We start from the raw sequence: 71,241 nt of genomic DNA, 5'->3' as shown, positions 1-71,241 counted from the left end.
CCTGCTCAGGCCCCCGCACCTGCGCTGGGACCGCCAGCTCGACAGAGGCAGAGGCCCTCCTGCCCCAGCCTGGGCTCTGACCCTCCCCTGTGGCCCCCCCCTCACTCCTGCTGACACGCCACTCGAGGCCCCTGCCCCTGCACTGAGCCTCCCGCCGCGGGAATGCCGCCTCACCCTGCTGGAGCTCCAGAGTCCTGTCCACGCAACTCTGCTCATGCCACCCTCCATTGCTTTTGGGCTAAATTATGCAGAAACCAAGGAAGGAGAGGGGAAGAGTAAAAGGAAGAGAGAGAAAACGAAGAGCAAAATCAGTTTGTTCAAGTCCATAAAAACCCTATTGGGATTTAGATTTTCATTGCATTGACTTTGAAATTCAACTGGGGAAGAGCTGACATGTTTACATCATTGAATCTTCCTCGCAGCCCAGAAACATGCCACAAATTCCCTCATTTGTTTAGGACTTCCTTCTTTAACTTTCTCAGTAATGCTTTTCAGTTTTCAGCATAGAGGTCTTGTACATCTTGTCTTAGATTTATTTTCCTAGGCAATTGATATATTTCTTGTTTATTTTATAGAATATCTTAATATATTTTTTTGCTGTTTATTACAGTCATCTAGAAAATTCAAATGATTTTTATGGATTGACGGCAACATTGCTAAACTCATTAATGCTAATAATTTATCCATAGATTATGTTGATATTTTTACATACATAATCATTAAATTGTTAATTTTAGCAATTTCACTTTGAAAAGTTTTAGCATTAGAATTTCTTAATTAAGTATTCAAATATGGAATGATACTCTTAAAGAATATCAGAATTAGGGAAGGTCTTTATAAAATACCTTGATTCACGGAGAAAATTCATGTATATGTGCAAATACAGGAAACATTTTTTGCAGATTTGCAGGGAGGGGAGTCTTGATCTCCTGAAGCTTCCCAGAAGGCATGGTCTCAGCTAGGGAGACCCATGACCCCCAGGTTAAGAATCTCTGCCAGCTACTTCTTTTGAAAGGTGAGGAAACCAAGGCTCATGAGGGAAACGATAGAATCCATCGCCCCCAAATAATTGTGTGCATGAGTTAAAGGCCCAGGACACAGACTCAGGAGAACTGCTTTGTATAGCAAACCGAGCAATTCAGTTTGGCCTCTTCCTCTTCTTCCTTTTTGATCATCCTAGTTTGTCCTATAACTGTTCTTTCCCTCGTGTTTCACTCTCATCTTTGAGTCATTATCTATGCTAGCTTCTTGTCCTGTAATTTATAAACTCTTCTCTTTTTTTGAGACAGAGTCTCACTCCATCACCCAGGCTGGAGTGCAGTGGTGTGATCACAGCTCACTGCAGCCTCAACCTTCCAGTCTCAGATCCTCTTCCCACCTCAGCCTCTCAGGCAGCTGGGATTACAGGCGCATACCACAACTCCCGGCTAATATTTCTGTCTTTTGTAGAGACAGGGTTTTGCCATGTTGTTCAGGCTGATCTTGAACTCCTGGGCTCAAGCAGGCCGCCTCTGCCTCCCAAAGTGCTGTGGTTTTTTGGTGTGTGTGTGTGTGTTTTGGGGCAGGATCTTGTTCTGTCACCCAGGTTGGAATTCAGTGACACCATTGTAGCTATCTACAGCCTTGAACTCCTGGATTCAAGTGATCCTCCGCATTAGCCTCTTGAGTAACTGGGACTACAGGCATGCACCATCATGCCCAGCAAGTTTTTATTTTATTTTATCTTACTTTATTTTATTTTGTTGAGATGGCATCACACTATGTTGCCCAGGCTGGTCTTGAACTCCAGGCCTCAAGGAATCCTTCTGCCTCAGCCTCTCGAGTAACTGGGATTACAAATGTAAGCCATTGCACCTGCCTCTTCCTATGCTTATTAGCACATCTCTGTAATGCAGTCCTCAAGGCAACAGTAACTATGCTTAGGGCTTTGGTGGAACCATCCCTTTCCCCCTCAGTATGCGCCTCCCTTTGTGGGGACCCATTCATTCATCACCTTTTGGTGTGTTCTAAATGGTCTGTTCTTGTTCAGTGTCCAGAGCCTTCTGTCACTCCTGCTATGACAGGCATGAGGTAGCGACAGTGGGAAGCACAGGGCGGGGGAGCATCTGAGCTGGGGTCTCCACACAGGTGTCTTGGCAGCACCTCAAACATCGTCCTCCCCAAACAGAACTGTGGATTTCCTGTTGGCCATCACCTTCATAGCCCAGCCAGTTTTCCCTGTCTCAGAAAATGCTATCTCCACCCCACCCAGCTGCTCAAGCCTGGACTCTGGGAGTCGCTCGTAATTCCTCACTCCTCCAATTTCTGTACCTGATTCTTTCGTTTTACCTATTAAAATGCGCCCATTGATCTCCCTCTCCACTGCTACCTAGTCCAAACCATCACACCTATCTTGTGGGACTCTGTAACAGCCTCTCGCCAGTACCTTCCACTCTGTCCTCCCTCCAGCAGCTAAGCTGCTTTTCACAAATGTGCATCAGATCGTGCCACTCTGGTGTTTAAATGCCTGTGGTGGGTCCGTCCCGCATTCAGAAGAGCTCACTCTTGTTGCCATGGTCTGAGCACTACCCCTCTCCAACTCCGCCGTGTTTCTCCCCTTCTCATCCTCAGTTTCTGCCCTTCTGGGTACTTCGGTTCTGTTCCTGATGCCAATCAAACTCTCCGCACCCTTCGCATCTTTACAAGGTGTTCCCTGGATAGATGGGAACTCTTCATTCTATTTCACAGCTCTTTTCACAAGCCATAAAAATGCATGAATTTGTTTTCTTGTCAACTATCTCTCTCCCTACTCCCAGCCGCACTAATCTCCTTTAGGGCAGAGACCCTGTCTGTCTTTCTTCATCAGTGTATACCAGGGAATATTAGATGCTTAGCATGTATTTTTAGAGTGTGTAGTGGAATTATATTGTGGAATATTAATCTTTATATTTTTACTGCAGTCTGTAGCGCCCCGCTAACCCCCACACAAACACGCACCTTTGAAAAAATTACACTGCCCTTTCCTAGTGAAACCTGGCTCTCAACAATCCAGACCATCAGGCAGAGGCTGCTGGGGATGCAGATAGACAGAAAAGTAGCTTTCAAGCTTTAGGAATCAAGATCCTGGCCTCAATGATAGATATGGAAGAATTCTCAAGAGTAAACTGACATTATCTTCTACCAAAAAAAAAAAAAAGTAGAGGGGTGGACTAGGAACTTTATGGTGAATACGTTTCCCACCCCTTCCACCATTCTGTGCATAGAAGGGATCTGTGCTTTCTTCCTGGTGCAGTGCAGAAATGAGGGAGACTGCCCAGGACATAGCCAGTGTGGCGGGGTGGGGCGGGGCAGCCGCGGGGTACACAGGGCTGCCTGCTGCAGCCGCGCAGAGAAGGTCAGAGGAGACAGTGGCCAGCGGGGTGTGGAAGTGGCAGCCAGGCCCAAAGGGATCTCTAGTTGGAATGAGGAAGACAGAGCCCCTGGAGGCCAACGGGACTCTCCAACTCAGTGGAGGCCGGTGGGGATGGATGCCCACAACGGGAGACAAGCAGGGGCCTTGTATCTGTGGGCAGATTCCAACTCAGGATGAAACTCCTTCCCTCCGAGGCTACAACATTACCTTCAAACCTACAAGTCAGAAGGGCATTTCCTTCCTTAGCAGAAGGAGGAGGGAGAGAAATACTGAACTCACCGACCTCACACCTGAAGTGTCCACATTTTCTTTTTTTTTTTTTTTAACTTATAAAGAACAGAAATTTCTTTTCTGACAGTTCTAGAGACTGGAAAGTCCAAGAATAGGTTTGGTGTCTGGTGAGGGATGCTCTACACTTTCAAGATGATGACTGGATGCTGCATATTTCAGAGGTGAGGAACGCTGTGTTCTCACAGGACAGCAGGGAGAGAGCCAAGGGACAAGCTCCCTCCATCAGGCCCTTTTATAAGGGCAACGAACCCCATTAGTGAGGGCTCTATCCTCCTGACCAAGTCTGCTTATTTTGCTAAATAGCCTAAGAGCTCATTGTAGAAGTTGATCTACATTCTAGCAAAGTTAGGCGGGTGTGGTGGCTCATGCCTGTGGTCCCAGCACTTTGGGAGGCCAAGGTCGGTGGATCTCTGGAGCCTAGGAGTTCAAGACTAGCCTGGGCAACCTGGTGAAACCCTATCTGTACTTAAAAAATACAAAAAATTAGCTGCGGATTGGGGATGCCGTCCCAGAAGCAATTCTTATTATATGTATTTCCCTATTGCTGATTGGATGTATGCCTGCGAGCTTTTAAATTTACGTTTCCATGAATTTCTAATGGATTTCCTAAATGATAACAAGCTCTGTGAATTTGGGATCTGTGCCCTCCATCTGATTCAGAAATCTTCATAAAGTCCTAAATAGTCGTCGTCCTGGCACCACTGTACATACTCCTTAGTGCCAGATTGGTTCCCCCAGTGCTGTTTTCTTTCTTTCTTTGTCTTTGCTTGGCTCTTCCTAGAGAAGTATATATTAAATTTTTTCTTTTTTTTTTTTTTTTTTTTTTTTGAGATGGAGTCTTGCTCTGTCGCCCAGGCTGGAGTGCAGTGGTGCAATCTCGGCTCACTGCAAGCTCCGCTGCCTCCCGGGTTCCCGCCATTCTCCTGCCTCAGCCTCCCGAGAAGCTGGGACTACAGGTGCCCGCCACCACGCCCAGCTAATTTGTTTGTATTTTTAGTAGGAATGGGGTTTCACCGTGTTTGCCAGGATGGTCTTGATCTCCTGACCTCGTGATCCGCCCACCTCGGCCTCCCAAAGTGCTGGGATTACAGGCGTGAGCCACCGCGCCCGGCTAAATTTTCTTTTTCTAAAAACAATTTAAGAAAGCATTGCCATAGGGCAGACAGAGGAGGAGGTCCAATGTACTGGAAGCGGAGGCGCCACTGATGGTTCCCAGTTCAACCTGGGCCACAGTCAGCTGCTTGGACTACTGAGGCCACCACGTACTGACCTGCAAACTGGGATTCTGGTTCCTCATCACAGGACTCAGCAAACTCGGCAACTAGCTGTTGCCTTGGCTGGCACAGGCCACTGTGTTTGCACGGCCTCCCTGCCTGTGTTTGCATGGCCCTTGAGCAAAGGATGGTTTTCACATTGTTAAATGGTTGAAATGAAACCAAAAAAGGAACAATATTTTGAGGCATGTGAAAATTAGATGAAATTCACCTTTCAGAGTCCATAAATAAAGTTTTATTGGCTATAGCCACTCTCATTTGTTTATGTCCTTGACAGCTCTTTACAACAGCAGAATTGAGTAGACGCACAGACACCGCAGAGACGCAGAGACCGTGTGATCCTCGAAGCCTAACATCGTTACTCTCTGGTCCTTTACATGTAAAGTTTGTAAACCCCTGCCTGATCTGGGGGCCAAAAAATTAAAAAAAAGAGATAATGATTCCTACACCAGAAGGTTTTTGTGAGGATTGAATGAATACCAGTGATAAAATAAGAGACTGTACCTGGAATATGTGGGTGCTTGAGAAATGATTTCCTCCCACCAAGCTTAGCATCTGGTCCTTATCGCATTCCCTAACCAGTTACATTTGCAGCCAAGATGGCTTTGGAGCACAGCACAGAGCTTCTGTATGCCACACAGATGGACAGGATAACTGTACCTCACCATCTACTCAGAAATACCCCTCATGAATGAACCTCCTAGAAATCTGCAAGGATGAATTTAAACCTAAATGTTTCCCCATGAATTTGACAAACTTCTAATATCCAGTCTAGACATCACACAGCTAAGTTGAATAATTTATACGTGTTTTACAGGTAGCAGCACAATAGCTAGGAAAAGCAAGTTGCTCATCAACTGTTCCCCCAGATCCAGGAGATGTAGATTGCAGTGAAAAGCGACTCTACCTTGCTCTCCAAGATTAATCTTAAAAAAAAAAAAATTTGAATTTTCTAGAGATAGGGCCTCGCTGTGTTGCCCAGGCTGGTCTCGAACTCCTGGGCTCAAGCAATCGTCCCACTTCAGCCTCTGGAATAGCTGGAATTACAGGCTCTGCAACAGCCCTTTAATTCTAAATTCTCTCCCCAAGTGACTCCCCTGCTTCAGATAATTTTATGTTCATATGGCCACTAGAGAGCACTTTGAGACTAACAAACTTTGCTCTGTGCGCCCAGGCCTCTGTTGCACCCTGGTCTCCTGGGGTGGAGGGGCTGCGTTCTGCTGCTGCGCCATCTAGCTACCAGCGGCGGCCTCCAAATGGCTATCAAGGCTGATGGATGCATTTTGTGAAGCTTAGTGACCTGTGGTAGTGATAATGAAGTATTCTGAAGCTCAGATAACATTTTATTCTGTCACTATGGTTTTCTGCCTTTAGTGACATCACCTAATTTGTACTGCTTTGCCGCGTGTTTCTCAGGCAAGCATTTCAGCCAGGGTCCCAGTTTCCTTACTGCTCCTACTCCCTTCTGTCAGATTGAATTTCTCTCAAAGAGAAAATATTGCTTGATATTGATTCCAGTGCACAAGATAATTTCAGGTTCTCACTCTACAGTTCATCCAGGTCCCTGTTTAAAATCTTGAAGAGGTTTTCCAAGGCTAAGAGGCACAGTTCAAAAGAACAGTTTTTAAATGTGTTTAAAAGACCCTTGGTTACATTTTCTGACGTTTCATCAGCAGTTCTCACCGATACACTTTCCATTGTTATTACAACTGAACCATATCATAGGGAGTTGCACCAGCAAGACCATCAAGTTTTCTAAAAAGCTATAAAGCTTTCATGTTTTCTGGCCTATTTCTTACTGTGCTCTTAAAAATGTTTAGTTTCTGGCGAGCCAAATGTGTACCTCCAAAGGCACACACAGTGAAAAACTCTTCAAGCATCTCAGTGACTGCTGTAATATCTGTATATACGGCAGGAGGATGATTCTGTTTGGATGGAGGAAGGGGGCAGTTCTTTGTGGTGTGCACTGTGAATGAATCGCACCGCCCTTCGGCGAGGCCCATCAGCACTGGGGTCTAGCTATGGTTTTAGAAGGAGAATCCACTTTCCTGACCACTGCTTATGAGCACTCCCCAAAGCCACTCCATTCTGATATCACTGTTTGCATCAAGGAGAAATCAAAGGCATCAGTTCTAGTCCTGACTCCAACGGTTGGAGGCATTTATAAGGATAGGTTTTCAGGGGATCTCTTTGATGTTTTAAAAAATCCCAAATAATTTCTCCCTCTTTTGAATGACACTTGACTTTCAAGTAAAGAATATGTCTGCATGTGAAATGTCAGTTCTGTCTAATAATAACCTGCTTAATGTGCCACTGAAATCTCTAATCGAATTTGCCACCATTTTTATAAAATGAAGTTCTTTTCCTCTGTCCTGGCGCCTGGCTCCTAGAAGCTGGTTAGAACAGTGTCAGACTGTTACAAACAAAACGGATGGCTTCATAAGGAAATTACACTCTACAATGCAAACTCGCTATGTCACCCTTTGCCGATACACGTCGTTTGTACTTTGCCATGAGAATAGCAAGGAAGTGAACAGGCTATTAACCAAGACTTTCAAGAAATACACTTCTCTAGGTTTCACAGGGAGCCATGAATATGAAAACTTAAAGGAGTGGAAAGCAAGATAAGGAGTTTCCATGGGGGCATGTTCATTATTGAGTAGATATGGTTAGTTTTCAGCAGCCAGACTTAGTTTTTAGCTATCAGTCTCTAACCCAGACCAAGTCACCTTCTTCTGCAGTCCTGGAGGGTGTACCACATGCTCCCGTTTCTTTATTTCATGTGATGCTTTTTTGTATGTGGGTAATAAGATAGTCAGACTTTATCTGAAAGGCACTGTTATCCCTGGAATTTCAACACGAGTCGAATAGTACAAAGCAGAAAGATTATATACGTGTGCATGTATGCATGTTTCTTTGACTGAAATTCCATGGTTCTTGGGGGCTATGATTTTGTTAAGGACATATGAACATTTAATATTTAGTGGATGCAAATAAATGGCACTGACTCTGCCTTGTCTGGGCTTTGTTCTGGAAACCAGTACAGATGGAGTCTTCTCCCGGAGCTAGTGCAGGGCTACGGTTAGGGCAGCCTCTCATACTCAAGGCTGCGATGCTACTAATTCCGCCTGAGCTTTCGCTCCACGTGCAGGCTTCCATTCCTTGCAGCGTGTATATCTCACACTCCTTCCAAAACAGAAACTGGGGTATAAACTGAATATTGTGCTAAGTGGAAGTAATAATGAAGGGAACAGGAATACCCCTGCCTTTATAACCTACCTCCTAGGTGGGAAGAAAGGGCTTTTTTAGGTAGAAGACACACACACACACACAATCCTATTCTGCTTTGGGACAGCTCTCTTTTATTGTTGTCTTACATTGTCACTTAACCCCTGAACGTTGGGTAACCTATTATGTAGTTTTATCTTCTCTCCAGCAGAGAGAGCTAGGGCGAAGACTGACTCGGCTTTCTTTATGCCCCTCGAAGGCTTGGCAGAGTGCCTTCCACAGAGAGCCTCAATAAACAGTTGTGTTTTGATTCCTGGACTGCAAAGCTGGACATGAGCAGTGTGGCATGAGGAAATCTCACCAGAGCAGCCGTGTGAGTGGGAGCGAGCCAAGTCATCTTTCTGGGCCACTATTTCCTCATCTGTAAAAAGAAGGGGCTGGACTCAATGATTGCTAAGGTCACTTCCCAGCTCTGTAAATTCCATGCTTTTAAAAAGTGCTCGGATCCCAAAAGAAGAACATCTTCTTGAGTTTGCAGACGAAAGAGCCCGGGGTGTATTTATGTTTGACCTCCTACCACATTCTGACTTTCTACTCTAATGAATCTGGGTTTATTCTTCACTGAAATGGCTCGGCTCCAGGAGCCCTTGGTGTGATTCTAACACTGTGTAGATATCGATTTTTCTTGCAGGTTAGTGGTTACTGTAACCACCAAACTATTAAATCTCTCTCGTTCTCTTAGGGATGATTTCACGAGGGCCGTTCCACTCCCTTTGGCTGATATTTAACTCAATCCAGGGCTAATTTGAAGATAGCATTACTAGGATCAAAGTATCTTAAAATGCTTCATGGCTGAGAGCTCCCTACCTTGTATCATTTCAAGTTGTCTATGAAACACTGCAGCAGACAGAGGTTGGTCAGAAATGGGGCCTTTGGAGAACTCTGGCCTTGGTACTGTCACGTGACTCTCCGTCAGCTCCTGAACCAAAGCTTTGAATTGCTTACTGTGAACAGTGTCAACAGTCATTCACATAGGATAGGCTTCCTCCCTCATTTTGTTTGCTCCTGACTGTAGAAGATGGCTTCTTCCCTCATGGCATTAACAACAGATTGTTGTTGTCGTGGTAGGATCACAGGGGTTATCCTCAATATACACATACATGGTGTGCCACAATACTAAAATATTAATTTGATTCTCACCTTCTCCTTTTAGAGCTTTACACCCAATGAGCTTTCCAGTTAGCTGAGGGAAGGCACAACACGTCAGGCAGGTTATGATGGCCATTAACTCCCAACTACAGTTTCACAGGGGCTTTCATTTACAATGGTTCTCAGGCATTCACCTTGCTATACCAGTAAAATACACACTGCAAAATGTGTGGTGATGCTGACGTCAATAAAGAATTCTATATCCAGAACCGTAGTACCTTGTTGATTACCCTTTAGGAGGTTCCTTGGTGACCCCAGAGTAGAGGGTGTAATTTAAGGAAATCATTAACATTTCTACAAAGCCAACAATCTGATACATTCTCTTCAGGTAGGCACTTTCACAGAACTAGCGTAAGTGACTATTCCACATGAAGCATTATCTTTTCTTGTACAGCACTGAAAGCTTACATGCTGCTTGACAAATTTGAATTTTAAAAAGTAAGAATGATTGGCACTTGGTAACTTACACAGAAATATAAAGTGGTACGAGAAAATTGCCCATTTCTTTTAGATTTACATTTTATATGTTTTTTTTTCCTTTTAAGAAGCAATAAGACATGTAATTTCCATCCACTTCAACCAGTTATGTATGAAAGAGGCTACAAGTTCAGCTCTGTAGAGGCAAAGGAAGTCATGGGGAGAGGCATCACGCCAGGAAAGAGGAGACAGCCTTCTCCTCCGCCTTCAGCTCTGCTGTACTAGAGATGGTCATTTTCAGGCCAAGCCCCAAATCCTAGGACTGAAATCCATGCCTCCTTAAAATGATACTGTTCACTCTTGGTTCCCCGACCCACCAGCCCCAGTGTCTCACTTATCAAACGTCTCTCCAGGTCTATGAATTGCAAGGAGAAAAAGGAGGTGGATAGGGAAGTAGAACCAGCGTTCATAGACGAAGACTTCTCTCTATGAGTTAGATGCTCCAAACAATTTGGCATAGAACAATGATTCTCTATTAACTCATTTTAGCTAACAAATATTTATTAATATAAAACAGCAAAACACCCCACTCCGTGCATATGCCATGTTAACATTTCCTTATTGACCTTCATTGAAAAAAAAATTTTTTTTTTTTGAGATGGGGTCTCCCTCTGTCACTCAAGCTGGAGTGCAGTGGTGCAGTCATAGCTCACTACAGCCTCAACCTTCTCGGCTCGAGCAATCTTCCCTCCTCAGCCTCCTAAGCAGCTGGGACCACAGGCATGCACCACCATGCTTGGCTAATTTGAAACTTTTTTTTTTTTTTTTTTTTTTTTTTTTTTTTTTGTAGAGACTGGGTCTTGCATAGCCCAGGCTGGTCTCAAATTCCTGGGCTCAGGCGATGCTCCCATCTTGGCCTCCCACTGTGCTGGGATTACAGGAGTGAGTTCATTACAATGAACCCGGCCCTTCATTGTAATTTTGAAGATGTATAATGACAAAGTAATTGGTGGCTTCGACTCATAACAACAATGCTATTTAGGGATCCTGATTTTTTTCTCATAGGAACGCTCTGTCATGTCAATTTGCAGTCTGTATGCCCTTCATGGAACACAAATAACTGACCTCATGCTCTAACATACATACGAAAATGTATATACAGGTTGAATATCCCTTCTCTAAAATGCTTAGGACCGGAAGTGTTTCAGGTTTCGGATTTTTTCAGATTTGGGAATATCTGCATACATATGATGAGATGTCTTGGGGATGGGACCCAAATCTAAACACAATATATATTTATGTTTAATATAAACCTTATATGCATAGCCTGGAAGTAGTTTGACAGAATATTTTTAATAATTTTGTGCATCTATCACATGAGGTCAGGTGTGAATTTCCCATTTGTGGGAGGGTCAGCACTCAACAAGTTTCAGATCTTACAGCATTTTGGATTTTGAATTTTCAGGTTAGGGATGCTCAACCTGTACTGTATTGATAAGACCACCTATTTATTTTTTCCTAGAATTTTCACTGTGACTTTTTTGTGGTTTAGCAGATTTACAGTCATCCCTTACTTAAGATTTAAAGAGTTCTCTCTAGTTTGCACTTTAGCATGGAAATATAAACAATTATTTCTTTGAAAACCAGTCAAAGTGGCACTTTGCCTCTAAGTGCAGTTGTTGAGTTATGAAAAGAAGTTTTTGGTCCTGACTGACAATCACCAAATTCAGAACAACAGGCAGTTTATAACAACATTTACCATGTTCACTGGGCCAGCAATGAGGTTCGTTTTTTTCTGTATTTATTTGGGGAGAGAGGAATGTGAGGGCAATAACTGGCTTATAGTATCCATCATGGTATTTGCAGCACTTAGCACATAGTAGGGAATTAATAAAAAATGAATATTGTTGATTTTACAGAGACTCCAAGAATGGAAGTAACTTCTCAAGGTTACTCAGGTTGTAAGAAGTGGGAGTAGGGTTCAAAGTCTGGTCTGACTCCAAGGCCTGTGCTCTTTCTCTCATGACAAAGTTGATGGACAGATTGGTCACTTTCCTGACTCCTTGCCTCTGTTTCCCCAGTTACAAGTCAAGATTGGTCACTTTCCTGACTCCTTGCCTCTGTTTCCCCAGTTACAAGTCACATCCTTACCTTGGCAGGCAGAGGAGGTGGAAGGAGGGGCAGGTAGTATCTTGGTAGGGCAGACATTTGCAAATGCCATCAACCCCTCTTCTGAGGTGGCCCTGGAAGAATCTTACCTTGACTTCTGTTTTTAATCGGGATCCTCCACCTAAGGCACACTGAAATATTAATATGTTCCAGGTTATGCTCTACACTAGACATAGATAACACGAAACCCCATAAACGAAAGGGCCAAGATAGTAGTCCTTAGGAATGTGTTGATTGTGTTCAACCTCATTGTACGTGAGGCCCTCAAGGAAGGCCAGTGTAGATAGGGCTGAACACATACCTAACCTCTGTATCTGTAGTAGGTGCAGAAAGATCCTCAATTATAAACCCAAATACAAGATAGCAGCAAGTGAGATTTAACACCTACAGTCACACTTGGAGTTACAAGGTGTTAATGAGAAAGACATAGGGAGGAGTATATTTTTCCCCCGTTGGCCACGTGGCTTCACTATTGGTGCAGAATATTTGAAACCTCAAGTTGTGAAACTCTGAACAAGGAGGGTTTCCTGTATTATGAATGATGTCATCTTTAAGACAAGGGACTTTCAGTGAAATGCAGGAACATTCAGGGTAATGTGTTTTCAGCAAGCAGGAGCTTGAATTTATGGCAGAGGGGAGTGTGTGAGTTGACCAAAATGGAGAATGATGAGAAGTAACTAAATTATGTATGACAGTCTTTACAGAGCAGAGGAAGGAAGAAAGCTTAATGATGTTGTGGTTGAAGGACCAGCAGCGACTGGTGATGTATGGGTTGTAGGCTGGTAAGAAGAGAAATGGATCTATGAAGACCCAAAGACTATGGATGAGTGTGCCAAAGACCAAGTAGTGGATTTGGGAGGGGAGGGAAACCGGGGCTCAGGATATATGACACATTTTAGCAGCAACAAGACAGCCACGTAAAGTCAACTTGACATTAAAAATCATCATCTTAATCTATGTGGCTGTTTCAAGCCTGAGTCTTATCAGGGCAAAAAAAAAAAAAAAAAAAAAAAAATCTATAGTTAACAATGAAGGATTTCTCCCTTTTGCTTTCCCGGCATCCACCAAGAGCAGTACATAATTTAATTATTGAATCTACAAGCTGGACCATGAGATGAAGAATGATGTGTCTGTTGTAGTGAGTAATTAGACAGAACCAACTGTTTACTCTCATCATTCTTCCTCCGTGAGGCTAAATTAATATAGTTAACAAGCTTTTGTATGGAACAGCAGTTCAAATCCGGGACGTGCAGATCAGAACTGATGATTATTACGGTAGCTGTTATTTATGGAGTGCTGACAGTAGTCTCAAGTATGAGTGAAACAGAAAGGGGTTCTTCTGTCATTCTCTGTGCTAGAACCACTGTAAGGGGCTAGACGTCTGCGTAGGGTAACGAATTTCATGAAAATCAGATTTAGTTGCTTGGGGCATACGACTCCAGAAATGTCACTGATGGTCTTTCCCATTGCGCTGTTTTTCTGATTTGCCCTGTTTTGAAACAACTGCAACAAAATGTGCACAGTATCAGTGGGCGAGCATTACCAGGAGGTAACGTGCAGTCGGGGTGCATGTGCGGTGACACGGGTCGAGCAGGGGACGGCAGGCTTTAGCAAACACCTCAGGCCCTTCCGCACAGTTTGAACAGAAACTGCAAGCCGGTCAGGCGCAGCCAAATGCAAATCCAGCTTCGAGGCACTGAGCCTCGAGGCACAGCGGCCCCGCCGGACCCAGTTCCCTGCCCCATCCGGTGTGAAACTGACCCAGCCACCGGCCAAGGGTCCTCACGGGGACGCTGCGAAACAGCGGGCTCACTCCTGAGACCCAAACCAGGTCTCCCCACCTCCCACCAGCTTCACGGCACTAGATTCTTGGGGTCGCCTTTTAATCACACAGAATCTCTAGTCGTGACTCACAGAATAGTCGTGACTCTAAGGAGTTGATGGAACACGGATGGTGGGGAAAACCTCACCACCACCACCACTAAACTGAGCAGCCCCCGACGGTCGTGCAGTCAGGCCCGGATGCGCCCAACTCGCGGCCATCCTGCGCCAGGCGTGACCCGGGCAGCGGGGCGACCTCGGGGCGGCCTGGCACCCGGGGAGTGGTTTGTGCTCGGGCTGTGAACACCGCCGGCCGGACCGCGGGCTGCGTCACGGGGACTGCGAAACGTACGGCGACGCCGAGCAGCGTGTTCGCGGCGTGGGACCCTCCCTCCCTCCCGTGAGAGCTCCGGGCCCCTGGTCCCCGGCCGACAGCAGTCCCGCGAGCGCGCGGCGTCCTGGCCGCTGCCCTCTTCCGGCCCCGCGGCGGCCCCGCCTCCTCTCCCGACTTCCTTCCCTGAGCGCGGCGGCGGCGGCGGCGGGGACCAGCACCGGCCTGCGCGCGGAGCGGGCACCGGATGGTGGGCGGGGGGCAGCCGTGCGGGTACGCTGCCCGCGCGCCCCTAGCCACCGCCGCGTGGCACCGGCTGCCGGGCTGGGGCCTGGGCTGGGGCCGCGGACACTGGGGGCGCCTCGGCCGCGCTCAGCCTTTAGATCGGAGAATGCGGGCGGGGTGGGAGCGCTCAGGGTCCCGGAAGTCACTCCAGGGTCGATTTCTCGGCGGGTGCGAGGCCGGCCCCCTCGGAGTACCCCGGGGAGATGGTGCTGGGCGTCTGAACATCGCATCCCTTCCTGCGCCCGTGTGTGGGGTGGGAATGCCGGGTGTAGGCCCTGGATCAGAGCTGACGGGGTTGCGAGCGGCGTGGGGTGTGCCTGGGACGGTGACCGGATGTGTCTTCCTGAATCGTTGTACTCAATCTCCAGTTCCCTCTGTTTCTACAGCTGGGCCTCAGTCCTCACAGGGCTCTAGTGGGCTTTCAGCCATGCCAGGGGAAGGCGCCCAGGGAATTAGCAGGACCCTTCTCTCTCCTCCCCCTCCCTAGCCCCCCCATGTCTTCCCCTCCCTCCTCTGTAGTAGGTACTTCTCTAGCACCCCACAGCGATGATGGATGCTGACCCTTAAGCCAGGTGGGAAACCAGGCTGATCCAGCACCTGTCTTTTCCTGTTAGGGGATTGCCAGGCTTCTCAGTGAGTGACCATGGTTCCCAGCACCGACTCTCCACTTCATCTAGTCGTAGGCACTGCCGCCCTGCACTGTAGCATGTGCCTAAGTAAAGTGTGGAGCCTGAAGCAGAAATTTTGGGAAATCCTCGCCTTCCTTTAGACCACATTCCTTGCCTTTCTCAAGATTTCTCCGTGTTGCCCACCCTGTTTTTGTGTTGTCTTCCTTCCTTGCCCTTGTTTCATTCCTTTTGAAAGCGACCACTCCCCTGAAGTTCTAGGACCCCCTTCGTGGGCTCTCCCTGTTGTAGACAGCCTGTGCTTGCCCCTTGTAAACTAAGTTCCAAAAACCTTGCTTTAGGAGTAGCACTTGACATTTTTAATAGTTTCTTCTCATGCAATTCCTTACTCAGAGTTGATAACTTCTGTTCCATCTGGAGTAACGAAGGGAAAGGGAAGGGAAAAATTATCTGGTGAATATCAGAGCTGGGAAGGCTTCAGATGTTTTCTTTGAATCCATCTGGCGTGGATAATAATCCTGTGTGGTTTAGGATAAGTTACCTAAGTTCTCTGAGTCTCTGTAAGGTGGGATGGCATTGTCTACCTTAGCTAGGAGTAAGGCTCGACTGACATGATGTATATAAACTTTAACAGTGTCTGGAATCTATAGATGATCAGTAAATATTTCTTATTTCCACCCTCTTCCTGTGCTGACTCTATTTTGTAAGGGAGACAGGTAAAGGACAGAACAATTTGTAGGCTGGCATAAAAAATCCTATGAGAAAGCAGTAAATAGATAAAATATTTGGGAATGTGAAGCTATAGGTGCCAAATTCAAACTTCTGAAATAGGAAATTTCTTAAGTTTTTACTTAAGACCAGAGACTGTTTAGGGCCCATGTGTTGTGATTTGTGATTGATAAATGTAGCTAAAGTTGCCCATGTTTAGACATCTAAAGGTTCAGTGTGGTTGGGTTGAACTGGAAAACAGACTTACTAAAATGCTTCCTCTCAACTTCTGCTTTGTCACGCTTTTCTTCTAGACCCAACATGAGTGAAGTTTCCTGCAAGAAACGGGATGACTATTTGGAATGGCCTGAGTATTTTATGGCTGTGGCCTTCTTATCAGCACAGAGAAGCAAAGATCCAAATTCCCAGGTAAATGAATTTCCCAGGAGAATGCTTAGGTACTCCCAGGCAGGAGATTCCTGCACATGAGCAGAAAGGGGAGATTCAGTGGATACTTGTCAACTTGAAAGTGCAGGGTCGGTCTGCCTTTTGTGCTGCATTTCTACAAGCTTACTTCTTCCTGTGAGACAGAAAATTGTCACATGCCGTTGTTAACTGCCCCTCATGCCCCTTCTGGGACCCGGGGTGCACTTTCCTTGGCTTATGGGAGCTGCCACAAAAAAACAGGCAAGGAGATCGACAGCTCTCAGCACCTGTAGCAGCTGTGCATGTGTTTTGAGTTCTGCAGTCCCTCTGGTTTTATTCCCTGCTTCCCCAGCAGCAGACCAGCCAGTTGCAGGCACCCAGCCTTTGGGCATTTTTCCTTCTAGGTCGGCGCCTGCATTGTGAATTCAGAAAACAAGATTGTCGGGATCGGGTACAATGGGATGCCAAATGGGTGCAGTGATGACCTATTGCCTTGGAGTAGGACGGCAAAGAATAAGCTGGACACCAAATACCCATACGGTAGGGCATGTTTTATGTCCCATTCTGCTTAGTGACATAGCCTGGCGAGTGCCTAATTAAGAAAGTTGGTCAGAAGGCATCATCTCCCTTTCGTCATCAACAGCTGGAAAGAAAAATATCCTACTGAACTACCCCCGTTTCCTGGCTTTGTTTCTTAAGTTCAAAGAGAGCCACGGAGAGAAGCATGGTAGTGGTCACACAGGCTGGCCCTGAGCTCCGGGGCTCTGCTGCCTGTGCTGAACCTGGCAGGCTTCACTGGCAGCCTGCTGGCGTGCACAACACCAGAGCATTGATAGTTGGCTTCTCTGCAGAGGGTCACAGCTCCTTGCAGAGATAGCTGAGGGATGTGCGTAGTGTCTCTGCAGGTTCTTTTTTTACTACTCGGAAGCAGGGTCGGCTAACCAGGGGCTGGCTCGGGCTTTGGTTTGATGAGAAGCAGGCTTCATGTAGCCCACATGCGTGATGAGAACATCTGGCTCAAGCTGATTGCTGGGAAGCGGGAAGCAAACTGTGAAATAGACATCAGGAGATGGAGGATCCAGTTGCCTCCTCCAGTTACAGGGGATGCTACAATTTCACAGTAGGCTGTGATCAGACCAAAAGCTAGAAGTGAGGCTGGGCGCGATGGCTCACGCCTGTAATCCCAGCACTTTGGGAGGTTGGGACGGGCAGATCACCTGAGGTCAGGACTTCGAGACCAGCCTGTCCAACGTGGTGAAGCCCCATCTCCACTAATGTTGACATTCTAACATAGCTACATCTACTAAAAATACAAAATTAGCCGGGCATGGTAGCAGGTGCCTGTAATCCCCGACGTGGAGGTTGTAGTGAGCCAAGATTGCGCCACTGCACTCCAACCTGGACGACAGAGCAAGACTCTATCTCAAAAAAAAAAAAAAAAAAAAAAGAGGAAAAGAAAAAGAAAAAGCTACAAGTGTGGAACTGTAAACCTTTGGCTTGACTGTCTCTGGATTTTCACCTTGAAATTAGCGAAGGGTGCTTAGAGTTTGTTGCCTGTCTGAGCCCCAGGGAAGACTCCTTCAGAGATTGCCTGGGAGGGTCCAGCCACAGCTTTACTTTTCCTTGTATTCCTTGGAGAATATGCAACTAATGCTGGAAAAGAGGCAAATCATGCTGCGTATGCAGGTTGCTGATTTTTTGTAGGGTTAGGTCCTGTATTTTACGCCTGAAAATGAACAGCCTGGCACTGTTGGAAGGGAAAGTAGAGTAAGGCCATCCAAATGGGAAAGATTGTGCCTTCAGGCCGAGGCGTGATGTATGACCCTTCTTCTTTGTTGACTCTCCTGGTAGGTTTTCCTCTGGGTTTTTCTCATGAAGAATTCCAAGTCTACATTTAGTCTAATTTATAAATTTTTCCTAATGTTCCTGAACCTCGATCATGTTAAATAAGCCCCATAAATTTCTTTCTAAATTGCCTAGGGGCAACTCCTCCATGTTTGAAAGAAAAAGGAAAGAGGTACCTGGAGGGAGAGGAGGAATTGAGGACTGCCAAGCAGTCTGGGTTTCCAGGGTGTGAAAAGTAGTTTAGGGATGAAGGGAACTGAATCGTCACATCCTTGATTTAACCTCACCCCTCCCTCGTAGGAGTGGGAAGAGAGGCTCGGAGTTGGGGGAGGGTAAGACTGTCTTTTCAGCCCAGCTTCAGAGCTGGTGGTAGTGGATGACTAAATAGAAAAATGCGCTGACTCAGAGAAACTCCTTGTCATCCTGATTTTGATTCTATAAGCTTTTGATGGTAAGAAAGAAGGGAAGTGATTAGTTGTTTTCAAGTCCATGCAAAGATAATTTTTCACAGTATGGTTCAATGTCCCATATAAAAATGGTGAAAGTGGAGGGTCGATATGTTAAAGATCTGCATTGAAATGTGTGACTGCCACAGTCAATATTTCACCGAGTCTAGACAGTGAAATATTGGCCCTTGTGCTGGACTTCGATATGGAAGAATTCTGGGGGGATGGCAGTCTGTCATACGCAAGCCGGTGCAAAAGATACCCGTGGTTGGACAGTGCAGAGGGGTCCTGGGTGGGCACTGAGCGGGCCTCCCGATGGGACCTGTGCCTTCTTCAGTCACCGAGAGCCCCCAGCAGATCTGTAAGCTGTGACCTGGAAGCCAAGGGCCGTGCAGTACATTTGCAGCACCTGCCCCACACCTCAGACTTCCCAGCACTCCTGACTTCCGTGTAGCTGATTTTGTTGGTTATGAGACACTGCCTTTTGTCCAAATTGAGGAGAGTGCCTTTCAGAGCCCCTTTCTACAGGGAATTTTTTTAAAAACCTACATAGGTATTTGTCCAACTTCACTGATTGTTTTTTATTGAATAGCTGCTGAGCTTCTGGGCACTGGTTGTCTGTCTGCATTATTTTTTATTATCTATATGATACCTCTAGGTTTTCAAAGCTCTTCGCCCTTACTTATCAATTATTCATTTATATGTAGCTATGTTAGAATGTCGACAATTTTCTTTCACGAGAGTAAGCTTGTAATTTGATGTACCATAAAAGTTGTAGAAGGCATTAAATGGTTTTTAAAAGGCATTTAGTATTACTACCGCCATAATACAGTAAAGATGGGCTTTAAGTCTAAATGACAATGACTGTGTATAAACTGTATACTTGTCTTCTCAAGGATTTTCAGGCCACAGAGAAGTAAATGTTTGGTTTGCCTGGGATGTCACAGAAATGTTTGCTGATAACTGACTCAAATGCAAAGGCTTTTTTTTTTTTTTTTTTTTTTGCTTTTAAGATTTTCAAAATTAATTTAAGAGACAAGGGGATCCTGCCTTGAGTTGGATAGCTCACCCCGTTCTTTCCTCATCTGCATTAATGGTGACTGAGCTGCTGTAGCAGGAAGGGTAACTTCATGGGTGATGTGTTACTCCCTGTAAAGGAGCTTTGGAGATTATCTCGAGTTCTAGACAATGATTTTTAACTCTTTTGAATGTACCGGACCCTCTTTTAAATGCCAAAACACTTCCAGGACCCCTGCACAATGCTAAATTCTTAGTATCTTTTGAGTAAGAAACTCCACAATGACAAAAACTACTTTGTATCATTAACATTTTATGTTAATCTGAACTTTATTAATTGGATAGCATTTATGTATGTTTGGGGAAAGTTTATGTATGTCCTGGACCTGGGATTTATCCAGCTGTGGATATGCTTGGACCCCTTGCAATACCTCAGTAGTGTCTCAGGGTTCTGTGCCCACAGGATCTAAGCCTCCTCCTTTCCTGTAAGTAATTTCTATAATGTCACACATGCAGGGTGACATCTCCTAATTCCAAGGTCAGCGCTCTTCCTGCTACCTCCCTGTGTCTCTCCTGTGGGGCACAGGAATTCAGCTGTACTGAAATGCCAATCATCGTCTCATTTTTTTTTGCAGTTGATTAGCCTGAGGCTCCCATAAAATAACTCCTCAGAGATCAGGAGCTCGGGGAGGGGTGGCCTGTGCCTGGCATCATGCAGAAAGCCAGCATGGCTCACTGGAACATTTCTTCAAAGGGGAGTGCAGTGGACTAAATGTGTCTCCCCATAAATTCACATGTTGAAACCCTAATTCCAATACGCTGATATTTGGAGGTGGGGCCTGGGGGACGTAATTAGGCCATGAGGGTGGAGCTCTCCTGAATGGGATTAGTGCCCTTCTAAAAGGGACCCCAGAGAGCTCAGTTACTCTCTTTCCATGTGCAAGGATAGGAGGAGAAGATGACTGTCTGCAACCCTGAAAGAGGACCTTGCCGGAACCTAACCATGCTGGTGTCCTGACTTCCAGCCTCCAGAACCGTGAGAAATAAATGTATTGTTTTTCAGCCACGCAGTCTATGGGACTTTATTATAGCAGCCCAAGGGACTGTGACAGGGAATTGAGAATTGTGTAAATTTGAGTTTACCAAATAACATACAACTTAATACTGCTTTATTAATTCTGTAAGTCGGAATTCGTTAGTCCTGATTGACGCCTTGTGGGGAGGAGGGAAACACATACTACTTGTAACATAATAGGAAGATGGAGCTTTTCCTGGGCTGTGTCTCTAGAGAGGTATTTTTAAAGGGTGTTTTTGTTCTTCCAGCCTTGGGATCAAAACTTCATAAAACTATTTTATTATAATGTAGTATTAATGTGGAAAATGAAAATTCCTTCTGCTAAAGAAGCTTTTTATTCCATCCTTCTCCTGAAAAATCCAAAAGATAATATGATGTCAGTAACATTAAGTGGCAGGAAGAAGGCAATGTTATCATACTAAGAATCTTTTCAGATCAATGACAATTAAAAAACCAGAAAGCAGCAGATTTATCTAATTTACCAGATTAAAAAACTTGGGAAGATTTTTATTTTCTTGAGGGGATGGGTGTTGCTAAACCCATGATGAAGTATTCATTTGACATTTTTCGTTCCTTTTTGTGGAATTCATTACAGTGAAGCACTTTTAATCAAAATACCAATTTTATCAAATGGAGGTAAAATACTCTTGGTGATTCAGATATCACTCTTTCCTTGGGTTTTCATAACCAATTTTGATGATATAGTTTACAAATTAGAGAGTTGCAGAATTCACTTGTTCCTGTTGTTAAATTTAAGGGAATTTTTAGTAATGCTTGCCACACGTATCCAGCTGCCCAGCACTTGCGGCCTTGCTGATTTCTGCTGGCGAAGGCCTCTGGATTTTGGTGAGTGCCTCTGTGCTTGGCCTCCTACCCTGCCCAATGGACCAGGGAGCCAGGATTGCTTGGCGTGCTGCATCTCACTGCACCGGGGAGGGAACCGTAGAGTCTCCATGTCCCCAAGAGTGGGGGGCGGCCGCAGTCTGAGCGCATTGGGCAGAAATGGAGATGTGGGGCTGTTACCTGAGTCAGTCCCTGTGTCTACAGGGATACCCTAAAAAGGATGTAATGCTGGGAAGGCAAATGCTGAAAAACCTGGAATTAATTAAGGCGAAAGAGTTCAGCAGAGCGTCTTAAACACCTTTGCCGGTGTGGGGCAGTGCTTCTTTAAATTCTCTATTTAAATTTCATCTTTATTTTTCAGACTTAGCATATTGTTAAGCATGCATAGTTGTCACTTTTGTGATTACTTAGCCATTTACTTTACCCCCTTGAACACTGACATTTTCCTGACTGCCATGCATGTGATATATTTCTTTGGCATCCAAAAGGTTAGTGTTGAGAAACTAATTTATCAAGAAGTTAGGAGGCTGATCCTTCTTAAGCTGTGACTTCCTCACAACTTGTGAGAGCTTCTTAGTAATTAAGATCAAATTTGTTCTTTCAGTCCTGAAATTGAATGCCCCTCTGGTTTTGTCAGTCAGCCCGTGAATTTGATAACTTGCCGTTTCTTTTCCTGCAGAATTTAATTTCACTTACAGCTTCCTGCCGCTCCTCCCCTGCCTGGCCATCTAGTAGTTGTGGCCCGACAGCAGGTCTAATTAGGGACTTTTATACAAAACAACTGTTATAATCAATGGAAAACCTTTGAACAATTGCATAGGAAAGAAATTAAGTAGATTATTTTTACGAATCAAGGGCAAACTCAGGTGTGACTGTGTGGGGTTTTAGATAAACAGAGGAACACACCGGTGTATATATGAGACTTCTGCCACCCCCTAAAATCAACCAGCTCCGTGTAAGCATGCTTTACTTTACGATATAATTGTTTATGAACAGTTTTCAGAAAGGAAGAAATAATGATATTTTAATATAATTTATTTTGATATTTATGTATTTTTATAGTTACAGAATTAATTTTTTTTTTTTTTTTTTTTTTTTTTTTTTTTTTTTTTTTTGAGACGGAGTCTTGCTCTGTAGCCCGGGCTGGACTGCAGTGGCCGGATCTCAGCTCACTGCAAGCTCCGCCTCCTGGGTTTACGCCATTCTCCTGCCTCAGCCTCCGGAGTAGCTGGGACTACAGGCGCCCGCCACCTCGCCCGGCTAGTTTTTTGTATTTTTAGTAGAGACGGGGTTTCACCGTGTTAGCCAGGATGGTCTCGATCTCCTGACCTCGTGATCCGCCCGTCTCGGCCTCCCAAAGTGCTGGGATTACAGGCTTGAGCCACCGCGCCCGGCCCAGAATTAATTATTTTTAAAGTGCTAGAGTTTACTATTTCATTGTGAATATCTACAAAAGACATATAGTAACAAAATAACTCCTCGTTCTGGAGAGCACATGTTAGGAAAAGCTGAAGTGTTTGGGGATTGGACCTACCCATGAAAATACACATCTCTGTCTCCTTTCTATAAAAAGTGATTTTTGAGTCCGTTCACCTCATAGAAGTTTGAAATAAAACTTAATGTAAGGTAGTCGTTCCAAGGTTCCCAGAAGTAGGCTGAAGTTTATCTTTGTACTATAATCTCTCAAGATAAAAGGTTTGTTGAAAAATTAGTAGCCTTGATAAAATGTCAGGGGCACATGCAAACTAATTTAGAAAACAGCTGTATTAAGTATTTGAGCACATTAATGATCTGAATGCAAATGGATATTCCTTCTTTATTGCTGCTGCTTTTTTTTTTTTTTTTGAGACAGAATCTCACCCTGTCACCCAGGCTGGAGTGCAGTGGCACAATCTTGGCTCACGGCAGCCTCCGCCTCCAGGTTTCAAACGATTCTTCTGCTTCAGCCTCCGAGTACCTGTGATTACAGCACACGCCACCACACATGGCTAATTTCTGTAGTTTTAGTAGAGACGGGGTTTCACCATGTTGGCCAACCTGACCTCAGGTGATCTGCCCGCCTCGGCCTCCCAAAGTGCTGGGATTCCAGACTTGAGTCAGTGCACCTGGCCACTTCTTTATTTCTTTAAGTTTGCTATGTCTTTCTTAGAAGCACAGGGATCGCTGTTCAGTATGGTTACCTGAGAATGATTACTCGCATAGTCTTGATTCTGGTGATCTGTTCTATATCAGTTGTGCTGATTTTGACTGATCTTCTCTGAAATTGGCCTAAATGACTAAAACTTTATGTATTTTGAGTTATTTTCATCCAGAATCTCCCTTCAGAAGCTTTGTTGATATTAGCTATATTAAAGTAGAATATGAGTATGTTGTTTGCTCCCAGAAATACACAATAAAACCTAGTTCTTAGAGATTTTTGCAAATGTTTGTATTGCTTTTTACTTTTACTTTCTGAAGACTTTTAAAAGTCTGGATAGGGATATGCATGTCTGTAACACACACATAAGTTGAGTAAAGCCCCATAGTGCCGAAAACAACAAGTGGCACATTCACACAGAAGAATCCCGGAGCCGCCCTGAGGAGCCAAAGGGTTCCGGGTTTGCCATGTTTGTGCCCAGTGACTGTGGGGTTGTTAGAGGCATCACCTGACATTTATTTCTCAATATCTCTATGAAGTAAATTATCACTGAAGGCCCTTCCAGTTCTCTTATTCCAAGGAAAAATATAAGTATGATAGCTTTGATGGCATTAGATTAGTATCTTTTTCTCAGCTTACGGAGTTCTGAAAGCGTTCTCAGTCAAAGCAGAGCTGTAAAAAGCTGTTGGAGGCAATGCCACAGGAGAATGTGCATGTGTACTTATGGATAAATTAATAGAAACAGGCTCCTTTCCCTCCCCCCTCTAACGATTAAAGTCTGGTGCAGTTCTAAGATGAATATAAACCATATGGAGATAGGATGCATGAATAGGAGGGGCAGTCAGACTGTAGGTTACTCCACAGACATGCAGATTAAAAGACATTGGATGAGAAAAGTTTGGATAACAGCAATAAAGAAAAAGATCCTAGCCAAGTATGGAGTGCACACCTGTAATCCCAGCACGTTGGGAAGCTGAGGCAGGTGGATTGTTTGAGCTCAAGACTTCAAGACAAGCCTGGGTAACATGGCGAAACCCCGTCTCTGCAGAAAATACAAAAATTAGCCAGCTGTTGTGGTGTGCAGCTATAGCCCCAGCTACTCCAGGGAGGCCGAGGTGAGAGGATCGCTTGAGCCCGGGAGGCCAAGGCAGCAGTGAGCCAGGATTGCACCACTGAACTCCAGCCCAGGCGACAGAGGGAGAGACCCTGTCTCAAAAAAATTAAGAAAAAGATCCTATGTCTAAGTGAAAAAAAGTGTGTGATTACATAGGACACATTTAAAACTCTTTGGAGACAAGAGGTTAAGACCAAATAGAAAGAAAGGACTTTAGAAATTCTTTAGAGAACGAGTCAGCATGACAATATTTATTCAAACGAGATACTTGAGTGGCATTGGGAAATCCCTGTGATAAATGCAGGATACTGGTGAAAGCAAGAGAGTTGCAATGCAAGGGAATGGACGCTCCCCTCTGCTGACACTGTCTGAAGGGTCGGTGCCAACCAATTAGTGGAGGTGTAAATTTTCTCTGTGCTTCTTTCAAATGATAGATGCCATAGTAAATTTAAAATATTGAATATGATAACTGAGCATGAATTTTTTAATTCTGCAATTAAAAGACTTTGTTCAAAATGCCATTAATTTTGAGTTTAGGTGAATAAAGGGAAGCAGAATTCTTCTGTCATTTTTCCTTCTACATGTGAGTTATCACCTTTTAGGAATTAAAATAAGTACTAACAAGTCACCTATTCTCTTACCAGTTTCAGTTGTCTGCCAGTGATGGGGATGTTCTCTGGAGTCATCTTCCTTTCTTTTTAAAATTGTAACTCTGTTTTATAATGCATTGGAGTTTTTCTGATACCGTCACATGTAGTCGTTCGTTCACTGAGCAGACACTTCTAGGGCATTTATTATGTGTTTCACATGCCAGGCACTCTGCAGAGGTCGACAGAATGCCACGGGAGGGACTGTTTCTGAAGAGTTTGCAGACTAATTGTGGAGGAGGTAGACATTAATGAAATAAACAGATATGATTGAATATTCCTTTCTGAAGTAGTCACTTTTTTTCTTTTTTAATGAGGCAGGGACCAGACACTGAACCTGCCAGCCCTTGATCTTGGACTTCCTAGCCTCCAGAGCTGTGAGAAATACATTTCTGATGTTTAGAAGCTACACATTTATGATATTTGTTAGAGCAGCCCAAAGAAACTAGGACAGGTTTTGTGTATGAACTGGATTGTTCTGGGGCAAGAGTAGAAACAGGGACTCGCCAGCCGGGAGGTGACGCAGTGGACGATGCGAGGGCCTTGGAGCGGGTGGATGCTGGGGCGGGAGAGGCTTGGCTGGAGATAGGGTATATTTTAGGGGCAGCATCAGGAAGATGGCATGATAAAGGGTGGAAGAGGCAGACTGACTCCCCCCAAACAGTTCTGGCTGCAGCAGCTGGACAGGCATACTGAGGAGGAGAAGCAAGATTTTGGAATGATCAAGGAAGATTTAGACACCTGAAGGCTGAGGTGCCCATGAGAGCTCCCTGCAAAGGGTCGGGTGGTCAGGTGGGCATATGAGGTGGGGATTAGTCCAGACTGGCTGTATCAGGTATGTCTGTGTCAGTGTCAGATATGTCAGTGTCAGTGTCAGGTATGTCAGTGTCAGGTGTGTCAGTGTCAGGTGTGTCAGTGTCAGTGTCAGCTGTGTCAGTGTCAGGTATGTCAGTGTCAGGTGTGTCAGTGTCAGCGACCTGGGTGGCGGATTCAAGGGAGCATGTGCAGAGGAAGGAGGAGTAGCTGTGGCTCAGCCCTGAGGGCTCCAGCGCTTAAGGTAGTTGGAGAAAGACGGGCCCATGAGAAGGAGCACACAGAACAGTGTTTTAAGAAGGAAGGCCTCACTTTGGGAGGCTGAGGCAGGCGGATCATGAGGTCAAGAGATCGAGACCATCCTGGCCAACATGGTGAAACCCTGTCTCTACTAAAAATACAAAAATTAGGTGAGTGTTGTGGCACGCGCCTGTAGTCCCAGCTAGTCAGGAGGCTGAGGCAGGAGAATTGCTTGAACCCAGGAGGCGGAGGTTGCACTGAGCTGAGATTGCACCATTGCACTCCAGCCTGGCAACAGAGTGAGACTTTGTCTTAAAAAAAAAAAAAAAGGAGGGCCTGTCAGCTGTGTCAGAGGCTGCCAAGAGGCCTAAGATTAAAACCTGTCCATGGGGTTCAGCAATGTGGAGATCAGAGGTGATACTGCCAAGTACAGTTTCAGCCAAGTACAGTTGCAGAGGAGCAATAGGGTTGGAAGCCACATTGGAGCCACTTGAAGGAGAACAGAGGGTGAGATGATGGGGACAGCTTTATTTAGATTGGGCTTTGGGATGTGTGGCCGAGAAGAGAGCAGAGCAGTGGGGTGGCAGCTGGAATGGAGATGAGGCCACGGAAAAGGATTGCATTGTAGGTTGGGAAAATCTGGTTTTGGCTTTGGATTTTGCTTTTCTGCAGCAGACGTTTGTTTGCTGATGGGAATAGTCCCAAGACAGAGAGAGTGAGATGGAGATATCTGGAACAGAGGCAAGGTATTCAAGGCTGTGAGGATCGGTCTCTCAGACAGCCTGGTTGGTAATAAGAGGAAGGACTGAGGGGGGCGGTGGGAGGACAGCAGACACAGGGTCCTGGAGGGAAGGCAAGGTGTGATCAGTTGCAGCATTCTGGTGAAGGAGGAAGGAAGCAAGACCACCGGTTGAGAGAGCTGGGAGTTGGAGCTTGGACGCTGGGAGGAGAGAAGAGGTGATTGTGTGGGGTGGGAGAGGAATGTCCTGGGAATGTAAGGCAGTGTTAGGAGCTCACATCTTATTTGAGAATCCCGAGTTGGGCTGTTGCTCCCCGTTTTCTACCTGCCGACACAGGGTCAGTGCGCTGCCTGAGGCAGGCCAGGGAGAGCTGGAATTAATTAGAACACATCCCGACTCCTCTTCCAGTGCCCAGTGCTCAGGCCCGGTTCCCCTCTAAACACTATTAACACACAAAGGAGGCTTTTAAGCTCCATAATGCATATTTGCATCGCAGTACTATCAACGCTGGTTAGTGCTCTGTTTCTCTTGGTGCTATTGTCACGCATTTTAGGCATCAGGCGTGCATTTCACATGAACAGTGGGAAGGGAGTTGGCATGGCCTAGCATGGATGCAGAACAGCTATTTCCACATCCTCCTCCTCCTGACCTGATTGTGTGCCCTTAGCACATAGGGAGGCAGCGTAATTAGAGTTCTGGGGGCCTTATTACCAATAATGGCCGTACCGCAGTCAGAAATCTCTTTAGCCCCGAGCTCTACCATTGGGGCTAAGTGGCTCCCCTGGGTGCCGTGAGTTGTCACCTGCAGCTTTAGCAAGAGGCAGCGAGGAGGGGGACAGGGATGGGGAGCAGAGTGGGAGAGAGGGAAAAAGAAGTGGGTATTCTCGCAGGCAGGCTGGATTGGGCAGGCCAGGACAGCCTGGTCTCAGGTGGGCACAGGTGGGAGAGCGTGGGACGCACTCACATGTAGCAAGTAGCTCGTCTCTGCTGTGCTCTTGGCAGACGTTAGTCTTTGTAAGCGTTCCTGGAGAGGGATTTTTCTTTCTATTTCTCAGGTCCGGAGGCTGAGGCTGAAGAAGATGCTTGACTGCTAGGTTGGGGGCAGTGTGTGAGGACATGGTAGGGAGGAAGCAGAGGAGACAGGCAGAAGCAGGGGTCTCCAAGACCCCCGAGTGCATTGTCGCAGGAGCGGAGACGGAAGTTCTTGCCTCCGCCTTCAGGACCCCGGGCCGTGGGCAGGGAGGTGGATGGCGTGGGTGTGGAGGCTTCCCTCAGAGCCCGCAGCGTGGGGCTGCCTTTTAAGTGAGTGACCCACCACTTTCTCCCCAGACCTTGGTAGAATTCCTTTTCACTGTCATTTTCTTCCAGCAGAGACCTGCTCTCTGGACACAGGTGGAAACAGAACAGACCCCACACACTTTCCAGGCATGCGGCAGGTTTCTTCACATCACCCCTGTTTCTCATCTTTGTTTTCACACACAGACTTACACTGTCATGCCTCTCAGGTGGAATCATGTGTCCCTCCGTGGCGGGAGGGCTCAGTTACTTTACCTTCTGAGTAGAAGCCACACTGTGCCTGGGGCTGGGCTGGGGGCAGGGGTGTCTCAATTCCAAGGACAGGCTGTGGGGTGCAGCGGGATCGGGGCGGCAGAAGCACTGTCACTTGCTGTCTCTGATCAGAAAGACCCCGTTCCTGCCAGCCAGTCTCTTTCTCAGGAAACGGGTCCAGTTTTGAGTACTGGTGACAAAGGCCCAGTTTGCAGAGTTCTTAGGCGTTCACACAGCATTTTCCTACGGGGTCCCTCACTTGCTGTTCGTGTGACCCTGTGAGATGGGAAGGGGTGGCTATTGTTATTCCTATTTGTAGCTGAGAGAGGCTGGAACTTGAACAAGGTATTACCTTTGTGTAGGCACATCCTAGGATTTAAATCCCTTTGTTCTGAAAAGACATTTGTAATCCTAATACATTTTTCTACAGAAACATGTTACTTGAAGATTCAGTTCCCCTTGCACCTGCGAGCAGTGCCTGGAACCCCCGGATTTTCTCAGCACTCCTTCAGCAGTCCTGCTGTGTTGCTTTAGCTTACACTTGGGCCGCTGCTGATTTCCATGCTGGGGCATCTGCAGCCCCGCTGGTGTGAGCTCTGCAGGGACCAGACCCACCTCCATCCTGCAGCCTACACCCAGTGCTGTTAGCTCTCCACCCGGCACGGGTCAGTGTGCAGACAGAACTTACCAGAACATACCTGGGAAACTGCGAAAGTTTTAAACTGTTTTCTCTTCTTGCTCCAGCCCTGTTACTAAGGGCTGCTCCCCTGGGTAGGGGACAGGGCTCTGTCTGAGCAGGCTTAGAGGGACATAGGCTTTGGAGCAGTCCAGCAGGCTGGAAGGAGGAAGACAGGGCCTGAGCCAGGAGAGGGGATGAGGAACACAGAGGCTTCCCTTGTGTAACTATCTTAGAGAAGTGGTATCTGTTGATTTCTCTACGGTGCTCCCTTCCCCAGTTCCACCTTGATTTCAAATCATTTGAAAACCCTGATAATGAGCCAGATTGCTACTTTACTAATAGGAACTTCATGCAGGAGAGAGAAGATAGAGGGGTGACATTATTTGGGACCAAACTCTAGAAATCTTTGCTTTAGATTTTGTGGAAGCCATAACTGGGAACACTTCATGGGCTTTTGGGAGAGTGTATTTGGTGGGGTGGGGGGGGGGCTTAACTGTCGCGGCTATTCTGTTGTTAAATTATTGACGTGAAGGATAGGTACTCTGGAGGCTGGCAGTGACATACGAGGCCCTGTCAGGATATCCTTCAATAATTAAGAAACAAGTAGTTGAAATTCCATTTTAATACCAGAAACTGTGAAGCAGTTCCATAGATGGATCAGTTAGAGGAGCAAGTGTGTACCCCATCCCTCAGCGGAAGTTTCCATCAGGCCTCTGTGGGCAGCGGGGGCCGGGGCAGCGGTGCCTGTGCTCCCAGAGACAACGTGTCCAGGTTTAGCAACTCTGATAACTGTAGGTCCCCAGAAGTAAAAACACTTAGGCCCTAACTTCAGGAAGTAATGACAAAAAGCTGTGTCATCAGAATGGAAGTAGAAGATCCTGTAAATTACTATTGAGTTATTTTTTTAATACATAGGTCAACCTTGAACTTGGGTATGCCATTTCATGTCACCTGTTAATTGCAGGGTGGGAACCCAGTAGAAATAATAGAGGGTGATGCTTCCCACCTTTTCATTCCAGAAGGCCGTGAGCAGACGCTTCTTGGCTCGAGTCCTGACCCTTGTCTTGTCAGTGAACAGAACTGTCCGTGCTCTGAATGGCTCAGCTTGGGGTGGTGGCAAAAGGCGTTGCAGGTCTGTTCTCAGTGGCAGCAGGCGCTCCATGCGTGGCCTTCTGACCCTGACCCTGGCAGGAGCCGCCACACCAGGCTGCCACCTGTTCAGGTCAGCCTTGGCAGAACAGCCCTCAGGTCTAAGGACATCGTTTTCTTTAAGGAAAATCCTGTGTCACTAAAAATGAGTTGTGAACTAGATCAGAATCTTCATTTTCCTGACTCCAAATTTTCTCCGGCCCCAGTAGTTCCTGTCACATCTCCATAGCAGATGAAGATCAGTTGAGGGTGGAATAACACTATCACTGCTAAATTATTTGGGCAGCAATTAGAATTTGTTTAGCATTATTTAGGGTTTTTAAACAAACCTATCTGAGTAACCTTATAATACTACTGTCTAAAATAGATATTGTATTAGTCTTATATCAGATGAAGTGAAAGTCAAATCTATAAAACACTAAACTCTTAAATCTAACCAAGGATGGAATATATCCTGTTAATTTGTCAAACTTCTAGAGACCCGCCTACATGAGACAGTAAGGATTAATCAAGCCCTAGTAAGAGAGAATGTGAAAAATACAGTTTTCTAATTATACAGTCTCTTCTCCATGGTCCAAGGTTAATGCAGTTCTGAATTCTGACAGTTAGTAATAGAAAAGAGAAAAAAAAAAAAAAAAAAACTAAAGCATATGAATTCTCTTATAATTACCTGAAACAGAGAGTCTCTTCTGGCAATCAAAGACCTTCTAAGTATTAATCTGATATTTTCAACATTTGATTCTTTTCGTTTTAAACAAGGTTGGGAATAACTGGAGAGTTGTATGTCACTGTTTGTGCTTATCAAATATATATGTAGTGTTTGCAGATTTAATTTACTTATTGCTTAGGTGTAAATGTGTAATTCTAGGTTGAACATTTTATCTTTTTTTTTCTTTCTTTTTTTTTTTTTTTTAACAATTTAGACTAACTTATGAATACTTCCTAGATACTGTATCTTTGAAATACTTGGTTCTTATTCCTACTACTAATATAAAAACTAACAATTACTTCTTGGTTAGTTTTTGCTCTCGGTTATATTTGTAGCTCTTGCTGCAGTTCATCCAGGCAACACAACAAAAATGTTCACTCTAGGGAAAGGTAAATTTATTCCTTCCTTTATTGCTGTCAAATATCTGTGGTATGTTTATTGTACAGGTTGAGCATGCCAAATCCAAAAATCCAAAATCTGAAACTTTTTTTTTTTTCCTGAGACAGGGTCTTGCTCTGTTGCCCAGGCTGGAGTGCAGTGGCGCAAACACAGCTCACTGCAGCCTTGACCTCCTGGGTTCAAGTGGTCCTCCTGCCTCAGCCTCCCAAGTAGCTGGAACTACAGGTGCATGCCACCATGCCTGGCTAAGTTTTTTTTTATTTTTAGTAGAGATGAGCTGTCACTATGTTGCCTAAGCTGTTCTTGAACTCTTGAGCTCAAACGATCTCCCTGACTTGGCCTCCCAAAGTGCTGGGATTACAGGCATGAGCTACTGTACCTGGCCCAAAATCTGAAATCTTTTGCACACCAGCATGATACCGGAAGGAAATGCTCATGGAGCACTCTGGATTTCAAATGTTTGGATTTGGGATGCTTACCTGATAAGTATAATGCAAATATTTTAAAACCTGAAACAGTTCTGCTCCTAAGCATTTTGGATAAGAGGTAATTAACCCATAGAGGAAAGGTACATGGAAGCCCCAGACCACCCAAAAGAAAAGGCCTGGGGAGAAGATGGGCAATTATGGCTAGACTTCAGATTTCAGGGTTTTACAGGTGGATCTGGTGTCTGAGACTCTATGAACAGATGGATTCTTAGTCAGTGACTGGCCGGGCGTGATGGCTCACACCTGTAATCCCAGCACTTTTGGAGGCAGAGGTGGGTGGATTGCCTGAGGTCAGAAGTTCCAGACCAGCTTGGCCAACATAGCAAAACCCCGTCTCTACTAAAAATACAAGAATTAGCTGGGCATGGTGGCAGGTGCCTGTAATCCCAATTACTTAGGAGGCTGAGGCAGGAGAATCATCGCTTGAAATTGGTAGGCGGAGGTTGCAGTGAGCTGAGAACGCGTCATTGCACTCCAGCCTGGACAAGAAGAGCAAAACTCAAAATTCAAAAATAAAAAGTCAGTGACTATGGGAGAAAAATCAAAAACCAGTATTTTACCTTGGGAAGTGCCCACAAGGGCAGGAAAAATAAAAGGACCTACAGAAAAGTAAAGTTGAACACAAGTGTGTGGTAGTCCTGAGAGGTTTTAGAGTAGAGAGGAGTCCAAAGAGAGCAGATGAATCCAAAGGTTCCAGCCCAGAAGAGACTTTGGGTTTTCATGATGACGAGACCCTCCAGTGGCCTGTGGAGCTGGCTCCCATCAGGTCATCGGACCCAGCTGCGCACATTGCTTCCCAGGTCAGCTGGGTGCACTGCTTCCCAGGTCAACTGCGTGCATTGCTTCCCAGGTCAGCTGGGTGCACTGCTTCCCAGGTCAACTGCGTGCATTGCTTCCCAGGTCAGCTGGGCACATTGCTTCCCGAGTCCGCGTCATGCTGGGAGTGGGAGATTGGCTGTGTGGAAAAATGTCTACACCACGGAAATTGGCAGATAAGTGGTGACAAAGCAAACACAATTGACACCTGAAACATAATTTTTAGGAATAGTATTTAACCTTGTGTGTGGGATCCATTCTGATCTCTATCCTTCCCTTCTTACCTGTTTCATTAAAGCAGAAGAAAAAGCTGGTGTCACTCACTGAACTGATTTCATGACCTACAGTTTGAAAAACATTGTTTTAGAGAAAACCGGAGATTATGTATGCTTTACAGAGTCAGAAGACAATTATTATTATTATTATCATCATCATCATTATTATTTGAGACGGAGTCTCACTCTGTCGCCCAGGCTGGAGTGCAGTGGCGCGATCTCGGCCCACTGCAAACTCTGCCCCTCCGGGTTTAAGCAGTTCTCTGCCTCAGCCTCTGGAGTAGCTGGGATTACAGGCGCCAGCCACCACACCCAGCTAATTTTTTTGTATTTTTAGTAGAGATGGGGTTTCACCGTCTTGGCCAGGCTGGTCTTGAACTCCTGACCTCGTGATCCACCCGCCTCGGCCTCCCAAAGTGCTGGGATTACAGACGTGAGCCACCGCGCCCGGCCAGAAGACAATTATTTGAAAAATAAATTGTAGTAACAGTTGTAGATAGGATGATTTCATCTTGAAAGGAGGAAAAGAAGAGTCCTACAAGGCTGACAAGATGACCTCTCTAGAATAAGGACTAAGGATGCCTGCTTTCAGGAGAAGAAAAATGAGCAGAGAGAAGCGAGAGCCGTCAGAGATGGAGGGAGGGAGGGGATGGGAGCATGGCCTTGTGTTTGCCTGGGGAGAGGAGGCCGTGTTTGATAGTGAAAGCTGGTTTTAGAGAAAGTCACCTGTTCTGGAGGATTGAGGAATGAAACTGGAAACCTTAGGAGAAAAGCACAAACACTGGTTGTACTTGGTATTTTTAAAATTGCTTTTATTTAGTTAGCTGGAAATGCACTTTCCCAGATCCACTGTCACTCCTGCAAATTACAAGAGTGCTCAGCCACCCTGTGGAAGGTCATCCAGCTTCCAAGCAGCAAACTGGACCTTGATCCCTCGTGCTACCCCTTGCTGCAGAGCTCTTTGTCCACACTCGCCGGCAGAGGTGGGGAGTCCAGAGGGGAGGATGCTTGGCCTGTGGCGGTCTGGCCAGCCAGGGCAGGCGCGAGCTCGTCACAGGCCAGGCAGGCATCCAGTGCTCTTTGTGGCCTGAAGTGGATTTGGCAGGTGCCTGTTATTTGATCAGTGTCGGTGGCCAGTAGACACAAGTAAATGAGTTCCCAAACTTGACTCTGACCCACCTGCTTTAAACAAATTGGAGGAAGTCATCAAGTTCGTTTCCCCAGTTTCCTCTCTGAGGACAGTCTGGGGGCCGACGCCTGGCTGAGTCCAGTCTCCTCAGGTGGAACAGGCCCAAAAGGAAGTGCAGGGTGGCCTGGGGGACAGCGAGGGTCAGAGTTTCAGGGCTGTGGAGATCCTGGAGCTGAGAGACGAGTGTCAGCCACAAAGGTGAAGCTGGATTTCAGGACCACAGCAGGCAGCAGCTGGGAGCTGCGAAGTTGGCGGGGCTGGGTTGCGGCCTCAGGTGCTCCTCTGGGCTGGGGCTTCTCCCCTCAGCCCCGCAGGTGCAGGCCGGGCAAGCCGGTGATATCAGACGGGGCTGAGGGGATCTGGGGAAGCGGACAAGAACCAGCAAGAGAGACCAGGGTGGGGTTGATCTTACACCCTCCACTGAACACTTGAGTTTCCTGTTTGTCAGGAAACTCAGTCTTGTGTATGTGGGATTTTGGATTGTTCCTTTTAGAGGCTCATGTGTGCCCGACACACTATTGTTCATATTGCCCAGTAGCTTTATATCTATATAAACATATATATATGGGTGTTAAATATTTATCGAATGAATAAAGGAGGAAATGCAGATTCCAATTATTGATGGTGACATTAAAAGTCCTCTTAAATTCAAATATCAGAAATATGCTCTCCTATCTAATAATTTTTGATGGTGCTGTTATTAATATTCAGATATAATATATATGTTTTTTATATTTTATTTTTAATATTAATCAGATATAATATATATTAGATACGTATTTTTAACAAGAAGCTTTACATTCTTCATCTTGTGATTTTTTGGTTAAAAGAAAGGAAGTCTGTTTATAATGTTGTGCATTATTTCTATAAATCGCCCTCTATACACAGGGATGTCAGATGCTGCCCAAGAGAATCTGTTTCATATGGTAATTTTCACTAATGAATCCAGACCTGTACTGTTAAATTTTGCCCCAAACTGCCTGGGATGAAGTAGAGGAAGCGCGTTGCAGTCGGCGTGACGGTTCTTAGAGGATGCTCTCACAGTGTTTCATAACAGATGCAGAGGCTCTGTAGTTCTGAATATTAATACCAGCGCCATCAAAATTATTTATTAGATAGGAGAGCATATTTCTGATATTTGAATTTAAGAGAACTTTGAGTACTTCCCAACGTCACCATCAATAATTGGAATCTGCATTTCCTCCTTTATTCATTCGATAAATATTTAACACCCATTATGTTCATGGCATCACATTAGACTCTGGGGGAGTTACAAAGAACCTAGGCTGGGCTCTGCCCTCAAGGGGGAGATAAAAGAAACAATTACATGTAATCGTTTTTAACACCAAGCAGCGTGAAACCTAGTTCTGGAGTATCCTGGCCACAAGGGGAGAAGGGGTCACGGGAGCCCCTCCAAGGCCAGCGCCCATGTGGCCACGCCTCACACCTTCCCAAGCATGGGCCCTTGTACCCTTCTGTCTTTCCTTGTCCTCCCATGCCGTCAGGGTTTATGAGACCTGCGAGTCTCCGGGCATGGCTCTGGTCGCTCCGGCCGGCGAGGATTATTCTCTGATGGGCTGTGGTCAGTGAAGCACAGCTTATCTGCCTCTTTCGATTTTCCTGCAATACCGGCAGAGACTGCTCAGTTTTAGGCAGGACTGAGACCTCCTAAAACATGGAATTTGTAGACAAAAATGAATACTTCCTAACATTGCCTGAGAGAGCTTTTGGTCAGCCTTACGCCTGCAACATTGTGTTGCTGCTGGGGGACCCAGGCACACAGAGGTGGCTGCAGCTGCACACGAACACGGGAGACTGGCTGGGGAGGGTGGCCAGGCCTTCATCTCTCTGACCCAGAGTAGGTGCTCAGTAAATGATCAGCGATGAGGCAAGTGAGTCAGGACTGAAATGTATGAGCACCATAAATTTAGGCCACTGTTCATTTAAAGCCTCAAAATTCGTGGAAGAAAGTGTTACGTGTGGAAGGTTGGCGGGCTGCAGAGGGTAGGGGAGACCTTGAAGATCCCCATATTTATATTCTAGGTGGTTTGTGTGATGTGGGCCATGGCCAGGTGTCATTCATTAACTCATTTGACACATATGTATTTTAGCACTTGTGTGCGTAGCATGTGTTGGGATGCCAGGGGAGCCAGAAGGCAGTGCTTCCTTCCGGAACTTGTCTGTGCATTGGAATCACCCGGGGAATCGCTTACAAATTCAAGCCCAAGCCACAGCCCAGGCCATCACACTCTGCAGGCATGCGGCACAGATCTCTGTATTTTGGAAGCGCCTAAGGGTGTTCTGGTATCAGGAGGTTTGCAAGTCACTGCCGTTAGGAGTTTATCATAGAGTTTTAGATAACACACCCAGGAAAATTCAGTAACGATACAAGACGGCCATCCAGAAACCTCCTGGGCAGGATGAGGGAGTCAAACCCAGGTCTGTGCTGTGGCACCACTCATTCCCACTCAAGGAGGACATCCCCTGTGGATTAGGGAGTGGGACCATCTAGGCAAACTGGACCTGGGGTGTGTGTTGACTTTGCCAGGTTCAAGAGAGGAAGGAAGGGGATCCTCTTGACTCTGAACTCAGGCAAGTCCGGATGTGACCCAGGATCATGGGTGGAATGGACTGGTCTGTCAAGAACTCAACTAGTCATTGCCATTGCAGTGGATGAATGTTTTTCTTATAAAAAACTGGGCTGGGCATGGTGGCCCACACCAGTAATCCCACAGCTTTGGGAGGCCAAGATGGGAAGATCACTTAAGGCCAGGATTTCAAGACCAGCCTGGGCAACATAGTGAGACTCCATCTCTACAAAAGATACAAAAAGTTAGCTGGGCTTGGTGGCATGTCTATAGTCCCAGCTACTTGGGAGGCTGAGTCGGGAGGATCACTTGAGCCCAGGAGTTCGAGGCTGCAGTGAGCTATGATCATGCCACTGCACTCTGGGCAACAGGACGAGACCCTGTCTGGCTGCTGGCGTTTTTCCTTGTGCGCAGGTGGGCTGAGCACGATGTGGTGAAGCAGATCTCTCAGGATGGACACGCTCAGCTTTGTCACTTGTTGATTCTCTTGCTCTTAAAATCCCCTAGCCCTCTTAACGGCCACAGTGAACCTCCCCGTGTGTGCACGTCAGCACACCCGGGAGCCAGCTCAGGTGGGCACTTTCATGCCCCAGGGTCTTGTGGAGCCGTGAAGTGGAGCTGCGCTTAGGGTGGGGAAGGCGCGTGACCTCGCCGTCCTGGCCGCTCTAGGTGCCTTCAGGCCTCACTGCTCATCAACAGCCAGACCACATGGGCATCATTTGGTATTCTTAGTACTTGCCATTTCTAATCAATTTTTTTACTTGGGTCTGTTATATGTTACTTCAGAGCGGGGAATGGAATGTGTTAACACTTAGTAAATTCTTCATCAGCTACAACCAAAGTTTTTCTTTCTTTCCCTTTCAAACCCACAGTGTGCCATGCCGAGCTGAATGCCATCATGAACAAAAATTCGACCGATGTGAAAGGCTGTAGTATGTATGTCGCCTTGTTCCCTTGTAATGAATGTGCTAAGCTCATCATCCAGGCAGGTAGGAAGCGGGTCTTTTCATTTGTCACATTTGCATTGCTGCCTGCTCGCCAGTAGCTCACTGCTGATGTGTTTGATCTTAAATTGCCATTGTTTCGATCTAAATTAATTGCACTATCAACTTTGCAAGATATTTCCCGTGTTTTGTTTTTGAATGGTGCCAGGTATTCTAAGACTAATTGCATCCTCTGTGATTCTTAGCATGTTTTTAATTTAGTTTGCAACTTCTTAAACTGCAAGCTGCCAAAAAACAACACAGGCATTGCATATAATTACTGTCAATTTACTGTTCTCTGACATATTGTGCATAGATTGGGGGGAGGGAGAGAAATGAACTTCTGTCAGAAACAAGGTCAGCTGGGAGTCTGTGTATGAAGTTTTAATTTGTATTTAATACATGGTAGATATTTGAGGATCTCAACATACCTTGGCATATATGTCGTAAGACCCAAATGGCACTACCTTCAGGTTTTCTTATGTTACAGTTTCCATAAATCTACACCATTGTATTCTGAATATTTCACCTTTTTCAAACTGTCACATCTGAGATTCAGCTACACTTTGTCTCCATAAATCTCTCGGCTGGAGATTTAAAGACTTACCATGTTTAGCGAGATGTGTGGTTTAAAGGGGCTGTTTATCACCAGCCCCGTGGATCTCAGAGCAGAAGCGGTCTGCTGGTACTGAGGAGTCGCGTGAGCTCCCTCGCTCCTCGCTCTCGCTGTCGCCGTTCCAGGGAAGCTCTCTTCACGGTGCTCAGGTGTGGAGGCGGCAGCGGGCCTGTGGGCTGGGCAGTGTGGGCCCCACGCCGCAGCCTCCTCTCCCTTCAGAGGCTGGTGGAGCAGCGGCCTTCAGCGCGGGGCCCTTAGGATTTCTGGCTCCCAAGTTAGCGCTGCCTGCTGAGATCAGGACAAGAAAACAGATGTGCCCTCTGTAGAGCTGGTTCGAAGTGGTCTGCAAAGCCATGCTGGGAAGCACCGTGGTGCCCACCTCTGAATTTGCCAGCAGCCCCCACTCCCTCCATTAGTCCTCCCACTAGTAAGAGAAGCTACCTCGTGAATAAAGATGATTTGATTACCTGTAGTAATGGAAATTGGTTAATCGGATCAAGGCTTGACTACTTGACATGTTTTCCCTTTGCATTTGTTTAAAAAAAAAATCCATGAAGACTGGATGGAAGATAAGATATAATCCGCCCTCTGCTGTATTAGAAAGAGGGAGATATGTGTTTCAGTGACTGGACACTGTCTGCAAGCACACTCGGAAAAGGTCATTAATCACAGACACTAAAAGCGCTCCAGCCGCTTCCGCCTGTCTTTTGCAGCATCTGTATGTGCGTATACTAAGGGAGCTCCCACTGTTACCTTACAGGTATAAAAGAAGTTATTTTCATGTCTGATAAATACCATGATAGTGACGAGGCAACAGCCGCGAGGCTCTTGTTTGATATGGCTGGGGTGACGTTCCGGTAAGCAGGGAGAACGCAGGGCAGGGGGTGGTGAAGGCTGATGAAGAGCCATATTTGACCTTGTCTCCTCCTTGTGATGCCTGACTTCCACGCTTGGAGGTGTCTTTAGAAATGCAAGGGCATAATAATTTAAAGACTCTTATAGGGGTAGATATTTAAGAGCAGTGACAGGAAAATCTGAAGACAGTTTGTTTAATGATTGTACTTTAATTTCAGTAACTTTCCAGGAGTTAGACTAATTATTCAAGTAGTGAGAAGTGTAAACATTCACAAGTTTTATAATGGGAACGCCAAACCTTGGTAAATTTTGCAAATGTAACAACTTTGGCATAGAAAATTTAGGATGAAAGTAGCCTGCCAGATTGAAAGATTGGGGATTCTTTTTTTTCTTTTTTTTTTTTTTTGAGACCGAGTCTCGCTGTGCCACCAGGCTAGAGTGAGGCGGTGTGATCCTGGCTCACTGCAACCTCCACTTCCCAGATTCAAGCAATTCTCCTGCCTCAGCCTCCCCTGCCACACCCAGCTAATTTTTTTGTATTTTCAGTAGAGACAGGGTTTTACCATGTTGGCCAGGATGGTCTTGATCTGTTGATCTCATGAGCTACCCACCTTGGCCTCCCAAAGTGCTGGGATTACAAGTGTGAGCCACCTGGGAATTCTTTTTACAGCAACATTTTGCATTGAGATTTGAAGTCTTAACGGTTTTTATGATTGTCTTTGCTAAGAAAAGGTTGTGAGGTATATTTTACTTGCAAGTAAGCTCAACCACCTTTAATTCATGGCAGAAAATTCGGTTGGGACTTTATACCTTTCCAGCGCTTCATGGTATTGGCGTTCAGCAGCGGTGGGACCGTTGTCATAGGTGACGTGCCTGGCCCCCTGTGCTGGTCGTTAGGAATATGGCTCAGCGTATCTCATGAACTCAACTGTGGTGCTTTCTGAGACTTTAAATTCAAATTATTTACTTTCTTGTTCAGCGATTCTTAAAAGAATTTGTTTTGTTCCCAAATATTTTCTTTTTAATTGTTGTAGAAGTAATGAGGAATGAGTGAAAAGTTAATGAGCAAAAAAAAAAAAAGAAAAAAGAAAAAGTTGGTTTATTTTATGTTTGCATTATTAGAACGTAATTTGAAAAATTACTCCTCACTAAAGGTAGTCGTTTTTTGCTATGTATAAGTGGCAAAAGAAAATTTACTATTTTTTTTGCATTAGAGCAACTCCAACTTGGCTGCCAAAATTTTCTAGAAAAGAAGAGAAATCTGATGGGAAAACTAGTAATCAGATATCATGTTGTGCAGCTAACTTGTTAGAAATCCTTTGACTCCCCACTAATTCATGAACTCGGATAGCTGGAAACCATACAGACCACACTACCCCACGCATCTTTTTTTGTCTTAGTCTTTTCTGGTCCGTGTTTCTCTCTCTATGCTGCACTATAATTGGCTCCTATAGAGATAAAGTAGCAAGTGAATGCCAGGACATTTTTTTCTCTGCACAGAAAATACGAGTTAAGCCAAAGTAAACAAATTGCTGTAACTACTCACCATATAATAACTGTATTTTGTTTTTGTTTTTGTTTTTTTTATTTTTAGGAAATTCACACCGAAGTGCAGCAAGATTGTCATTGACTTTGATTCAATTAACAGCAGACCGAGTCAAAAGCTTCAGTGAGTTACATCTCATTAAATCGCCAGGAGGTTGGGATTATCCTCTTCTAAGAAGCTGCTAATGCCTTTCATCTTGAAGTTACACATAACTTTTTACTAGCCAGTACGGCAAAAGTAGACATCTAAAGAATATAAAGCCTCAAATCTTCCTTACTGTCTCTCCCGTCACATGGAATCTACATCTGTTCGAACTATTGATTTAGGGTTTAAAATAGGGGAGCCTGTGGTGGCCTGGTGCACAGGGCTAGAACAAGGGCGCTTCCCCTTCCTGTGTCCCGGCTGGCTGGGATGCTTGTGGCACTTCAGAGGAGCATCAGCTGTCTGCCATCCGCTGCAGTCCGGCAGCCTCTCTTCACTGCTACATGTGCTGGAAGGACAAATAAATAATTGTTGTTGTGTTCTTAGCGGGGACGAGCAGACACACTGATCTGAACATCTGGCCCAAGTGAAGCATGGCATATAGTGCCCTTGGAAGAAAATTAGGCCTCATATGACAGTAGCATTGAAGTCTTTGCTGCGGAGTTGAGGGAAACCCCCAGCCACCCTCCTGGAATCTGAGATAGGGCGGCACATCTGTCCTGACAGACGAGGAGCGTAACTGAACCAGGAAGACTGCCTCTGTCCCTGCTCTCCCGCTGCACACAGGGGGGTGGCACGTAATCCCTCTGGGGGTGGGGCCCCCTGTCGTTTTGGCTCAGTTTGGGTTTGTTGGTCACATGGAGCTCTTCCATTCGTTTAGCTGAATAATGAGTTGTTCCTAGAGGAGACAGCCTATCTCTCCTTGTTCCCCCCAAAGCCCATGCCCTGCCGTGGTGGCAGCTGGGGCTGTGGATGGGAGGGGTCCCGGGTGTGGACGTGTTGCCCCCTCCTCCGCATGCCAGCGTGGTTCATTGACAGGCCCCTCTGCAACTGGAGAGAACATTAATTCCTGTCCCGGAAGTGGATTGTGAGCAATTCCGCCCACGTGGAGACAGTTTATTGCAGCACTGTTGGTGTTCAGAGCTCCTCTGTGCCCTGGCTCCATGCCTTCATCTACACAAACATCACCGTCCTAATCACCGCGGGGCGGGGAGCATGTGGCTGTGCCCCTTTATCTCATTTAATTTTTATTAAACATGCTCAGTACCTGTGTTGAGAAAAGGCTTTCTTTATCCTAAAGATTATTACCTTTTTAAAGTGCTCTTATATTTTCATGTGTTTTTATTTTGTCTCTGAGATTTTGTATTCCACATTCTAGGGTATTCTGTAATTTGGCTCCTTACCAATATTAAAATCTTATTAAAATCTACCTTACCAGAGCATGTACGTTTTTATGTTACTATAATTATATGCTTAACTCTCCGCTCCTGTCCTTTCTGTATTGTCTCTGAAGCACATTACATATGTTTTAATGCTCAAAGAATAATGTGAGATGCCCGAGCTGTGTGCGCTCCCTAGGGTTGATGACTGGGGCTGCTTTATGGGCCAGATTTATGTAAGATGCTAAGGCAGCCGCTGGTCCTACCCTCCCTCCTGTGTACCCTGCCCTGGTCCCAGGTGTGGCCATCTGGTAGGGCCCAGGCCTCTGCCCCACCAGAAGGCTTCAGTCCCAAGTTCTGCCCTTTGCTGACTTCTCACCTTATCCTCTTTCCAATCTCTCTTCTAAATTTCCTTCTCTTTTCTCCTTCAAACTCCTCGCCCTCTGTGTGCTCCAAAATACATAAAACAAAAGGTACGTGGAAGAAAGAATCAGTAGACTGAAAGGTAGAAAATAAGAGATTTCCATATTGCTGCGAGTCACAAGACTTGTGAGTCCTGTTAGCATGGAGTGTGTCATTTTCGTCACATCACATTATAAATATGTCTAGGGGCTGATAAGCCAGTAGCGCATCTAATTTATTTAATTTTGATACTATCTTATATTTTGTCGGTTGTTACATTCAGTTTCAGTGAAAAAGAAAATTGACTTTTTTCTTTTTCTCTCTTTGGGGGGAGGCTGGCGGGAAGGGTCTTTGCTGAAAGGGCAGTCCAGGTATTCAGGACAGTGGTGGGTGTTTATTTGGGGGCACACGCTGTCGCTGGGGGTTTGTGACGCTTCCACCTATGAACCGACCCTGGTTTCCTCGTGACTGGAGTGTGATTATGTCTTCGATTCTAGGATCACCATAAGAATAGTAGAATTGTCCTATCCAGAGAATTCTGCAGATGTTCATGTTCCAGTTAATAGAGGTTTGCTTTGAACTGGTGCCTTCGGGAGAAGCTTTCCAGAAGGAAGGAGTTTTGCGCAGTCTTTTGCCTCGCAGGCATTACTAGATAATTGTGATGAAGGGAGACTGTATCTGAGCCAATGTTGCTGCTTGTCATGGCTAATAAATGACAATAAGGAAACCATCTTTCACTGAAACGTCGGTAGAAGGACTACATTTAAAAGGCAAAATTTGTGAGTGAAATGATAGGAACTCCATTTCCCTGACACATTTTCTGCTTTCTTCCCTTTTAGTCTTTTAGCAATCTGTCCTTAAAGACTTCTGAAGCCTAACAAGACCCAGCAGTGAAAGTGAGCTAATGTATTAGCCATCTTTTCCTAAATTAAAAATGAAGCAAAGTAAGAGAACAAGCATACAAACTGAGCTCATGAATAAAAATGTAGGCTTGCAAGCCCAGTGAGCTGACGTTCCTGTGGCCCTGGTGTAATTTTTGATCTTCCAATGTCTGTGTCTACCTGAGGATTAAAAATATTTAGGTTGTTGCAAAAGGGCCTGAGGAATGCAGGGAGGGAGTTTTCTCATTGGCGAGGCTGATAAGAAGTTTTAATATTTATAGTTCACTTTTTTTGTTGTTGTTAAAGTAAAGCCACTCTAAAAATTGTGGTTTCTACAAATCATTAGTCAGGAGGCCTGTCTAAGCCTCCAGGGAGGGACCAGAACTCAAGGTTGGGGTGCTTTGCAAGCTCTCTTGCCAGGGAACCGTGATAACCAGAGTTATGGATTACCGGCTGCAGAGGTGCCGGCAAAATAACCCTGGGCCCAGGAGTCGCATTTAGAGCAGGGTGCCCCAGAATTCTTCTGGAGATACCTTTAGCTAGCTCGACTTTTATTTCAGAACTGTTGGAAATCTAAAGCCATTTCATCGTGAGGGTATATGAATCTCAAATAGTTACTGAGTACCTACCATGTATTGGGTTCTCTGATGGCTCCTGGGCGAGGGTTAGAACAGACTGGATAGCTAGATATTAGACAAGTTCTTAGATGCAGCCCCAATTTGCCACCTATGTCCCTGAGCCGTGCAGGTGCCACCTGCACTTTATTTCCTCTGTAATTGGGTTGTCTATTATTTTGCATCTGTACCCATTGGAGGAAGACCCTGGGGAGAGGGCAGGGACCAGACACGAAGAGTCCGCAGGAGCTGGGTTCTTACCCTGATTCCAAGGCCAAAGACTTTAAAAAATTCTACAAGTCCTGGCCGGGTGCGGTGGCTCAAGCCTGTAATCCCAGCAGGCTTGTAATCCCTCAGCCTTTGGCAGGCCGAGGCAGGCAGATCACCTGAGGTCGGGAGTTCGCGACCAGCCTGACCAACATGGAGAAACCCCGTCTCTACTAAAAACACAAAATCAGCCAGGTGTGGTGGTGCATGTCTGTAATCCCAGCTACTCAGGAGGCTGAGGCAGGAGAATCACTTGAACCCGGGAGGTGGAGATTGCGGTGAGCTAAAATCGCACCATTGCACTCCAGCCTGGACAACAGGAGCAAAACTCCGTCTCAGAAAAAAAAAAGAAAAAAAAAAAAATCCTACAAGTGCTTCATTAAATTAAAATGAGTTCAGTATTTCCCAAGAAAATCAGGGGAAGGGTTCTCTGTTCATGAAAGAAAAGCGTAGCATCTGCTCACTGCTCGGGCATGGAAAGGTGTTGCCCTTATTTTTGGTAGCCACCTGCCAAATCTCTTCTCGGGAGCCCCGGTCCACAGCTTTGCTTGGCTGCTGCCGTTCTTAGCCATTTTTCAGGTCAGTGGTGTGAATTACACACATGTTGTGCCGCCATCGCCACCATCCATCTCCACAGCTCTGCATCTTGCAAAACTGAAACTCCGTATCCATTATACATAACTCGGTCTTCCCCTCCCCAGAACTGACATCCACCACTCTACTTTCTGTATGAATTTCACCACTCTCAGTACCTCATATAAGTGGAATTGTACTGAATTTTCTCTTTTTGATTGGCTACTTAGCATCATGTCTTCAAGGTGCATCCAGGCTGTAGCCTGTGTCAGGATTTCCTTCCATCTGAAGGCTGAAGAATCGCCCCTCGTGTTCACACACCACCTTTAATTCAGCCATTCATGCGCCAATGGACACCTGGGCCGCTCCCATCTTCTGCTGCCATCCTTTCCCGAATGTGCAGTGCATCTCTCTAACCTAGTAGTTTCCAAATGAACAATAATATCATGCGTGGGTTAAACATCAATTCAAAATACAAGACAGACCAAATGATTTTAATGTAAGATAATAAATATTCATTAATATGATTTCAGATTTCACATTGCAACTAGCTTTTCAGAAACTTTCATATATCAAATTGTGGTGCGGTACCAAAGACTATCCACAATTTTCTGAAAATGCAAAAATGACCCACGCATGATATTATTGGTCATTTGGAAACTACTAGTTCACTGAATTATGCAGATCTTTCAAGTATCAACATATTTCATTATACCGTCTAATCTAGCCCCGTCTGCCTCAGCCACCCAGTGGCCTTCCTCCCTGTACCAGTTACCTACCTTGAAGGATTTTTCTTTTTTAAAAATCAACATTTTTTTTTTCTTTCTTTTTTTTGAAACAGGATCTCACTCTGTCACTCAGGCTAGAGTGCAGTGGCGTGATCATATCTCACTGCAGCCTCAACCTCCTGGGCTCAAGTGATCCTCCTACCTCAGCCTCCCACGTAGCTGGAACCACAGACATGCATCCCCACACTAATTCCCTGGCTAATTGTTATTTATTTTATATTTTTTGTAGAGATGGGGTCTCACTATGTTGCCCAGGCTGGTCTCAAACTCCTGGGCCCACGTGATCCTCCTGCTTTGGCCTCCCAAAGTGCTGGGATTGCAGGCATGAGCCACTTTTCATGGCCTAAACCCAGCATTTCTAAGAGCCTCTTCCTGTGCTTCCTTTGACCATCCCCAGGTTTCCATGCATCTTTCAAGACTCAGATGGATCCTGCCTTCTCTGTAAAGTCTCCCCAGACCTTCCTGAGCTTGAAGTGACTTTTTCTTCTTTGAAATCCTGCAGCAGTTATTGTCAGCAACCATCTTTCTGGCAATGAATCATGTACTGTTTTATGATATCTCTTCTACTGTCTAGAACTGTTATTGAAACATTTCATTTAACTTTTCATATGTATCTTGTCCTGCTCTAACGAGGTCATAAACTCCACAGAGCACATGTGGCATCCTGTGTATCTTGGTGCCTGGCTACCATTTCTCTCCACGTCTGCACAGGACCCTATGCAGAGGGGCTTCATACGCATTTTTAATATTTCCACTTAAAAGTTATGAACGTGATTGCACTTTAATTCAGTGAGGTAGCTGAGCAGGAGCCAACTTCCTAAAGTATTTTTTCCATGCTGATTTCTTTGTGAATGGCTTGAAAAAAATTGCCATCTGGAATGTAAGAGAAAGAAATCTTCCTGTTAGCAGCCAGGGCTAATGGGCACATTTATCTTTGAGAGAGACAGGAGATTACTATTTAAATGTCTTATTTTTAACTTCTGCGTTTCAGTTAAAGCATTCCTATATATAGTTTTGAATGAGGAATTTGGCAATAATAGACACTTGGCAGAAAACCCAGAGATGATGCTTCCACTGAACCCCAACTGATTAGAGGATTTCTTGACCTTTCCAGGTCTTAAATCACTACTGAATGCTTTCTGTTGTAGGAGTTCTTTATGTTAACTTTTGTTAATGAAAGCTGTTAGAAACTTAAACATGCCATTTGGTCCAGGTTTTAAATGGACATTCTGTTCTGGAATTGCTTCCTCTGCAGGGGTGGGCATGGTGTGCAGCCTTTTGATTTATTCTGCCTTTCCCCAGTCTCTGAATAAGTAGCCATCAGTAATGCATGTAAGTAACAGGCCCCTGACTTTCAGTGACTAAACAAGTAGCATATTTTTCCTCACATAGTAAATATGGTGGTAAGCATTTGCGGGAGTTGTGTCAGCTGCTCCATGATGTCTGCAAAGATCTAGGCTTTTTTCTTTATTTCTATCTTTTATGTCTTCAGGCTTGTTTTGTCAAACAGCTTCAGGCATCCCATTCACACTAAATGCAAGGAGATGGATGGTAGAGTGGGGATGAGGCTTCTCCACTCTTGGCTATCCGTTTGATCAGGAAAGCAGAAACTTTCTCAGAAGCCCCAGCAAATATTCTCTTCCATCCCTTTGGCCACAACAGGTCACATGGCCACCCCTAGCTGCAAGGGAGGCTGACAGGGTCCTTGGCATTCCACATTCAATAGAGGAGGCTGCAGGGGAGAAGGAGGCTAGTAACTTCTGTCATTCATGCTGTTGGCCACAACATACCCCTTGCTTAGAAAATTGTATAACAGTTTAATTGTATAATTTCTACTCAGTGGCTCTTCACATCCTCAGTGTTAAAGTCGTTGTTGAGTTGAAAAATGATACTTGTTTCATAGGAATTTTGTGCCTTCACATTGACTTTGAAACTCCTGTGCAGGAAATCTTAGTTTCTTAGCTGGTAACAGCTATAAAAGAGTAATACACACACACACACACACACACACACACACGCATACCATTTGAGGGTCAGTTACAACATGGTCTCTGGCCACACACACACACACACATACACATGCATACCATTTGAGGGTCAGTTACAACATGGTCTCTGGCCCCTAAATACTCAGCATTTGTTTCCTAAGAATAGGGACATTTTCATATCCAGTATAGTTAAGTATAGTTATTGACAATAATATGTTTAACATTGTTAGAATATTTTAATTTATTATTCCTATCCCAATTTTGTCAGTTGATCCAATACGTTTCTTTTTGGTGTTTTCCGTATGGAATAGTCTAGAGTTCGGTATTGCATTTTGTTATCATGTCTCGTTAGCCCCTTTAATCTGGAACATTCCCTGTGGTACTGCTTCTTCTGGAGCCTCTTTCTCCTGCTGCCTCATGCTAACATTTTTTTTAAACATTTTGGTCTCAGGGCCCCTTTACACTCTTAAAAATTACTGAGGACCCCAAAGAAACTTTAGTTTCATGGGTGCTATTTATCAATATTTACATTAGAAATTAAAACTGAGAAATTTTAAAAATATTTTAATTCACTTAAAATACCAATAGTAAACCCTTTACATGTTAACATAAATAACATACTTTTATGAAAAAATAACTATTTTCCAGAACAACAAAAAAATGTTTAATGAAAAAAGCAGCATTGTGTTATATTTTGCAACTGATTTTCATGTCTGGCTTAATAGAAAACAGCTGGATTCTGATTTCTGTGTGTTTTCTATCTGTTGCAGTAAGTTGTTTTGGCTGAAATATGTGGAGAAAATCCAGCCAAATCCAGATATGTAGTTGGAAAGGGGAGGCATATTTTAACAGCATTTTCAGAAAATTGTGGCTAGTCTTTGGTACCACACTACAATTTGATATATGAAAGTTTCTTAAAAGCTAGTTGCAATGTGAAATCTGAAGTCATATTAATGAATATTTCATATTGTCTTACATTAAAATCATTTGGTCTATCTTGCATTTTGAATTGATGTTTAACCCACACATGATATTATTGGTCATTTGGAAACTACTAGTTCATTGAATTATGCAGATCTTTCAAGTATTGACACATTTCATTATACAACATCCCCAAATCACTTTTGTAAACATCACCACTAATTTGGAAAAATCTCTTTAAGTACTGAGAAGCTGTCAAGTTCACAGTGACCGATAACAAGTTTTCCAAAATTCCGATTTATCTTGAAAGCTTAAATTTATCATTTGATCACTTAATTTCCCTCAAAGTGATAGATAGGCTTACTTTGTTCATTTTCAAGAAAATGTCTATCATGTCCCCAAATCTGAATATCCACAGTCACTCTTTCTTTGAAGTAAAAATGGCATCCCACTCAGGAGGCTGAGGCAGGAGAATGGCATGAACCCGGGAGGCAGAGCTTGCAGTGAACCGAGATCGCGCCACTGCACTCCAGCCTGGGCCACAGAGCGAGACTCTGTCTCAAAAAAAAAAAAAAAAAAAAAAAAAAAAAAAAGGCATCCCATGAACAAAGGGGCTAGTTGATCTTGTAACTCAAACACTCGTGTGGCGCTCTTCCTGAGGACAGCGTGCAGAAGTGCTTCATGCACGCTTCCATCTCACCCAGGGAGTGTGAAAAAGATGACTCGTCAACATGGAGGTTCCCTACACGTAATACTTTTTCCCGCCAGCATTGTTGAGGACATCTTAAGTGAAATGGTCTTTTTACTTTTCTGTCTTTGTTTTCTTCCCTGAGTATGTGGTGGTGGAGTGCATGTGGGTGCCACTGCCTCTGATTCCTTCGCCCTCACTTTTATTCACCATTGCTTTGGTTGCATAGTGCAAATGTCCACACAGTGAAAGAAGGCAAAAAACATCTTAGTACTATAATGAAGATCGTTTTGACAGTGTAGACCCCATGAAAGAATCTGCAGGCTCATGCTTTGAGGTGCCAGCTGCCTTAGATGACAGTATGGTTCCAGCCCGAAAGGCACTTTAGAAGTATCTGTTTGCTCTTGACTTTGCCCCTTTCTTTCTTTCTCTCTCTCTCTCCCTCCCTCCCTCCTTTCCCTCCCTTCCTTCCTTTCTTTCTTTTCTTTCTTTCTTTCTATTTTTGACAGAGCTTCACTCTTGTCACCCAGGCTGGAGTGCAGTGGCACGATCTCGACTCCCCGCAACCTCCACTTCCCAGGTTAAAGCGATTCTCCTGCCTCAGGCTCCGGAGTAGCTGGGATTACAGGTGCCGCCACCAAGACTTTGCCCCTTTCTATGTCTGCATGTTTTGGCCCGGATAACATCACTTGAGGAGGGAAAAATTAGATTTTTTTTTTTCTTAAAGAATTGATCCTTTTCTTTTTGCCTGTATTTTTATCTCCTATAATATAGTGAATATGCAAGGTATGATTAATATTATCGCTTTAAGAGAAGAAAAAAAACAAACTCTTGATATATACCAGACTGTCTTGGTTTGCTGTGGCTGATCAAATGAAACAGTCTGTTATGGTTTTACGAATTAGAATTATCACAGACTCTCTTCTAATTTAAGGCCCCTGTGTTAAAATGTTAATAAGAGATGGTGAATTGAGTCAGGTCGCAACAGTACATTTCACGAGGGTGAAATATTCAGCCAAGGCCTCTCTGCGGTCCAGGCAGACTGAGTTCTGCCTGGGCGCTCTGAGTTCTGATTAAACTGTGTCCCCATACCAGGGGCTTCCTGTTTCTTGCATCCTTTACGCTGAGAGGGGACAATAGTTCTTTCTAAGCTTAGCAGAGGCTGATTGGCCGTCTTCGCGGTAGAGCTTTTAATTACCTGTGGCAGCCCTGGAAGGGGTGATGGGCAACAGAGCAATCAACACGTGAGCAGCACATGTTGGCGCTGATTAGCGCGGCTGGTTAGAGCCAGGACTAATGAGGCCGAGGTCACAGACTCGGCCCCGCCGCCCAGGTAGCCCGGCCACCCTCCAAACGGCCGCTCCGCCCGGTCGGCTGCCTCACAGCTGCTGGCTGCCGTCTGGAAAGGGGCCAGGGAGGTTCGAGCCAGCAGCCAGCACGGGCTCTTTGTGTTTAAAACCAAACAAAATAAAAACAGGTTCTCTAATGTACCACCCCCTGTGATCCTCTCTAGGAATATCAGACTTAATGATTTAAATTTAATTTGTTAGCCGTTTGGTGGTTAATTTTTTTTTTATAAAAAACCTAATGATTTATTAGCATTCTTATAATAAGCAACACTTAATATCTATTCATGAGAGTTCAAATGGATCAACTATTTAATTTCTTAATAAAATGAATCAGAAAAGTATTACTTAGAAGAAACTCCATACTGTGAGTATGTTCTCTGCGTGTTTTCTGACCTTGGTTCTCCTGTATTATTAGAGCCAGGAATGGAGGGAAATGAAGCTGCTTTCGGCCTTTCCCCCGCAGCTCTGCCTTCCAAGAGGGAGAGGCTGAGGGGAGGGCACGGTGGACTTTTCATTTAATTTCCCAAATATCACAGACTTGTAACGACTATATGCTCCTCTCCTTTCCACCGTTTCCCTGGTGCCGTTGACAGAAACAGGCTGGCCCCAGGTCACACCCAGGACACACAGAGAAAGGCACACACTGGCATGAGAAAAGTGCCGGATAAAAATACGCGTATAAATACGTCCAGCCCTTTGCTGACTCTGAACATCAGTGCTCATGGGCACATTTTGATTAAGCAGCTACTCCTGTCTTTAAAGGGGTGGGAGCAAGGAGGAGAGGGTTCTGAAAGGCGTACGAGAGTCACAGGAAAAGTGGGTGAGGAGCAGCGTGGCCACACGTGCCTCCCCACACACAAAAACGCGGGGCTCTTTCCCAAACAGCAGTAGCAGATGGATCGAGAAGCATCACGGCCGAGCATCGCTGAGTCACGGTGAACGCGCCCAGAAGAGACCCAAGGAGGAGTGTGCCCCTCCTGCCCCAAAGCACCTTTGGCTAAACATTGTCTGTTGGGTGGTGAGTGGGGAGGAACAAAGTGAACAGTCACTAAAAGCTAAGTCCAAGCAGCACACGCTGAGGCCTGGGCGCGGGCTCCAGGCTTGCTGGGTTTGCAGCCCCAGACGCGGGTCTCAAAGCCAGCACAGATCACAAGAGCAAGTCCAGCAGCTTCTCCAGGGAAGAGCAAAACGCTGCCTTGGAAACACATTTTAACTGATGAAAGGATTCTTTGTTTTAGCCACTGATGGTAGTGCAAGTGAACTTCAGGGCACTCGAGGTGCTTTGGCCCAATTAGGAAGTCAGCCGGAGCCTCCTGTCGCAGGCAGCCACGGCACCTGCTGTCTGATTCTTTGCCAACTTGCTTTAGTGCGATCACTCTGCTGCACCGGGATGTTTCAATTTAGACTCCTGCTCTATCAGGACTCTGAAGACGCTCATTGTCTGGGAGTAGGCTTCCTGCCTGCTACGTCTCTCCTCCTGCCTCTCCTCTCTTGGACACGGCCGTGACATTGCTCACCAGCCAAGTGAGTTGTTAGTGTCCCTCGGCTGCGGCTTGGCAGGTTTCCACTCTCAGAGGAGCAGCAGCAGGGTTTGCAGGCGAAGACTCTGGACTCTTTCAATGCAAGCCTGGCACCTTGGCACTGGGAGTGCTGGAGTTCTTTGTGAGTCATCTGTGTGGCCGGCATGGCAGAGTCGTTGCTGGAGAATATTAGAGTTTAGAATCATATCTCCAATATTGCTTTGTGGATAAAGACATGCAGTTAGGACTTAGGGAGGCTTGCACAACTTTAGAGGTAGAACTGGGCTAAGAACTCAGGTTCCCCAGCTTGGAGACTGGTGCCCATACCAGGACACCGGGCCAAGTGACATGGGGTCTTGGGACGGCTCATGAAGCTGGGTGCTAAGGCAGGTAAATGGAAGCCATAGTCTGTGGCCCTCCACCACGGCTGGCTTTCCAGCCGCCCTGCTCCTGCCTTCCTACTCCTGATGCCCTGACCTTGCTGGCCTGTTTTCCTTCTTGAAAGTTCCTTTCCAGATCGGCAGCTGCGCTTGCTATTTCTCCTTCCCAGGTGAGAATTCTTTCCGCCAGCTTTCCCATAGTTTCCTCCTTGTCTCCAGCACTTGCAATCAGACCCCGCTCCTCAGAGGGGCCCGCCCTGGCCCACCCTGTCTACCTGCACCCCCAAGACTCCCACCTCCCAGTTACCATCAGGTCACCCAGTTTCTTTCTTTACATCACTCTTTTGTCTATTTGTCTTTTTGTTTTCTGTTTGTGCCCCCAAAACAGCAGGGGCCAAGCCTGTTTTATTCCTGCTGCCTCCCTAGTGCCTAGAACAGTGCCTGGCCCAGAAGTTTTGTTTTTGTTTGTTTGTTTGTTTTCTGAGATGGAGTCTCGCTCTGTTGCCCAGGCTGGAGTGCAGTGGTGTGATCCCAGCTCACTGCAACCTCCACCTCCCGCGTTCAAGCCATTCTTCTGCCTCAGCCTCCCAAGTAGCTGGGACTACAGGTGCATGCCACTACGCCCAGCTAATTTTTGTATTTTTAGTAGAGATGGGGTTTCACCATGTTGGCCAGGCTGATCTCAAACTGCTGAGCTCGTGATCTGCCTGCCTTGGGCTCCCGAGTGTTTTTAAATAAGTAGGTATTAAGTGACTGATTGAGTAAAGGGATACACTGGATCTATGGAAGTCTTGATCCAAAAAACTCTCCATTGTCCAGTTAGACTCCCTTTCCCATCTCCAGGGCAGACCAGGGCGTGGTATAAACGGACTCCGCTCCTTGTGTGTAATACAGTGTGCTTCCTAGAAAGGGTGTCTGTCATTCCCCCCCAGGGGCTGCTTGGCATCTGTGTGGCAGGAGCCATGCTCTTCCCTGCTGGGAGCACCATCCTGCAGTAATCTGTGCAGGATGCTGTTATGAGAAAGACTTGGGACTTTGTCCCCACTCTGCACTTGCACATGCCAAACTGGGAAGGTGCTGAGAGACCAAAGATTGGCTCAGACAAGTCCAGCTTGGCCAGTAGATGACCCTATTGAGGGCCCTCCTGGCTGCCGGCAGGACAGCTCTAGAAGTTCGCACTGCTGCCATCACTAAGCGAAGTCTCTGGCTCCTGGCCTGCGGTGTGTGATGAGACTGCCTTCCTGGGAGGTTCCCAGATACTCTCAGGCACACGTGCTCCTCACTGGGCCCCCCAGCCTTGTCTCCCTGCCCGGCCTTCAGGGTTCAGGCAGTGGACATCCACCCTACGTGACCTGGTGGGACACCTGTCACAGCACAGACGCCCCTGCAGCTGGGCCACACAACAGCCCTCGGGCCTTCCTGTCTCAGAGCAGGGCTGACCGCAGCCAGGCCCATTGCAGCGGAGGCGGACTGTGAAAAGCTAGACGCTGGACTTGGATCCTCTCCAGGGTGGGGCAGGCACTGGGCACCCAGGTCAGCTCCAGTTCCTGAGAGAGGGCAGCCCAGAGTCAGAATCAAGGTGTTAAAAATAGGGGAAATGATGGTGGGGAGGGGACTGACACAGTAATATAGGAACTCTCTATACTTTCCAGTCAATTTTTCCATAAAACTAAAACTGCTCTAAAAAAGGAGTCTGTTAACTTTTTAAACTCTCAAAAAGAATGTGGCCGGTGCCACAATGAACAATTTGAGTGAGAAACGACTCAACGAGGTCAGAGGCATCAGAGAGGAAGAACACGGCAGCCTGTTTTCTTTGCTGCTCTTTATCATTAGAAAGAACACTTTACAACAGGCTTCGTGTGATGCAAATGCTCCACGCTTTTGCCCGCTGGCAGCAGTCACGAATTATGAGATTTCTGAGGGGCACAGGACTGCAGCGATCTAAATGAGGCAACAAAAATCAGCCAAGTGCTTATCAGGATCCCCTACAAATTCTATTGACTTTTTTGGATCTGTTTGTCCCTGGGTGTGAAACAGAGAAAAGTCGGGTGAGTCTACCTTGCTAGTATATTTAAGAGAGGATCTTGGAGAATTTGAAAGAAAATGTGGAGGAGAAAATGATAGTGCTTGGTGAAAGTCAGCAGAAGGGCTTGATAATGGAACAGACTAAGGGTGGTGGATAGTTTTAAGGTTAGAGAGAAATGGAAAAAAAAGGGAGATATTCTTGGGGGCATGAAGCAAGAAGCAGCAGCCAAAAGCAGCGCTGATCAGTATGTACAGGGAGCTTGGTGCTGAGGGCAGGGATTCCTATGAGAAAAAATCCAGTGGTCAATCTTCTGGGGAGGAGCCGATGGGATGAGGGGGCAGACGGACTGACCTGAGTGTTGCTGCACTGTCTCACTGTCTCCTTTGTAAACAGATGCTCCACACTCATGCTCAAAGCAGCATTATTCACAGCAGCCAGGAGGGGGACATCGCCCAGGGGTTCCTTGGTGGACAAATGGATAAGGAAAATGCAAACACACAGTGGAATCTTAGCCTTGAAAAGGACGGAAAGTCCATCCAACACATGCTACTGCATGGACGAACTTTGGGTGTGTGCTAAGTGAAAGGAGACGGTCACAAAAGGACAAATACCAGATGATCCCACCTGTGCGAGATGATGAGAGTGTCAAATTCATAGAGACAGAAAGTAGGATGATGAGTGCGGGGCCTTGGGAGAGGGGAAAATGGGAGTTGTTTAATAGGTACAGACTTTTGGTTTTGCGAGATGAAAAGTTCCGGAGGTTGGTTGCACAGTGATGTGCATATACTTAACACTGCTTAACTGTACACTTAAAAATGGTTAAGATGGTAAATTTTATGTTATGTATTTTTTGTTTTGTGTTTTTGAGATGGAGTCTCTCTCTGTTGCCCAGGCTGGAGTGCAATGGCACGATTCAGCTCACTGCAACCTCTGCCTCCCGGGTTCAAGCCATTCTCCTGCCCCAGCCTCCTGAGTAGCTGGGACTACAGCCCTGCGCCACCATGTCCGGCTAATTATTTGTATTTTTAGTAGAGATGGGATTTCTTCATGTTGGCCAGGCTGGTCTGGAACTCCTGACCTCAAGTGATACACCCGCCTCGGCCTCTCAAAGTGCTGGGATTGCAGACATGAGCCACTGTGCCTGGCCTTGTTATGTGTGTGGTTGTTTTTGTTTTGTTTTTGTTTTTGTTTTCTTACCACACACACGCATACAAAACAGCTGCCCTGGCCTCTAGAGTAGTGAATTTTCACCAGGAGCCACCAAAGGGGTAAATTTTCTCATCATTTTTGGCTCAGTTCTGAAGTTCCCTACCTGACTTTGACCCCCACCTCACTCTGAATCTACAGTCACTCTCTTCTCTGTCATCCTGTTGCAGTCAGCTCAGCTGCCCATAACTAAATCCCAGGGACTGGGCGGCTTAAACAATAGGCCTTTACTTCTCACTGTTCTGGAGGCTGGGAAGTCTGAGATCAGGTGCTGGCATGGCCAGGTTCCAGTGAGGGCTCTCTTCCTGGCTTGTGGACGGCCGCCTTCTCACTGTGAGCTCACTTGGCAGGGAGAGGGGATGGGAGCAAGCGCTCCAGTCTCTTCTTAGAAAGCTACTAATCCCATTGTGAGGGTGACACCCTCATGACTGCATCCAAACCTAATTACCCATAAAGACCCTACCTCCAAAACCCCTCACGCGGGGGGTTAAAGTTTTGACATACAAATTTGGGAGGGGGACACAGCTCAGTCCCTCGCACATCTTTCCCCCAACCCCAGAATTCTAAGGAGCACACATTCCTTCAGCTCCGTCCATTGTAGCTTCCATTCCTCCTCCTCTGTCTGAGCATCCTGGACTGTCCCAGAACACCTGTCTTGTTTCCACCAGCTCCCTGGGATCTGCAGTGCAGACACCCTCTGAGAATGCCCACTCGGGTCTCCTGGGTCTTTTACCCAGGGCCCGACCAGATGTCTTGCTCTCATGTCGTAAATATGATTGCAATGTGGTTGTGCGTGGAACCCCAGCCCACTTTGGACCCGGAGCTCCAGAGACTCCGAGGCAGAGCTGCATTTCTATTATCACTTAGTAATTGGAGTTTTGCAGGCTTGGGATTACTGCTAATGGAAAGCAAATGGGCCAAGAATCCAGAAATAAGCACTTGAACAGCCAGCAGCACTCAGTAAAGCAAAGAAGCTATTATGCCACTTTATGTGGATAGAGATCATCATTTGTAGAAAGATTTGCAAAAATCTTTCCAACCCATGGAAACAATGCCCACCAGGCCTTCTGGTGGCCCTGCCCTCCCTGCCTTGTGCAGCTAAGTGACTGCCCAGGTAGGGAGCCTCACCTGCAGCACAAATTACCACCCGAAGCCAGCCTCTCCCGCTTGGCAGGAACAAGGTTTGATCTTGCCTTTGCTGCCCGCTTTCTTGCTGGTACACAAAGCCCAGAGAAGCTCTTGGAACCAAAAGCACTCCCACACACCCTGCCTCAGGCTTCCTCGGCCTTCTCACCAGCCCCAGGCCAGAGAACAGGCAGTGACAGGGCTGCCATACGCTGCTGTGACGGAAAGCTCGGAACAACGGCTCTTGACTCAAGGAGAGAGAAGTGGCTGTAAAGAGTGACGTTTCCTGGGGTTTGCTGACCCCTGGTCTCGGGTTAGTCTTGCCCTTTCTCCTCCGTAGGGTCGTGTCACCATCATACATTTACATGAGGGGCCTTTTCTCCATAGATCACGCCACCCCCTTCCCAGTGGCTAAAAGGCGATTTAATATGCAGAAGCTCTGCTAGAACAGCGTTAGGTTATGACATGAGGAAATGGAAAAAAAAAACATCTAAGCCCAAACTGTGCCCTTCAGCCGTCCTCCTGAGACAGCGTGCTGCCGTCGGCCAAGGACAGAGGAGGCATGCTGGGGTTCTTGGGCTCAGCAAACAACAGGAAAACTGAGGCAACTTCAGCTGCTTGCAAGAAAGACTCCAGATTCACATGAGTTCCTATGTTCAAGCTGGCTGAGGGGCTCAAGGGACTCACGGCGTCCCTCCCCCACTCCGGCAGATGCTGGGACACTTCCAGACAGCCCCGGAGGTGGGAGGAGAGGGAGAGGCGTGGAAACTCTCTTACCTTAGCCCCTCGGAAAGGTGCCTCCACTCATCGGTGACTCCCTCACTTAGCCATTAAATGTCACTACAGCCCGTTCGCACAGGGGAGAGAATCTACATCTAGCAGTAAAAAAAGGTGATGAAATGAAAGAAGTTGTGAAATGACATTTTTTTCCAGCAGGTTTGTCATATCTCCTGCATGGAGGAAAATTGCTTTCTGTAAATCTTGGTCCAACAGAACAAAACACCTATTTCTTTCCAGTTGGGGGGACAGCCATTCTCATTGGTATAATGAAGGTATTGTAAGCTATGACTTTTACAAAGTCTGAGGGAAACCAATCTGCAATCTTGACAGATATGATCTTTCCAGATGCACTGTTCGTTTATGGCAGCAAGAGAGCTCAATTAATTTATGAGGGAGGACAGCAGGATGTGACCCCTTGTGTGTCGTCTAGGTGGAACTGTCCCTGTCTGAATTTATGTTCTGGTAATTTAAAAAGATTTATATTAAGCTTTTCTTTCATTTTGAGAGTAGATTAAAATTCTAATGGAAACCATTTGTATGCATTTGTTGAATTGAATAGTATTTATGGCTGTGTAAAAAAAATGCTGCAAAATTCTGCCGATAATAAAGTCAGTGAAGCAAGAATAAGTGTAAAAACAGGAAGGAAATACGCGATAGAAACCATACTGTATTATACAAGTATAATGAGGGAGGCGAGCCGAGCAGAACGGGGCAGGGATTAGGCCCCTGGATGGGAGAGTTTTCCTTATTTAGTGTAAGGCTTTCATAGCCCTTTTATGACTTAAAACAAAATTTAAATTTCGAAACAGGCCAGGTCAGTCTGCACAGACCCCGTGGCCGCATCACTGTCTCCCATCACTCTTGAACTCCTGCCGGTGTCCAGGACAAACAGGCAGGAAAGAAAATCCAAGCAGCCTCTTAGAGAAAAGATGCTGATGGCAGGAAAAGAAGACCCATGAAACAGGAGGCAGGGGTCAGCGAGCAAGGTGAAAATCTGAGTCCGGGAGTGCGGCACAGGTGGAAGAGAGGTAGCAAAACCAGGGAAGTCGCCGTGCTCGGGGCCGGCCAGTGTGTCCCTGGCATCCCCAGTCATTGCCGTGGCCACCTGACCAGTGCCTGTACAGAAGCTGCCCCGTCTCCTCCTCGGTGAAGGCCAAGTTGCATATGCCGCAGCCCTGTCGGGACCTTTCTGCAGGCTGGGGAAGGAGAGACAACGGCCTGACAATCTGCAGGCACAGCCATCCAAGGAGACAGAGTCCACACAACAGCCACCAGAGAAAGCTCCTCACTGCCACCTTTGCAGAGGGAGAGAAGCAGAAAGCATTCTGGAGGCCCTTATCATGTCGGAAGGGCAGAGACGTTTGGCATTCTGTCAAGGTCCATCTTAGAGTTGAGAGAGACTTTCACCAGAAAACTCACATTCTCTCAGAACTGGCAGCCGTGATGGCATCTCGCAGTCAGGCAACGCCAAGCGTGATGGTGAACAGCGCTGAGAGAGGAGAAAATGGAAATTTCCCGGGAGCCCGCTGCTCCGCTCCTGTGGTGGTCCTTTTCCCCCTCGTTGTAAGCATGTTCTTTACCAGAGCTGCATGGATGCCGTATAATGCCTTACGATGCATTAGAGCAGAATCATGCATTAGCAAATTTCACAGATGCAAAGAGGGATTTCTGTCAACGGAAGCCTGCATGGAAAATACGGAACAGCTTAAGAAAGTACTGTCTTCTCTCAAAATTGTATCAGAGCTTGAAATGGGTTCCGGCCTAGGCGTTTTCTGAGGCAAATAACATCGCCACATGGCCCAACATACAGGCCGCTTCTTGCCCCATGAGCCTTACTGGCCTCGGAACCCAGCTGCTTCTATTCTGTTTCTTCATGTCCTGTCTGTGAGGCCACGAAATGGGTCTGTCTGGTCAACTGTGTACTCTTGGCCTCTAGCACAGTTCCTGGTACACAGTAGGCGCCCAATACATATTTGTTGAGCCAAGCAGATATGTCCTAGGCCCTGTGGAAGATACGATAAGAGGAAGACAAGGTCCCTGCCAAAAAGGCACCGAGGGCCCAAGCTGGGGAGGGTAGTGCCGACATCAAGTAGGCCTTCAGCTCTGGCCCCAGCTTCATTTTAAGTGACTAGGAACAAATTCTCAAAACTTCTTTTCCATCAACTCTTCTTCACCCCCAATATCACAACACAACTGTGTCCTTTGATGGAGTTCCTGCGATAAGACAAGCACTAGAAGTTTACCATATTTGTATCCTTATTGGATTTCCAAATGAATCCTAGAAAGCAAGTGACATGATTATTGTTAGTAGAGACAGGGTTTCACTTTGTTGGCCAGGCTAGTCTTGAACTTCTGACCTCAAGTGATCCACCCACCTCAGCCTCCCAAAGTGCTGGGATTAGGAAAATGAATACTTTCGCAAGCACAATCACAGGAATGTCAAAGGAGGTAGACTCCACGCTCTGATGTCTCTTTATCAGTGAGGCCTTTTCTGACTCCCCCACTTGAAGAGCAAACTCACTTCCCTTCTGCCAAAGCACTCAACATATACGACGTCCCAGGTGGGGTAGGCCGAATCGTGGCCCTTAAAGTATGTCCCTGTTCCAATCCTTGGAACACGTGAATATATTATCTTATGTGGCAAAATGGACTTTGCAGTCATGATTAAGTTAAGGATCTTGAGATTTCAGGAAAATTATCTTGGATCATCCAGGTAGGCCTGACATAATCACAAAAGCCCTTACACGAGAGAGGCAGGAGGCCAGAGAGGAGAGAGCCACGCCGTGGAGCTGTTTTGCAGATGGAGGAAGGGGCCACTAAGACCTGAGAAAGTCAAGGAGACGGTTTCTGCCCTGGAGCCTCCAGAAGGAACCAGCCCTGCTCACACGTCATTTCAGTCCCGCAAGACTTGTTTGGCCTTCTACATCTAGAACTGGGAGAGAATGAATTCGTGATGTTTTAGGCCACTGGGTCTGTGGTAACGTGTTATAGCAGAAACAGGAAACTAACACAACACATCTCTACTTGTGTATATGTTTGTTATCCGTCTTCCTCTGCTGGAACATGAACTCCGCGACAAGCGGAGACAAAGCCAGGGACTTTGTCTATCATGTTGACTGTGGCATCCTTAGTGCTCAGAACAGAGCCTGGTGGCAGGAGGGGTGCACAGTAAATATTTGTTGAATGAGCAAAGACAGAGAGGGCAGTCGCAGGAAGGGGGACTACCGCGTGGCTATGGGCCCTGAGGCATGAAAGATCTGAGAGGCTGGTGGACGTGGCTGCTTTGTGAGCTGAACTGGGGAAGTGGTGGGGAGGTAGGAGATGTCGGGGAGCTGATGCTGGGGCGGATTATGCTTTATTCTGCAAATGAAGAACTATTGATGGGTTTCATGTAGAGTAGAGGCATGATCATATTTCCTGATTGCTTTTTTTTTTTTTTTTGAGACAGAGTCTCTCTCTGTTCCCCAGGCTGGAGTACAGTGGTGCGATCTCAGCTCACTGCAACCTCTGCCTCCCGGATTCAAGCGATTCTCCTGCCTCAGCCTCCTGAATATCTGGGATTACATGCATCTGCCACCACGCCCAGCTAATTTTTGTGTTTTTAATAGAGATGGGGCTTTCACCATGTTGGTCAGGCTGCTCTTGAACTCCTGACCTCGTGATCCGCCCACCTCGACCTCCCAAAGTGTTGGGATTACAGGCATGAGCCACTGCACCTGGCCTCCTGATTGCTTTTAAGTAGCTTTTTAAAATAATTTTTCTCTTTATTATTAAACGTTAGAAATATATGGAAACATGGGCAAAAAAGTAAAAGTCACTCAAATCTCATTCCTAGAGTTAGTCACTATTAATATTTTGGTGAATGTGTATTTCTCCCTTCAACATTCAGATTCTACTTCATATACTTTTTTGAAACTGGCTTTTTTCTCTTAATGTGAATTTCTCCATTTCCTCATTAAATATTCTCCTAAAAACATGGTCTTTAGTAACTATATCGTATTCTATCATACAACCACAACTAAGTTCATTTAATCAATTCCCTCTAACTGGACAATTTTTTTATTCCCCCAGTATTTTGTGATTTTTAAGTAGTAATAATAGCACCTGGCGTATACTAGACGTTCCATATTTGTTGAATGAATGCATGTTTCGGAGAACATTTTAGACATAAACCTTTGTATGTATGTCTAATTGCTTCTTCAGAAAAAAGATTCTTGCAAGTGAAAATGTTGGGTCAAAGGCTGTATTTTTTTTTAATGGCTCTTGATACATATGGCCAAATTGCCTTTCCAAAAGGTTATAAAAATTATAACCCACCCACAGTATATGGGTGCATAATTTCGCTGCCCCAAGGGTGGTACTGTAATTTTTCAAACCGGTATTTGCATTTTAGAAAAGTTTCCATGGGGACATGAAGGTAGTAGTTAGCGGGTCTTGTGAAGTCCAGGCAAACAATAGTAAGAACCTGAACTGTAGCAATGGAGGTTGTGTTAGAAAGAAGACAGATCCAAGCTGTGCGGGGTGTGACATCCTCAGGACTTGAATGCAGAACGTTGAGAGAGGTGTTAGAATGACCAACTCTGGCTTAATTAACCAGAGCTTTGTTGTGAGCTCGTGGGGCAACCACAGAGTCAAAGCCAAGGCGTCAGGCTCCAGAAACACTGAGGCAGCATCCTTTGGGATCCAAGAGGCAGAAAGGAATGGATGGTATCTTCTCAGGACCCCACCCCCAGAATGAGACTGTTTTTGTGTCACATTGCTTAAGGTTCAAATTCCAGAGAGAGGGGCAAGTCTGGCCTACTCTGGGTCCAGTGTCCATCCTGTGGCCAGAGGCAGGGGGCACCTTGAAGGACGGTCCTTCCAAGAAGAGGGAGGGGTCTACACTCTTTCCAGCACAAGACCATCTAAATAAATACCAGGTATGCAAAAATCTATGGTGGACTTCTCCAAAAGGCAGTGCTTCCCACATTTAACAGTTCCTACTCATATTCAACCTTTCCTTGAACACAGGGATAACTCCTTTCTAAAAAAAAAAAAAAGAGGAAATGGGAGGGAGACAGAAATGTCTTCTGACCTTGCTGGGATCCTGGCTCAAATTTCCTGTAACCCCGTGCCCTCTGGCTTCCTGGACTTTGGAGTGGCAGTCAGCTAGCCGACCACCAACATCTGGGCTTCCTTTCTCATGCCATGAGGTTGCTTCTGGGAGCACCTGCCCCTCCAGAGGCGATGTTTCCCAGCCCCACATGCCCTGGTTTGGGACCACGTTCCTACCAATGGAAAAAGCTGAGCCAGGGTGTTCTAGAAGCAGATGTCCCTGGACCTGGAATTACCAAAGAGGGAAAGCTGCATGCCAACCAGGAGCACCCTCATTGTACTGTGATGTGAGTGAGAAATAAACTTTGAGTATGTTGTACCTTTGAAATGTTGGGGTTTATTTGTCACTGTGGCTAATTAATAACCTTCTAAACACCTCTAGATATTTGTTTAATAAAGGTCTGAGAAGAATTAAATGAGCCATGGGTGAAAAGGACCCTACAGGATTCCAGAGTAACATAATTCCTTCAAATGTAGGAAATAGCTCAGCAATTCCAGTCTTAGGTCTATATCCAAAAGAAATGAAAACACGTGGCCACACAAAAGCTTGCGCATGAATGTTCACAGCAGCATCATATGTAACAGCCAGCAGGTGGATACCCAAATGCCCATCAACTGATGAACGGATAAGTAAAACGTATATCCATACAATACTGTTTGGCAATAAAAAGAATGAAGTACTGACACAGATGATACTATGTAAACTTAACATCATGCTAAGTGAAAGAATCCAGTTACCATGTATTATATGATTTCATTTATATGAAATGTCCTAAATAGGCAAGAAATAAATTAGTGGCTGCCTGGAGGTGGGAGTGTGAGGGGGTAAGTTGCGAGGTGATGGGCAGTAAATGCTAATGCATATGAAATTTCTTTTTGGGGTGACAAAACTGTTCCAAAATTCATGGTGGTGATGGTTGCACCACTCTGTGAATATATTAAAAGCATTGAATTATACACTTCAAATAGGTGAATTGTATGGTATGTGAGCTAGATCTCAATAAAACTGTTATTATTTCTTAAAAACAGAAACAAAAAATAACAACAAAATGAGATGATGATGAAAAGGAACATGAGAGACCATCTTCACTCCTTCTACAACCCAGTCTCTCACAGGGCACAGGAAAAGCAAAGTGACAGCTTCCAAATGAAATCAGAGACATCTCCCAGCCCTAAACAAATAAACGCAGTACTTGCTTCACAGAGAGGGTGCAGACTCTGGATTCCATACGATAACAAAGCTTTATTTCGAAATAAAGTAAGAATATGGAGATCAAAGGACAGCTGACCAAGGGCCAGTCCCAAAAATGTTCAGAGAGGCTGTAGATCTTTGCTGGCAAAAGTATTAAAAGTAAAACAACCAAACCAAAGGCACGTCACAAGAAGCTGAAATGTCAAAAAACGAGCTCATCGGCACCAAGAGAACAGAAAGGCGATCTGTGCCGGCTCAGAGACACGGGTTGGGGCAGTGGAGCTGAGTGAATCCGGTGCCCTTAAGTGGCCCGGAATCAAAAACCACTCTGAAAAGCATAGTGTGCTCTCCCAGAGGAGGTGCGAGTCAGATTTGTGAAAATTATTTTTATTTGAATGGAAAAAGAAAAATCAAAATGACACCAAAGGGCCTTTTACATATTTTACCACAAATTCATAATTGTATAGAACAATAAGAAAACTGAATTAAGGCCAGGCGCGGTGGCTCACACCTGTAATCCTAGCGCTTGGGAGGCCGAGGTGGGAGGATCACTTGAGCTCAGGAGTTCAAGACCAACCTGGGAAACATAGTGAGACCCCATCTCTACAAAAATATTTTAAAATTAGCCTGGCGTGTGGTGCGCACCTGTAGTCCCAGCTACTTGGGAAGCTGAGGCAGGAGGATCACTGGGCTTCCAGTTATGCCACTGTACTCCAGCCTGGGCAACAGAGCGAGACCCTGTAGCTTAACAAAAATAAAGGAAAGAAAATAACTTATAAGGACTGATTAAAAACTTATTGTTGCTTTCTAATGGAGATAAAAAATCTGGCAAAATGTTGGTGCCTTAGATTTGGGGGAACTTTGCTCGCCCCCAGTCGACAGATCTGGGACCTCTGAACCCCTTGATTGTACAGTGCCTGGGAGTTCTGAGCCTCTTTCTCCCTCCCCGAAGCTCAGGGACCCTGGTTTCTGAAGCCCAGACCAGAGCCCCTGCTTAAGACACGCTTAGTGAATAGATTTTCTGCTTTGTAGTGTTAGCAAATATTTAGATGCTCAGCAAGGTCTGGCTGATTCTAGACAAGAAAACCTAGAAGATTTCTAGCAAAAAGCCTAGAAGATTTCTAGCAAAAAGCCTAGAAGATTTCTGGCAGAAGAGACAGGCAGGCAGCATTGCTACAGCATTTCAAGTTCAACCAAAGTCAGAAAGAGAGGAAGAAAGGCTAGCTTTGCTCCTGACGAGCACACAATTTTATTAGTTTTGCCGTTTTTTTTTTCTTGAGAAGACACTTCTCACCGCCTTCCCTGGTGAGGAGTCCCTCTGTTTTATGATGAAGGAAGCGAAGAGCACCATGCGGGTGAGCTTTTCTATCTTCGTGCACTCTGGCAGGTCAGACATGATTTTATAGATGAGGGGACTGGGGCTCGGAAATGTTTATTAACTCTCCCTGGGCCCCCATAGTGAGCCAACGCTGGGGTCTGACTTCCAAGTTCATTGTCTTTGCATTGCTCCCCAGGGCTTCCTGAGAAAAACGGCTTCTCCTTGTTCCCTTGACCCCTCCCAAAGAAATGAGTTTTCCTTGTTTCCTCAAGCAGGGAAACGATTGGGATAAAATTAGCATGACTCTGTTTTAGTAGATGATTCATGCTGCTGGTCTCACTGAATCATGTTGATAGGTCCAGGCTTTCTGACTTCCAGAGACTTTTGTTGGGGGCTCATTGGCCAGTGCAAGTTGAGGATAGAGTTGGGGTCAGTTCTCTCTGGTTATTCCAGATGCCAAACTGGGCAAAAGCTGAAGGGAGGCTATGCAGCGGGATTCAAACTCACATGCGCCACCCAAGGTCCTCGCTGAGATGCAACAACTTGTGGTACTTGAGATTTGGAGAGAAACCTGGGGCACTGCGACGGCTTTTCTCCAGGGGCTTTTCTAGGACTTGAATCACGGGTTAGAAGAAGCTGGAGAGGGAGCGGCATGCCTGGGTTTGAGGCCGGTGCATTTGCTGAACACGGGAAATACTGCTCCCTTCACCGAGACCCAGAGTGTAGCCGCAGGTCTCTCAGAGAGCGCGTGCTGCCCTCAGCCTATCTCAGGCCGCTTATCCAGTGTGGGCAGCGAGTTTTCACTCCCTGTAGACGCTGCAGCCTGCTAGCACTGTAAACAGATAGAGTGTTTCTGGAGTATCGATTTAAAGCAGGGATTCTCAAAAAAGGTTTTTCACCATGGACCCCTTTGGCAGTCTGTGGACGCTTTTTTAGAACAGTGTTTTTAAGTGCATAGTATTTTATTACATACCAGCCAGGCGTGGCGGCTCACACCTGTAATACCAGCACTTTGGGAGGCCGAGGTGGGACAATCAGTTGAGTCCAGAAGTTCAAGACCAGCCTGGACAACACAGCAAGACCCTTGTCTCAAAAAAAAGAAAGAAGGAAGAGAGAGAGAGAAAGAAAGAAAGAAAGAAAGAAAGAAAGAAAGAAAGAAAGAAAGAAAGAAAGAAAGAAAGAAAGAAAGAAAGAAAGAAAATTTGGCTGGGTGTGGTGGCTCACACCTGTAATTCCAGCACTTTGGGAGGCCGAGATGGGCAGGTCATGAGGTCAAGAGATCAAGACTACCCTGGCTAACATGGTGAAACCCCATCTCTACTAAAACTACAAAAAAATTAGCCAGGCATGGTGGCTGGCACCTGTGGTCCCAGCTACTTGGGAGGCTAAGGCAGGAGAATGGCGTGAACTCGGGAGGCGGAGCTTATAGTGAGCCGAGATCATGTCACTGCACTCCAGCCTGGGTGACAGAGCAAGACTCCGTCTCAAAAAAAAAAAAAAAAAGGGAAAATTAGCTGGACATGGTAATGTATGCCTGTAGACCAAGCTACTCGGGAGGCTGAGGAGGGAGGATCCCTTGAGCCCAGGAGTTTGAGGTTACAGTGAGCTATGATGACATCATTGCAATCTAGCCTGGGCGACTGAGGGAAACCCTGTGTCTTAAAAAAAAATACAGAGGATGACAATGAAAACCAATGCACAATTATCAATATCTTTAAAAACCCACTTGTGATAGAGTATATATGTGCTTTTTATTAATGTGTTACATAACAAGATCTCATGCAGGTTTAATAACTACCATAACTTTGAAGTAGTGATAAGGGTAAATAATATTTCAAGATATTTACAGCAGCTGGTAATGGAATATGAAAATATCTGTGATTTCTACTGGGAGCAACCCACAGGAACTGCTACTACTACTGTGGTTCAGTGGCCACATTTATAATTAAAGGAAATGCTAAGTTTCAGCTAGAAGTTAGTGAAAATAAGAGGTAATGTTTTTCTACCCAAGTCTAGGATCCCCCTGAATTCACAGATTCCTGAATTCCTATAAAAAGAAAGCCTAGCTTTCTTCTCACAAGATGCATTTTAGAGAAATAACTAACTTCTTGTTGTTCTTGTTGTTTTACATTTCTTCGTTCTTTTAATTTCCCACTTACTTTGATTTCTGTTGTTCATTCTTGCTGCAGTCCCCAAATGCTTTTCTCAGTCTTTCTAACATCTCTCCTTTCCTTTTTAAAAGGTTCTCTCCTTTCCTTTTTAAAAAGGTTTTCACTTCTCTCTGTTCTGTAGACTCAACAACAAATCCAAAGAAATACCTTTAAAATATTGAACAGGCAGAAAACAGAGGTCTGGTGGGGGAGCAAATGTGCAAGTCCCACAGTCTCTGTAAGGAGCGGCACTTCGAATCTGAGGTCTGTCCCTCATCCATCCTCCTGGGCTTTTCAGCTCTGTACTGCTCCTCCTCAGGAGACAGCAGGAGGCTGGGTTCCTCCCCAATCTGGCACCCTTGCCTGTGAATTCATGCAGTGACCCCAACCTATTTTCCTGTATAGACCCTACAATAATTTTTGAAAAACTATGTATCACTTCATACATTTTTAGGTAAATAGCTCCAATTTTTTGTTACATGTTTAAATCATGTTAAAAGATTTCCTTTCTTGCATATGATATTTTGTCTGTCTCCTTTATTTTACTTTATTTTTTTTGAGTCAGGGTCTCTCGCTCTGTTGCACAGGCTGGAGTGCAGTGGCGTGATTTCGGCTCACTGCAGACTCTGCCTCCTGGGTACAAGTGATTCTCCCACCTCAGCCTCCCAAGTAGCGGGGACTACAGGCGCCCACTACTACACCTGGCTAAATTTTGTAGTTTTAGTACAGACGGTGTCTCACCTGTTGGCCAGGCTAGTCTTGAACTTTTGATCTCAAGTGATCCACCCACCTCAGCCTCCCAAAATGTTGGGATTACAGGCGTGAGCCACTGTGCTGGGCCCCAAGAGTCTTTCTGAAGCTCTCCTTGCCTTGACCCCAGAGAGTCCTCAGGAACAGTGTATTCAGGAGTTGTCTCTTTGTTGGTGTCCTAGAAGTGTTTGCACCCCAAGGCAGTTCAGGATGGGGAGAGGAAGGCTTTCTTCCGCTCAGAGAGAAGACTGTTGTGGAAGGGGGCGGGGAGGGAGACAGCCCTGCAGAATGCTGGCACATTCTTGGCAGATCAAGTTTAGAAAGTTGAGAACCTGGAAATTGATTTATTGATTCCTTTAAAGCAGCCCGTATCCACTAAAAAGCCTTTGTGGGCTTGGGTTTCATTGAAGACCCATGAAATTGGGAAGGGGCTTATTCCCTTTGGGTGAACCTCTTCACATTAGGTCAATCGTGACCCAAGCATTGTGTCCTTCTTCCATCTCCAGGACCCGCCGTGTGTTACACCCTGTGCCGGCTGGTGAGGGAAACACAGCCATAGTCCCTGCCCTCTCTGCAGAGCCCAGGAGAAGGGACAGTGCTGTGGAGGGGACGTGGGGGCACGGCCAGGAGGAACTCAGCTCAGGCTGGCGGTGGGGTGTGGTGGAGGTAGAGGGAGGACTTCACGGAGAGGGTGTCCTCTCTGAGGCCTGGAGGAGGCAGGAATGAGCAAAGAAGAAGGCGGGTGGTGACTGCCAGAGGAGAGCAGGGGAGGGCTGTGCAGCCTGGAGGCTGGAGGGGAAACTTGCCCAAATCCATCAATCCAGACAAAGAACAGGAAACCATAAGGCAGTTTAGTCAATTGCCTGCATTGTAAAGAAACAGAAATATGAAGGCCACACACACTAAAATTAGTGACTAGTCTTGAATTATGATTCAGAAATCTTAGCTGAAGGCCAGGGCAGTGACTCCTCTTCACCAGAGGTGCTGTTTATTCCAGCATGCTTCCACTTCAAGGCATTTAATCACTGTTGATTAATTAAGCTTCCAAAGATGCATGAGTACGTGGTGGAATCATCTCCAGTTCAGAGAGGGGGAAGTTAGGGTTCAGCAATGCAGTCTGCTCAGACGCGCTCCCACGCTGGGGTCAGGCAGCCTAGGACGCTGCCTCTCGGTGGGCATCAGTGACTGCACCTCTGCGCTCCTCTCAGGTGCTGCTAACATTACCACGTGTGAGTGCAGCCACTTCTATGGAGACAGGAAACGGTCTTGGCCAGGCGCTGCCACCGCGGAGCGGGGCCAACCACCCGCCCATCAGCGGCGCGGCGCAGCCTGGCACCTTTGTTCTCACATTTGCTTTTCTTCCCTGAACTTGGCACGGCAAAGCCAGTCGCAGGAGGAGAACTCCTTCTCAAGAGGAGGTTAAGTGTTTTGGCTTTAGTTTCCAATATGACTTGCTGACTTTTTTTCCACTTCACAGAGATAAGTGAAAATCCTACAGGTGGGATTAATCCCACCTGTGATTAATCGCTCTTGCCAAAAGGAGTGGCGTGCTCAGGCCTGGCAGAGGAGGCGGGCAGAGAGTGGGCCAGTGGCCAGTGATAGCCCGGGAGGCCATCGGCCAAGGACACAGGCGCCCAGGGAAGGCTGGGGGCGGCGGGAAACGCTGCCCGGTGACCTGGAGGGCTGTGTGTGAGTGGAGGGTCTCCAGAGCCCCGGCAGCAGCAGTGGCTTTTGCCATTTTATCTGCTGCAGGCTGTCAGCTGGCGCGCAGCAGGGCTCCACTTTAATTTCTGGTTTGCTGGAGCCTTTTGGAGGAAGGCGTGAGCTGAGAACTACCCAACTCCTGGTGTCTGTGCTAACTCGAGTGTGACAGAGCCACGCTCTGCCAGGACTCCGTCATTGGCATGGGGGCTTCGTGAGGAGGCGTCCCGTTAGCCAGAAAGGTGTGTTTTTCTCCACTTAGCTTCCAAGTTGTGGTGAAGCAGGTCTGTCTTCTGGGGACCATCCTGGCCCAGGCGGGCCCCCTACAGGGCCCCAGCGCGACTGCAGACAGGCTGCAGAAGGTGTGAGCTCCAGGTGGGGCTGGGAGAGGAATGACAGGCTCCCTCTTGCTTGCTTGCTTGCTTGCTTGCTTGCTTCTGGCTAATCACTGTGATGAGCTTGCAAATGGCTCTTTGCACAGCGGCTCCCCAGGAGACGGGCAGGTTCTGGAATAAAATGTGATGCCAAGCGCCCTTCATTTCATTCTCCCGGCTAATTTTCAAAGCATTGACAAAAACATCCCATAGCACCTCATGCAAAGTAGGTGCTCCGTAAGTATTCAGTGAACCACCGAGCAAATTAAAATAAATGACATATTAAAATAAATGACATGGTGGCATCAACATACTGATCTTGGACCTGATGTCCCAGAAAATAAGGGCCGCGGTTTTGAATCTGCGTTGCGGAAAATTAGAAACATTTTCTAATATTTTTGGTGCTGATGATGGGGATGAATCCCGTGCCCGAGTCCTGTGATCTGTAGAGTGGAATAGTGGCATCGTGAAGCTTGAAAAGTGAGAGTGATGTGTATTCATCAGGAAAAGTGGGACAGAAAGTTTGAAATCATAGCATCCTGGGAAACACCTGGCCATGCCTCCAGAGGAGCTTTGATGTTCTTCCTGCAAAAAACCTCACCAGTACAATAGATCCCTGGGCCTGGGGGCCCCCCGGAGAACACAGGAGCTTGGTTCTCTGTTCCAATGGATCCCTTTCTATCAAAAAAGTTAGTAGGAGCATGTGTTTGTTACCTAGGGCTCCCTAACAAAGCACTGCAAACTGGGTGCCTTCTACAACAGAAATGTATGGCCCCCAGTTCTGGAGCCTGCAGGTCTGGGATCAAGGTGTGGCCTGGCTTGGCTCCTCCTGGGCTGTGAGAGAGCCTGCGCGGTGCCTC

The 71,241-nt window shown here is 46.0% G+C and overlaps 1 protein-coding gene across 4 annotated transcripts; it reads left to right on the top strand.

Annotated features, from left to right (window-relative positions):
• The first annotated feature begins 14,265 nt into the window (after positions 1–14,265).
• On the top strand, positions 14,266–42,344 carry DCTD (dCMP deaminase). Of its 4 annotated transcripts, none has more exons than XM_008000357.3 (6): positions 14,266–14,381; positions 16,065–16,179; positions 16,581–16,716; positions 37,806–37,922; positions 39,293–39,389; positions 40,982–42,344. In XM_008000357.3, the coding sequence occupies exons 2-6, from the start codon at positions 16,072–16,074 to the stop codon at positions 41,058–41,060; spliced, it is 537 nt and encodes a 178-aa protein (XP_007998548.2). In that variant the 5' UTR covers positions 14,266–14,381; positions 16,065–16,071; the 3' UTR covers positions 41,061–42,344. The 4 variants fall into 4 exon arrangements, with proteins under 4 accessions (XP_007998548.2, XP_007998547.2, XP_007998550.2 ...); XM_008000356.3 differs by having other exon boundaries at positions 14,276–14,404; XM_008000358.3 differs by lacking the exon at positions 14,266–14,381 and adding an exon at positions 14,476–14,988.
• The last annotated feature ends 28,897 nt before the right edge of the window (positions 42,345–71,241 follow it).

Source organism: Chlorocebus sabaeus, chromosome 7 (assembly GCF_047675955.1).
Source record: "Chlorocebus sabaeus isolate Y175 chromosome 7, mChlSab1.0.hap1, whole genome shotgun sequence".
NCBI classification, from domain to species: Eukaryota; Metazoa; Chordata; class Mammalia; order Primates; family Cercopithecidae; genus Chlorocebus; species Chlorocebus sabaeus.
Note: the sequence above shows the minus strand (reverse complement) of the source record. Positions and strands in the feature narration are given on the sequence as shown.

What these genes read in the sequence shown, in the direction of transcription:
- DCTD (XM_008000356.3), top strand. Translation starts at nt 14,379, where the DNA reads ATGGTGGGCGGGGGGCAGCCGTGCGG. An exon ending in GGCGGGGGGCAGCCGTGCGG is followed by an intron (nt 14,405 to 16,064) that starts GTACGCTGCCCG and finishes CTTTTCTTCTAG; the next exon opens with ACCCAACATGAGTGAAGTTT. An exon ending in TAAGCTCATCATCCAGGCAG is followed by an intron (nt 37,923 to 39,292) that starts GTAGGAAGCGGG and finishes GTTACCTTACAG; the next exon opens with GTATAAAAGAAGTTATTTTC.